General features: G+C 32.6%; 2 protein-coding genes across 2 annotated transcripts; one reads left to right on the top strand and one right to left on the bottom strand.

Moving 5' to 3' along the window:
* Positions 1-22,721: 22,721 nt before the first annotated feature.
* Positions 22,722-25,889, top strand: LOC139857779 (phosphatase IMPL1, chloroplastic). Its single transcript, XM_071846616.1, has 10 exons — positions 22,722-23,133; positions 23,475-23,542; positions 23,784-23,917; positions 24,062-24,150; positions 24,239-24,296; positions 24,399-24,451; positions 24,585-24,683; positions 25,023-25,136; positions 25,356-25,457; positions 25,628-25,889. The coding sequence occupies exons 1-10, from the start codon at positions 22,825-22,827 to the stop codon at positions 25,724-25,726; spliced, it is 1,125 nt and encodes a 374-aa protein (XP_071702717.1). The 5' UTR covers positions 22,722-22,824; the 3' UTR covers positions 25,727-25,889.
* A 1,017-nt stretch (positions 25,890-26,906) lies between these two features.
* Positions 26,907-29,227, bottom strand: LOC139858501 (uncharacterized). Its single transcript, XM_071847346.1, has 4 exons — positions 28,908-29,227; positions 28,696-28,788; positions 27,694-27,875; positions 26,907-27,248 (listed from the first exon to the last, which is right to left on the bottom strand). Exons 1-4 carry the CDS (start codon positions 29,083-29,085, stop codon positions 27,180-27,182), a joined length of 522 nt encoding a protein of 173 aa, XP_071703447.1. The 5' UTR covers positions 29,086-29,227; the 3' UTR covers positions 26,907-27,179.
* Positions 29,228-72,089: the final 42,862 nt, after the last annotated feature.

The following is a 72,089-nucleotide window of genomic DNA, read 5'->3' on the forward strand; positions in this document are numbered from 1 at the left end:
TCGTTCATTTAACCAGACACGGGAATGGATTAATAGCCACTAGAATAATTAAAACAGGGGTGAAATTATGTACAAGGACACTTGGTATAATTGATAACAAAATATTAAAACCTTGGATTACACTCAGTCGACATCCTGGTGTAATTATTAAACAAAGTATTAAAATCTTGTTACAGTTTAAGTCCCCAATTAGTTAGAATATTTAACTTCGGGTATAAGGATAATTTGACGAGGACATTCGCATTTTATATTTATGACTGATGGACTGTTATGGACAAAAACCAGACGGACATATTAAATAATCCAGGACAAAGGACAATTAACCCATGGGCATAAAACTAAAATTAACACGTCAAACATCATGATTACGGAAGTTTAAATAAGCATAATTCTTTTATTTCATATTTAATTTCCTTTATTTTATATTTAATTGCACTTCTAAATATCGCATTTTTATTATTATTGTATTTAATTGCACTTTTAATTATCGTACTTTTTAATTATCGCAAGTTTATTTTATCGCACTTTTATTATTCGCAATTTCATTATCGTTATTTACTTTATGCTTTAATTTAAGTCTTGTATTCATTTTTAATATTTTACATTTGGTTTTAACTGCGACTAAAGTTTTAAAATCGACAAACCGGTCATTAAACGGTAAAAACCCCCCTTTATAATAATAATATTACTTATATATATATATATATTTGTATTTTTATAAAAGTAAACTAATATAGCGTTAAGCTTTGTTTAAAGATTTTCCCTGTGGAACGAACCGGACTTACTAAAAACTACACTACTGTACGATTAGGTACACTGCCTATAAGTGTTGTAGCAAGGTTTAAGTATATCCATTCTATAAATAAATAAATATCTTGTGTAAAATTGTATCGTATTTAATAGTATTTCCTGCAAAAAATAAACACTATTTCGTACCCCTCGCGACACACATCAGACATAATGAATCGATTAGCTCCAATATCATGTAAAGTGTAGAGAGATGGCAAAGCAAAAAATCTAGAGAGATACATCCACTTTATGTACCCGGCATATAGAAACATATACTTTCCGTCTTAGAATTTGGTAGTTGTTATAATTTAGTAGTGTATAATTACCATTAGTGGTCTATTAACTTATAGGATTAAAAGAAAGTAGAGAACAAAAGATAGAAAGAAGAATTGTATTAAGAAAGGTGTACCACTGCAAACTACATCTTTACATATTTATAGTACAATATTTCACTGTGCAGTTAGGTGGAACAGTAATATCTCCGTGAGTTGATCCACCAAATTTACTTTATCAAAAGTGTCGGCCACTAATTTACTTTATCAAAAGTCTATGATTTATAACACTCCCCCTTGGACGACAATTTTGTTTCATTAAAAATCAACTACATGTTACTGCCTCGTTAAAAACTTTGCTAAAGAAAAACCCAGTGGATAAAAACTTTAGCCAAGGGAAAAAGAGTGCAGCATAGAGTTGACTCCCCCTCAAGTAGACATCCTGAGTCATCACATCTTTTGAACATGCCTCATGCCAATATTGTGAACATGCGTTCTCAAAATAGCCGTTGGAAGTGATTTGGTGAAAAGATCAGCAGAGTTTTTGCTTGATTAAACATATCTCATTTCAATCTGGTTGTCCTTAATGAGATCTTGAGTGTATGAGAAGAATCTAGGAGGTATGTGTTTTGTTCGGTCACTTTTGATATACCATTCTTTCATCTGTGCTATGCAAGCTGCATTATCTTCATAGATAGTTGTTGGACTTTTTATCGCGTTCTAGTCCACAAGAATAAGTAATGAGTTGTCATTGATCTCATCCAAAAACATTCCCGAGTAGCTTCATGTAATGCAATCACTTCGGCATGATTTGATGATGTTGCAACAAGTGTTTGTTTTGAGAACGCCATGATATTGCGGTGCCTCCATTTAGGAATACATATCCAGTTTGAGATTTAGCTTTATGTGGATCAGATAAATAATCTGCATCTGTATAACCAAACAAATCTTGTTTCGAGTTGTTAGAATAATATAATTATAAATCAGTAGTTCCCCGAAAGTATCAAAATATGTGTTTGATCCCATTCCAATGTCTTTTGGTAGGGAGTGAGCTGAACCTTGTCAACAAATTAACTGCAAAAGAAATGTCAGGTCTTGTATAATTTGTAAGATACATAAGAGCCCCAATTGCACTAAAATATGGAACTTCTGAACCAAGAAGATCTTCATGATCTCTTAGAGGATGAAATGGATCAGTATCAATATTGAGATCTAACAACCATAGGAGTACTTAATGGTTTTTGTCTTGTCCATATTAAAATGTTTTAAAAACTTTTCGGTATAAGTTGTTTGATGTATAAGTAAGTCATTAGTCATATGATCAATATGTAAATCAACGTAATACTTGATTTTTTTCATTTCAAAATCTTTCTATAGAAGTTGAATGGTTTCATAGATTTCTTTATTTAAGATAATTGACATAAACAACTACGATCACATATCCGAACATTGTTTTTATAAAACACACGTGCAAATAAGTTTATATGTATACCCTTTTCTTATCAAGTAGTCATTTAATCGGTTATACCACATACGTCCCGATTGTATAAACCCATTTAGAAATCTTTGTGATTTAATGGAATATATTCCCTTGGATTTTGCATTAGATGCTTATGATACCTTAACCCTTCAGGTATATTCATATATATCACTATTAAGTGATCCATACAGATAAGTAGTAACAACATTCATGAGATGCATTTAAATAACTACCAGGTTGATTAAGTATCAAATAAGTAATTGTATCTATTTTAGGAAGATAAGTTTTCCTCATAATTCATTCCCGGTCTTTGAGAGAAATCTTGAGTTACAAGTCTAGCTTTACCTTGTAACTTCATATTTCGCATTTCTTAATTTTTTTTTCGGATAAAAGTTCATTTGTATCCCATACGTTTCACATCTTTAAAAGTGATAACGATTGATCCGAAAACTTTTCTTTTATTGAGCGATTCTAATTCTGCTCGTATTGCTCCTTTCAGTTGAGCTCAGTCATGTCTATTTTGACACTTAATGACAAATTTGGTTCTAGATCATCATCTTTATTCATGATGCCATTATATGAAAAATTCTCATCAATATTTTTCATTACGTTTCGGTTCCATAATATTGCATAATTTATTGCAATTTATGTATTTATTATCAATATCCTCTGCAGAAGGAGTATTGATATTTGGTTCTTATTGAACACTTTATTTTACCTCATTATCAGCTGATTTTCTTTTCGAGTATTTTTATCTTAGGAACCAATTGATCTTCCACGTTTCATGCGTGACAAAGACTCAAGAGTGACATTATTGCCAGCTTTTGAAATTTCAGTTCGAGCTGGAGCATTTACTGCTATTATATATGATTTAGTCACTTTTTTATATCTTTAAATGCATCACGTAATCGATTTGCAAGTTATTGCATATGCATTATTTTTGAACTTTCGTTTCGCATTCTTTTGTGCGAGTATCAAGATACCTTGATTGATGTTCACATCATGAAACATCATTTTATTTTTTATTTTTTCATTTCTCCCCCTAATCTAGGGAACAATTTTTCATTAAAATGACAATCAGTAAAACGTGCTGTAAAAACATCACCCGTCATGGGTTCAATATATCTTATGATTGAAAATGTTTCATATCCAACATATATTTCCATCCTTCTTTGAGGAACCATTTTAGTGCGTTGTGGTGGTGCAATTGGAAAATACACTGCACGATCAAATGTTCTAAGGTGAAAAATATTTAGCTCTCGACCAAAATTAAGTTGGTAGGGGAGAATATTTATGACTTGCATTTGGTTTAATGCGAATTAATATCGCATCATGTAAATTTACATGTCCCCATATAAATATTAAGAGTTTTGTACTCATTACCAATTTTCTAGTTATTAGTTGCAATCGTTTATCTATTGATTCAGCTAAATCAATTTTTGAATGCACATAAGCAACTGGATGTTCAACAACAATCCTTACAGAGATATAATAATCATTAAATGCTTGAGATGTTAACTCACCAGCATTATCAAGTCTCATCTTTTTAATGGTGTAATCAGAATAATGTGTTCTCAATTTAATAATTTGTGCAAGCAATTTTTGCAAATGCCATATTACGGCTTGATAATAGACAAATATGAGACCATCTACTAGATGCGTCTATTAGAACCATGAAATGTCTAAATGGTCAACATGGTGGATGAATTTATCCCCATATTTCACCTTGAATTCTTCAATAAATATTTGTGATTCCTTTTCACAATATACTTTTCATTAATCACCATATGTGCTTTTCATTAGTCACCATATGTGTTTTTCATTAATCACCATATGTGCTTTTCATCAGTCACCATATGTGTTTTTCATTAATCACCATATGTATTTTTTTTTATTAATCACCATATGTGCCTTTCATTAATAACCATATGCGCTTTTCATTAATATATCCTTTTTACCATATGCGTTTTTTATCATATGCGTTGCATTTTTCATCATATGCGCTTTTAATCATATGCGCTTTTCATCATATGCGCTTTTCATTATATGCGCTTTTCATCATATGCGCTTTTCATCATATGCGCTTTTCGGTGCTACATAGATATTTCTCATTTTCTGTTATCATTGACTGATAATCATATCCATTATGATATATATCAGAGAAACTTAACAAACTTCTTTTTAACTGTGGAGAAAATAAGACATTATTTATCAGAAATTTTGTACCAATTTGTAATACAAATTTTGCTTTTTCGTTCCTTTTATCAAGTTTGCAGAACCTAATATAGTATTTATAATTCTTTCATTTGATCTCAAATCAATGAAATATTCTGGCAAGGAATAGGTGAATACATTAAGCTAATATTTAGACGAATATAACCAAGACATTCTTGAATTTCAATTAGTGACATATAAACGTTGGCTATATATATTCACTATATCACCATTATACTATGTCATTTATAACTACAATGAGGTTTAGATTAATACTATTTTTAATTGTATTATAATTAAATATTTTACTCTAATGTGAAAATAATATTAACAAGTGCTGTGTAATATAAAATGGGAATATTAAGTACTTAGTGAGTCTAATGTCAGCAGAAATATAATGAGTGCCATTGACACTAACTAGTTTTACTTTATATAAACAAATATTCAAATGGGTCTTCATGTTTCTTGCTTTAAGGTAAAAATAAATTGAAGTCCATGGAAAAAGTGCCAGGCAAAACAAAGTGGACGGCTCACTTTGTATCCATAATGAAAGTATTTAAATTAAACTAATCGAAGTTTTTTTTTTTTAATTTGCTTGTTAAAAGTTAAAAAATCACATGGACCAAGAATGATGAGATATTCATGATATAAATACACATGTGGTCTCGAAGGAAAAACGGAAACTCAATTTCATTTCCACATTTTACTTCGTACTTATTTTCAGAAGAGTAGTGTAGTGACCCGAACTTTTCCATGTTTATATATATTAATTGAGATTGATATTTACATGATTAAATGTTTCCAACATGTTAAGCAATCAAACTTGTTAAGACTTGATTAATTGAAATATGTTTCATATAGACAATTGACCACCCAAGTTGACCGGCGATTCACGAACGTTAAAACTTGTAAAAACGATATGACGATATATATATGGATATACACATGGTTAACATGAGATTATGATAAGTAAGTATCTCCATAAGTATATTAATAATGAGTTATATACATATAAACAAGACTACTAACTTAAGGATTTCGAAACGAGACATATATTTAACGATTATCGTTGTAACGACATTTAAATGTATATGTATCATATTAAGATATATTAATATATCATAATATCATGATAATATAATAATTTAACATCTCATTAGATATAATAAACAATGGGTTAACAACATTAATTGAGATCGTTAACTTAAAGGTTTCAAAACAACACTTACATGTAACGACTAACGATGACTTAACGACTCAGTTAAAATGTATATACATGTAGTGTATTTAGATGTATTAAAATACTTTTGGAAGACTTCAAGACATATATCAAAACACTCATACTTAATGAAAATGGTTACAGTTACTTTTCCATTCTTTTCTTTCATCAAGAATTCTAGTCGTATTCTTACCCGTATTATACACAGCTTCAAAACGTACTTACTATGAGTATATACCAATAGGAACTAGCATGGGATTCCACTCTTGATTATGTCATGTATGACTAATCAATTTTAACTTCTACCATGAGCTAGTCAACTAACTAGAACTCCTTTTAACCCCACTCACCACTCACCAATTACCACTCATCATTCACTCCATTTCACTTCCAATTCTCTTTCTAATTCTCTCTCAACACACCCACACTATTATGAACGTATTTTTCCAGTAGTTAATCATCATCTTCATCAAAAATCACTTCAAGAATCAAGCTATAATCATCATAGGAAGAACACTTCAAGAACACTTCAAAAATCCCTTCAAGTTTACTAATTTACTTCCAAGCTTTCTAATCCATTCCAAGTAATCATCTAAGATCAAGAAACCTTTGTTATATACAGTAGGTTATCTTTCTTATTCAAGGTAATATTCATATTCAAACTTTGATTCAATTTCTATAACTATAAACTATCTTAATTCGAGTAAAAATCTTACTTGAACTTGTTTTTGTGTCATGATCCTACTTCAAGAACTTTCAAGCCATCCAAGATCCTTTGAAGCTAGATCATTTCTTGTCACTTCCAGTAGGTTTACCTACTAAACTTGAGGTAGTAATGATGTTCATAACATCATTCGATTCATATATATAAAACTATCTTATTCGAAGGTTTAAACTCGTAATCACTAGAACATAGTTTAGTTAATTCTAAACTTGTTCGCAAATAAAAGTTAATCCTTCTAACTTGACTTTTAAAATTAACTAAACACATGTTCTATATCTATATGATATGCTAACTTAATGATTTAAAACCTGGAAACACGAAAAACACCGTAAAACCGGATTTACGCCGTCGTAGTAACACCGCGGACTGTTTTGGGTTAGTTAATTAAAAACTATGATAAACTTTGATTTAAAAGTTGTTATTCTGAGAAAATGATTTTTATTATGAACATGAAACTATATCCAAAAATTATGGTTAAACTCAAAGTGGAAGTATGTTTTCTAAAATGGTCATCTAGACGTCGTTCTTTCGACTGAAATGACTACCTTTACAAAAACGACTTGTAACTTATTTTTCCGACTATAAACCTATACTTTTTCTGTTTAGATTCATAAAATATAGTTCAATATGAAACCATAGCAATTTGATTCACTCAAAACGGATTTAAAATGAAGAAGTTATGGGTAAAACAAGATTGGATAATTTTTCTCATTTTAGCTACGTGAAAATTGGTAACAAATCTATTCCAACCATAACTTAATAAACTTGTATTGTATATTATGTAATCTTGAGATACCATAGACACGTATACAATGTTTCGACCTATCATGTCGACACATCTATATATATTTCGGAACAACCATAGACACTCTATATGTGAATGTTGGAGTTAGCTATACAGGGTTGAGGTTGATTCCAAAATATATATAGTTTGAGTTGTGATCAATACTGAGATACGTATACACTGGGTCGTGGATTGATTCAAGATAATATTTATCGATTTATTTCTGTACATCTAACTGTGGACAACTAGTTGTAGGTTACTAACGAGGACAGCTGACTTAATAAACTTAAAACATCAAAATATATTAAAAGTGTTGTAAATATATTTTAAACATACTTTGATATATATGTATATATTGTTATAGGTTCGTGAATCAACCAGTGGCCAAGTCTTACTTCCCGACGAAGTAAAAATCTGTGAAAGTGAGTTATAGTCCCACTTTTAAAATCTAATATTTTTGGGATGAGAATACATGCAGGTTTTATAAATGATTTACAAAATAGACACAAGTACGTGAAACTACATTCTATGGTTGAATTATCCAAATCGAATATGCCCCTTTTTATTAAGTCTGGTAATCTAAGAATTAGGGAACAGACACCCTAATTGACGCGAATCCTAAAGATAGATCTATTGGGCCTCACAAACCCCATCCAAAGTACCGGATGCTTTAGTACTTCGAAATTTATATCATATCCGAAGGGTGTCCCGGAATGATGGGGATATTCTTATATATGCATCTTGTTAATGTCGGTTACCAGGTGTTCACCATATGAATGATTTTTATCTCTATGTATGGGATGTGTATTGAAATATGAAATCTTGTGGTCTATTATTATGATTTGATATATATAGGTTAAACCTATAACTCACCAACATTTTTGTTGACGTTTAAAGCATGTTTATTCTCAGGTGAATATTAAGAGCTTCCGCTGTTGCATACTAAAATAAGGACAAGATTTGGAGTCCATGTTTGTATGATGTTGTGTAAAAACTGCATTCAAGAAACTGATTTCGATGTAACATATTTGTATTGTAAACCATTATGTAATGGTCGTGTGTAAACAGGATATTTTAGATTATCATTATTTGATAATCTACGTAAAGCTTTTTAAACCTTTATTTATAAAATAAAGGTTATGGTTTGTTTTAAAAATGAATGCAGTCTTTGAAAAACGTCTCATATAGAGGTCAAAACCTCGCAACGAAATCAATTAATATGGAACGTTTTTAATCAATAAGAACGGGACATTTCAGTTGGTATCCGAGCGTTGGTCTTAGAGAACCAGAATTTTTCATTAGTGTGTCTTATCGAGTTTGTTAGGATGCATTAGTGAGTCTGGACTTCGACCGTGTTTACTTGAAAAATGATTGCTTAACAAATTTTGTTGGAAACTATATATTTTTAACATGTGAATATTATGTGATATATTAATCTCTTAACGCGTTTGATATTATGTGATAGATGTCTACCTCTAGAACAAGTCCCATTGACTCACCTAATAATAATGAAGAGTCAAATGTAAATTGGAATGATTCGTGGACTGATTCACAAGTTCCCGAAGAGGAACCGGAAGAAGAGTCGGAACCGGAAGAAGAATCGGATCCGGAAGAAGAATCGGAACCGGAAGAAGAAATAGAACCGGTGGGGGAAATAATAAAACGGTTAAGTAAAAGAAAATCCTCAACCAACCGACCAAGGTTAATTATGGTCAATGGTGTTTCCGCCAAGGAAGCAAAATATTGGGAGGATTACCAATTCTCCGATGAATCGGATTCCGACGAGAATTCCGATGATGTTATAGAAATTACCCCAACTGAATTTAAAAAGGCAAAAGAAAATAATAAGGGAAAGGGCATAAAAATAGAGAAATCTAATTCCAACCCCGATGAACTTTATATGTATCGTCAACCCCCGAAGTCCTTAAGTTGTAACAATGACCCGGGAACCTCTAAACCACCAGGTTTTTCTAAACCAATGTGGAAAATTACGGCTAGTATTAGGGGAACATCATATATCCCTAGAAACTTGGCAAAACGAACCAAAACCGAAGAAGAAGAAACAAGCGAGTCGGAATAAGATAGTTGTATTTGTGTGGTGTAATATATGTAATATAGTGTGCTTATGCTTTATGATATATGTAAAAATTGCTTGTACTAATAAGTATTTTTTTTTTATGAATCTAACTCTTGTCTATTTTACAGTATAAAAACACAAAATGGATAGACAACCCAATATTTTAAGAGACCTACCCGGAGACATGATTGATGAAATCTTGTCTAGAGTCGGCCAGAATTCCTCGGCACAACTATTTAAGGCGAGATCAGTTTGTAAGACATTCGAAGAACGTTCCAAGAATGCCTTGGTTTATAAAAGGCTTTCGTTCGAAAGATGGGGGATATCACATTGGGAAATCCATAAGTTACGATGTGTTTACTTTGACGCATATATTGCGGGGAACCCAAATGCTATTTTACGCAATGGGTTAAGAAATTATTTTGACTCAATATATCCGAATATTGGACTTCGTGATTTAGAAAAAGCGGCTAACATGCAACATAAAGAAGCATGTTATGCTTACGGATTAGTAATGTTCGCTTCTCACCAAAGTGAGAACAAGAACATCGGCCTACAACTATTAAACAAAACGTTCCCACAAGTGACGGAGTCGGTAATTGGGGTAAGAAATGAGGTTTTTAGGTTATTACGAGACTGTTGGACATTACGTAACCCTCGTCCCTTTGACGACGTTACAACACGCTGTCTTATCAACGGCCATAACGGTTATGTTGCACAAGACCAAGGATGGGAAGTAGTCCTAGTAAAACCAGAATGCATGACTTGTTTCTGGACGTATGAATTACGTGTCTTTATTGCCTTTGCTGAACGACTTGTGTACTAGCTAGAATTATCTTCACAACTATCTTGTATCAAAGTTATTGTGTGCTATATTTCATGCTTTATGTAAAATAAGCGGTATTGTAAGTTTGTAAAATATTGTATAAAAGTTTGAACGCGAAATATTATTATAATCAGTTTTTCATATAGAATTGTAGTAGTTGAATTGTATATTAGCTACTAAGTATGAACTTAACGGGTAGGTACTACCCGAATTTAAACTTATAAAACGCTAATATGAAGAAAAAGCTTTTATAAATGAGTTCATATTATGCTACGAAATACTATTAACTACTCTTAATATTCTGTATGATTAACTTGTTCCATTTAACTATTTTGAAGGAAATGGCACCGACTACTCGACACACCGTGAATATGAATGAAGAGGAATTCCGTACTTTTCTAGCTTCAAACATAGCCGCAGTACAGGCTGCGCTACATACCAACAATAACCTTGGATCTAGCAGTACAGGAAATCTTGTAGGATGCACCTACAAAGAATTCACTGCCTGCAAACCTTTGGAATTTGATGGAACCGAAGGACCGATCGGATTGAAACGGTGGACCGAGAAGGTCGAATCGGTGTTTGCCATAAGTAAGTGTACTGAAGAGGACAAAGTAAAGTACGCTACGCATACCTTCACAGGTTCTGCGTTAACATGGTGGAATACCTATCTAGAGCAAGTGGGACAAGACGATGCGTACGCACTACCGTGGTCAGCATTCAAGCACTTGATGAACGAGAAGTACCGTCCCAGAACCGAGGTCAATAAGCTCAAGACAGAACTTAGAGGGTTACGAACCCAAGGATTTGATATTACCACGTACGAAAGACGATTCACAGAATTGTGCCTATTGTGTCCGGGAGCATTCGAAGATGAGGAAGAGAAGATCGACGCGTTTGTGAAAGGATTACCGGAAAGAATCCAAGAAGATATAAGTTCACACGAGCCCGCCTCCATACAACAGGCATGTAGAATGGCTCACAAACTCGTGAACCAAATTGAAGAAAGAATTAAAGAACAGACTGCTGAAGAGGCCAATGTGAAGCAAGTCAAAAGAAAGTGGGAGGAAAACGGTGATAAGAATCACCAATACAACAACAACAGCAATTACAACAATAATCGCAACAATTATCCCAACAATCGCAACATCAATCGCAACTACAACAAACGGCCCAACAACAACAACAACAACAACAACAGCAACTACAACAATCATCCCAACAACAATAATAACCGCAACAACAACAACAATCAGAAGCAGCTATGCCAAAGGTGTGAAAAGAATCACTCGGGGTTCTGCACCAAATTTTGCAACAAGTGTAAAAGAAATGGTCATAGCGCGGCGAAGTGTGAGGTCTACGGACCAGGGGTTAATAGAACGAAAGGAACAAATGGTGTCGGAACGAGTAATGGCGGAGCAAGTAGTGTAGGAGCAAGTTATGCCAATGTAGTTTGTTATAAATGTGGAAAACCGGGCCACATTATTAGAAATTGCCTGAACCAGGAGAACACGAATGGACAAGGCCGCGGAAGAGTTTTCAATATTAATGCGGCAGAGGCACAGGAAGACCCGGAGCTTGTTACGGGTACGTTTCTTATTGACAATAAATCTGCTTACGTTTTATTTGATTCGGGTGCGGATAGAAGCTATATGAGTAGAGATTTTTGTGCTAAATTAAGTTGTCCATTGACGCCTTTGGATAGTAAATTTTTACTCGAATTAGCAAATGGTAAATTAATTTCAGCAGATAATATATGTCGGAATCGAGAAATTAAACTGGTTAGCGAAACATTTAAGATTGATTTGATACCAGTAGAGTTAGGGAGTTTTGATGTGATAATCGGTATGGACTGGTTGAAAGAAGTGAAAGCAGAGATCGTTTGTTACAAAAATGCAATTCGCATTATACGAGAAAAAGGAAAACCCTTAATGGTGTACGGAGAAAAGGGCAACACGAAGCTACATCTTATTAGTAATTTGAAGGCACAAAAACTAATAAGAAAAGGTTGCTATGCTGTTCTAGCACACGTCGAGAAAGTACAAACTGAAGAAAAGAGCATCAATGATGTTCCCATTGCAAAAGAATTTCCCGATGTATTTCCGAAAGAATTACCGGGATTACCCCCACGTCGATCCGTTGAATTTCAAATAGATCTTGTACCAGGAGCTGCACCAATAGCTCGTGCTCCTTACAGACTCGCACCCAGCGAGATGAAAGAACTGCAAAGCCAATTACAAGAACTTTTAGAGCGTGGTTTCATTCGACCAAGCACATCACCGTGGGGAGCTCCTGTTTTGTTTGTCAAGAAGAAAGATGGTACATTCAGGTTGTGTATCGACTACCGAGAGTTGAACAAACTTACCATCAAGAACCGCTACCCACTACCGAGAATCGATGACTTATTTGATCAACTACAAGGCTCGTCTGTTTATTCAAAGATTGACTTACGTTCCGGGTATCATCAAATGCGGGTGAAAGAAGATGATATTCCAAAGACTGCTTTCAGAACACGTTACGGTCATTACGAGTTTATGGTCATGCCGTTTGGTTTAACTAATGCACCAGCTGTGTTCATGGACCTTATGAACCGAGTGTGTGGACCATACCTTGACAAGTTTGTCATTGTTTTCATTGATGACATACTTATTTACTCAAAGAATGACCAAGAACACGGTGAACATTTGAGAAAGGTGTTAGAAGTATTGAGGAAGGAAGAATTGTATGCTAAGTTTTCAAAGTGTGCATTTTGGTTGGAAGAAGTTCAATTCCTCGGTCACATAGTGAACAAAGAAGGTATTAAGGTGGATCCGGCAAAGATAGAAACTGTTGAAAAGTGGGAAACCCCGAAAACTCCGAAACACATACGCCAGTTTTTAGGACTAGCTGGTTACTACAGAAGGTTCATCCAAGACTTTTCCAGAATAGCAAAACCCTTGACTGCATTAACGCATAAAGGGAAGAAATTTGAATGGAATGATGAACAAGAGAAAGCGTTTCAGTTATTGAAGAAAAAGCTAACTACGGCACCTATATTGTCATTGCCTGAAGGGAATGATGATTTTGTGATTTATTGTGATGCATCAAAGCAAGGTCTCGGTTGTGTATTAATGCAACGAACGAAGGTGATTGCTTATGCGTCTAGACAATTGAAGATTCACGAACAAAATTATACGACGCATGATTTGGAATTAGGCGCGGTTGTTTTTGCATTAAAGACTTGGAGGCACTACTTATATGGGGTCAAAAGTATTATATATACCGACCACAAAAGTCTTCAACACATATTTAATCAGAAACAACTGAATATGAGGCAGCGTAGGTGGATTGAATTATTGAATGATTACGACTTTGAGATTCGTTACCACCCGGGGAAGGCAAATGTGGTAGCCGATGCCTTGAGCAGGAAGGACAGAGAACCCATTCGAGTAAAATCTATGAATATAATGATTCATAATAACCTTACTACTCAAATAAAGGAGGCGCAACAAGGAGTTTTAAAAGAAGGAAATTTAAAGGATGAAATACCCAAAGGATCAGAACAGCATCTTAATATTCGGGAAGACGGAACCCGGTATAGGGCTGAAAGGATTTGGGTACCAAAATTTGGAGATATGAGAGAAATGGTACTTAGAGAAACTCATAAAACCAGATACTCAATACATCCTGGAACGGGGAAGATGTACAAGGATCTCAAGAAACATTTTTGGTGGCCGGGTATGAAAGCCGATGTTGCTAAATACGTAGGAGAATGTTTGACGTGTTCTAAGGTCAAAGCTGAGCATCAGAAACCATCAGGTCTACTTCAACAACCCGAAATCCCAGAATGGAAATGGGAAAACATTACCATGGATTTCATCACTAAATTGCCAAGGTCTGCAAGTGGTTTTGATACTATTTGGGTAATAGTTGATCGTCTCACCAAATCAGCACACTTCCTGCCAATAAGAGAAGATGACAAGATGGAGAAGTTAGCACGACTGTATCTGAAGGAAGTCGTCTCCAGACATGGAATACCAATCTCTATTATCTCTGATAGGGATGGCAGATTTATTTCAAGATTCTGGCAGACTTTACAGCAAGCATTAGGAACTCGTCTAGACATGAGTACTGCCTATCATCCACAAACAGATGGGCAGAGCGAAAGGACGATACAAACGCTTGAAGACATGCTACGAGCATGTGTTATTGATTTCGGAAACAGTTGGGATCGACATCTGCCGTTAGCAGAATTTTCCTACAACAACAGCTACCATTCAAGCATTGAGATGGCGCCGTTTGAAGCACTTTATGGTAGAAAGTGCAGGTCTCCAATTTGTTGGAGTGAAGTGGGGGATAGACAGATTACGGGTCCGGAGATTATACAAGAAACTACCGAGAAGATCATCCAAATTCAACAACGGTTGAAAACCGCCCAAAGTCGACAAAAGAGCTACGCTGATATTAAAAGAAAAGATATAGAATTTGAAATTGGAGAGATGGTCATGCTTAAAGTTGCACCTTGGAAAGGCGTTGTTCGATTTGGTAAACGAGGGAAATTAAATCCAAGGTATATTGGACCATTCAAGATTATTGATCGTGTCGGACCAGTAGCTTACCGACTTGAGTTACCTCAACAACTCGCGGCTGTACATAACACTTTCCATGTCTCGAATTTGAAGAAATGTTTTGCTAAAGAAGATCTCACTATTCCGTTAGATGAAATTCAAATCAACGAAAAACTTCAATTCATCGAAGAACCCGTCGAAATAATGGATCGTGAGGTTAAAAGACTTAAGCAAAACAAGATACCAATTGTTAAGGTTCGATGGAATGCTCGTAGAGGACCCGAGTTCACCTGGGAGCGTGAAGATCAGATGAAGAAGAAATACCCGCATCTATTTCCAGAAGATTCTTCAACACCTTCAACAGCTTAAAATTTCGGGACGAAATTTATTTAACGGGTAGGTACTGTAGTGACCCGAACTTTTCCATGTTTATATATATTAATTGAGATTGATATTTACATGATTAAATGTTTCCAACATGTTAAGCAATCAAACTTGTTAAGACTTGATTAATTGAAATATGTTTCATATAGACAATTGACCACCCAAGTTGACCGGCGATTCACGAACGTTAAAACTTGTAAAAACGATATGACGATATATATATGGATATACACATGGTTAACATGAGATTATGATAAGTAAGTATCTCCATAAGTATATTAATAATGAGTTATATACATATAAACAAGACTACTAACTTAAGGATTTCGAAACGAGACATATATTTAACGATTATCGTTGTAACGACATTTAAATGTATATGTATCATATTAAGATATATTAATATATCATAATATCATGATAATATAATAATTTAACATCTCATTAGATATAATAAACAATGGGTTAACAACATTAATTGAGATCGTTAACTTAAAGGTTTCAAAACAACACTTACATGTAACGACTAACGATGACTTAACGACTCAGTTAAAATGTATATACATGTAGTGTATTTAGATGTATTAAAATACTTTTGGAAGACTTCAAGACATATATCAAAACACTCATACTTAATGAAAATGGTTACAGTTACTTTTCCATTCTTTTCTTTCATCAAGAATTCTAGTCGTATTCTTACCCGTATTATACACAGCTTCAAAACGTACTTACTATGAGTATATACCAATAGGAACTAGCATGGGATTCCACTCTTGATTATGTCATGTATGACTAATCAATTTTAACTTCTACCATGAGCTAGTCAACTAACTAGAACTCCTTTTAACCCCACTCACCACTCACCAATTACCACTCATCATTCACTCCATTTCACTTCCAATTCTCTTTCTAATTCTCTCTCAACACACCCACACTATTATGAACGTATTTTTCCAGTAGTTAATCATCATCTTCATCAAAAATCACTTCAAGAATCAAGCTATAATCATCATAGGAAGAACACTTCAAGAACACTTCAAAAATCCCTTCAAGTTTACTAATTTACTTCCAAGCTTTCTAATCCATTCCAAGTAATCATCTAAGATCAAGAAACCTTTGTTATATACAGTAGGTTATCTTTCTTATTCAAGGTAATATTCATATTCAAACTTTGATTCAATTTCTATAACTATAAACTATCTTAATTCGAGTAAAAATCTTACTTGAACTTGTTTTTGTGTCATGATCCTACTTCAAGAACTTTCAAGCCATCCAAGATCCTTTGAAGCTAGATCATTTCTTGTCACTTCCAGTAGGTTTACCTACTAAACTTGAGGTAGTAATGATGTTCATAACATCATTCGATTCATATATATAAAACTATCTTATTCGAAGGTTTAAACTCGTAATCACTAGAACATAGTTTAGTTAATTCTAAACTTGTTCGCAAATAAAAGTTAATCCTTCTAACTTGACTTTTAAAATTAACTAAACACATGTTCTATATCTATATGATATGCTAACTTAATGATTTAAAACCTGGAAACACGAAAAACACCGTAAAACCGGATTTACGCCGTCGTAGTAACACCGCTGACTGTTTTGGGTTAGTTAATTAAAAACTATGATAAACTTTGATTTAAAAGTTGTTATTCTGAGAAAATGATTTTTATTATGAACATGAAACTATATCCAAAAATTATGGTTAAACTCAAAGTGGAAGTATGTTTTCTAAAATGGTCATCTAGACGTCGTTCTTTCGACTGAAATGACTACCTTTACAAAAACGACTTGTAACTTATTTTTCCGACTATAAACCTATACTTTTTCTGTTTAGATTCATAAAATATAGTTCAATATGAAACCATAGCAATTTGATTCACTCAAAACGGATTTAAAATGAAGAAGTTATGGGTAAAACAAGATTGGATAATTTTTCTCATTTTAGCTACGTGAAAATTGGTAACAAATCTATTCCAACCATAACTTAATAAACTTGTATTGTATATTATGTAATCTTGAGATACCATAGACACGTATACAATGTTTCGACCTATCATGTCGACACATCTATATATATTTCGGAACAACCATAGACACTCTATATGTGAATGTTGGAGTTAGCTATACAGGGTTGAGGTTGATTCCAAAATATATATAGTTTGAGTTGTGATCAATACTGAGATACGTATACACTGGGTCGTGGATTGATTCAAGATAATATTTATCGATTTATTTCTGTACATCTAACTGTGGACAACTAGTTGTAGGTTACTAACGAGGACAGCTGACTTAATAAACTTAAAACATCAAAATATATTAAAAGTGTTGTAAATATATTTTAAACATACTTTGATATATATGTATATATTGTTATAGGTTCGTGAATCAACCAGTGGCCAAGTCTTACTTCCCGACGAAGTAAAAATCTGTGAAAGTGAGTTATAGTCCCACTTTTAAAATCTAATATTTTTGGGATGAGAATACATGCAGGTTTTATAAATGATTTACAAAATAGACACAAGTACGTGAAACTACATTCTATGGTTGAATTATCCAAATCGAATATGCCCCTTTTTATTAAGTCTGGTAATCTAAGAATTAGGGAACAGACACCCTAATTGACGCGAATCCTAAAGATAGATCTATTGGGCCTCACAAACCCCATCCAAAGTACCGGATGCTTTAGTACTTCGAAATTTATATCATATCCGAAGGGTGTCCCGGAATGATGGGGATATTCTTATATATGCATCTTGTTAATGTCGGTTACCAGGTGTTCACCATATGAATGATTTTTATCTCTATGTATGGGATGTGTATTGAAATATGAAATCTTGTGGTCTATTATTATGATTTGATATATATAGGTTAAACCTATAACTCACCAACATTTTTGTTGACGTTTAAAGCATGTTTATTCTCAGGTGAATATTAAGAGCTTCCGCTGTTGCATACTAAAATAAGGACAAGATTTGGAGTCCATGTTTGTATGATGTTGTGTAAAAACTGCATTCAAGAAACTGATTTCGATGTAACATATTTGTATTGTAAACCATTATGTAATGGTCGTGTGTAAACAGGATATTTTAGATTATCATTATTTGATAATCTACGTAAAGCTTTTTAAACCTTTATTTATAAAATAAAGGTTATGGTTTGTTTTAAAAATGAATGCAGTCTTTGAAAAACGTCTCATATAGAGGTCAAAACCTCGCAACGAAATCAATTAATATGGAACGTTTTTAATCAATAAGAACGGGACATTTCAAGTAGTAGTTAGGAGTAGATAGATATCAACTCATACTCATCTAATACCTAATATACAAAATATAAGTTGTAACATAAGGACATTCAGAGTTTGATGCGCAAACGTGCACGAGAAGTTTTGTGTTTAGTTTCAATATGAATTCGGTTTCAATCAATAGGTAAACTTATTCCTAATATTAATATTACATATATATATATATATATATATATATATATATATATATATATATATATATATATATATATATATAGACTTTATTAATCATCTTGTTTTCATATCTTTAATTGAAATCAATTGAGACAAACCACTAAACCATCGTTACAGTGGTTATATCTTAAAAGTTGAGTCATAAAATATATAATTTGATAATCGGTACTTTCAAATTTTATAAAAAGAATACTCGATTATATAATACGATTACATAATTCTTGATGTCTCTCCATTATATTTCATATTATTATTCATTAACCAAACTCGTTTTCATAAACAAATTTCATTATTTTGTTCACAAACGATATGAACCACCACAACTATACGATTTCTTAATTTCATATTTATTGAGTACTCTGAATCATGATAAACATTTCACAATTTAAAAGACTACTCTATAAAAAAGGTACAAGCCATCGCAGCATGAAGTACAAGAAGCCAAAGCATGCAATTTCTGATTTTCAATAAGAATAATAATAATTGTGGCTGCTACTTTTCAATTTTTCATATATATGTTTATATATATTGATTGTATGTAAGTGGACAATGATAGAGCTGGGATATAATAATGATAATAATAATAAAGTTGGATTAGGTGGAAAGCAAAGTAGTGGAGATAAAAGGCAACAAAAAATGCTGTATTTGTTTTCTGTTCCCCACAAATCACGACACCAAGAATCCATAGAAATATATATATATATATTTTTTTCATCAGGTTACTTGTGGGCCACGATAGTTTTATTGAGCTGAAATTAGTAGGTTGTTTAAATAGAGAGCTAGTTCGATACACACACATATTTTACTCCGTATCATATTCACATATTCACTTGTAATTTACTTTCTAAGTTTTAAGTTTTAAGTTCGTTCTACTACTATATAATATTGTAAGGGTATTTTTAATTCAAGCTTCAACCGTGAAGATATTTAAAGCTACAAAGAAGACTCAGCGAGAGGTACAAGCAACAGAGCATGGAGTACAAGTCTACAAAGCATAAGAAAATTGTCGGTAGAAAACAACACCGGGACATACTCATTCAAACACCACTTATAGTTCACATTCAAAGTTTTTCTCCGTTTCGTTTCAAGCAAGTAGATAGATATCAATTTGATAAAGAAAACAAGAGGATTGTTTTGAGGTACAGATTCCTTGTTAATTAATTAAGTCAAAGTAATGTAAATTATAACGTCAACAACTTTTTGAAATACCTGATGAGTATAACTCACTGGTGGAAGAACCCAATCTGATAAATTCTTGATCAGAAGACACATCACAGGTTTCTAGATCTTCCAACGGTTTTAGCGGCAGAGGACGATGGCCGACGGGAGCTCTTCGTACTGATAACGTATTATAATTTAGTAGTGTATAATTACCTTTAGTGGTCTATTAACTTATAGGATTAAAAGAAAGTAGATAACAAAAGATAGAAAGAAGAATTGTATTAAGAAAGGTGTACCACTGCAAACTACATCTTTACATATTTATAGTACAATATTTCACTGTGCAGTTAGGTGTAACAGTAATATCTCCGTGAGTTGATCAACCAAATTTACTTTATCAAAAGTGTCGGCCACTAATTTACTTTATCAAAAGTCTATGATTTATAACCGTAGTTATTATCTCTTAATTATCTAGATGTAAACGTGCTCAGGGTACATTACTTTCTTCCATAGCTCAAGTCCAGTTATATAAAAGTAATCAAACTTTAAACTACTCAAAATTAAATATCTTTATAAGTTCTGAGTACATCAAGCATGATTATGATTTACATGAATACCGAGTAATGTTAGCGTAAAGAAAATAAAACTATAAAAGTCAAGATCTAAAAATATATTTTTTTTATCCAATACATGTTACAGTCTAAAGCATTAGGAGTCTAAGAGCAATAATCATTTTTGCTGCCCATTTACAAACGTGATTAGCAAGATCATAAGCCCCAAAGTTGTAACTTGCATATTCATAATCCTGTTTAAAAAGTTTAAAAGCAAATTCTTTTGAATATATTCCTCAAAAGACAAATAAGCATATCAAAATCACCACTCGAAAATTAGTAAAGCTAGCATAACGTGCATTTTGAGTGGTCCATGCATAAAAACAATATTTCAATAGTTTAGTCCGAAAAAGCTTTAAACTTGGTTGGTACTCATTCTTTCAAATATCTTATACTTGTTGAAAGAACAAATCAGAATGTAAATCATTGATTCACATAAGCTCATGACTTGCTTATTTTCGCTAGATATTTGAATTAGTATCTTATGTAACTGACGTCTTAAAACAAATCTCTCACATTAAAAAACCAAATATTAGTTTTTATGCAGTAACTTTAATTTTTTTTTTTATCAGGGGTGAGGATCTTGTAAGTCGACGAGTATGATCGCAACAAGTTTCTTCTAATTTGGAAAATTCAAAGAGTTATATTTCTTATTCACCATGAATTCACAATTACAACACCAATCATTATCTATGGTTTTCGCCGATCTAACGTAAGTAAAATAAACCATTGTATGAAATATCGTACATACTAGATGATTCAACATTTCGATAACCCAACTACATAAATAATTGTCGTTAAGATGTATAAAAAGTCTTGTACAATTTCATAATCATCATTGTTAATTAAATAAATAAATAATCGCAAAATACAAAACTCAACGATTCTTATGTGATTCCCAACCATGACATACTTCTTCTTCATGACAAAGTGTCACATCACTGCCAAGTCATCAGAATTTCTTCATCAGAACCAAACACCCATAGACATACTTTCTCAATAAATTAAATTGAGACCCAAAATATTTATTACTCTGTTTTATTGTATGTACAAATATAACAACCAAATATACAAGTTATGTATACTGATAATCCGTCCTCAAAAAAGCTATAAAACAGCATAATGTTGATCTAAACATCCAGGGCTAGATGAGTGCTAGCCATTCCCATTTCAAGTCTTCGATGACGTCTTCGATGACTAGAAGCAGGGCGACGAGAATGAGTTATGCACAAATATAACAACCAAATATACAAGTTATGTATACTGATAATCCGTCCTCAAAAAAGTTATAAAACAACATAATGTTGATCTAAACATCCAGGGCTAGATGAGTGCTAGCCATTCCCATTTCAAGTCTTCGATGACGTCTTCGATGACTAGAAGCAGGGCGACGAGAATGAGTTATGCACAAATATAACAACCAAATATACAAGTTATGTATACTGATAATCCGTCCTCAAAAAAGTTATAAAACAACATAATGTTGATCTAAACATCCAGGGCTAGATGAGTGCTAGCCATTCCCATTTCAAGTCTTCGATGACTAGAAGCAGGGCGACGAGAATGAGTTATGCACAAATATAACAACCAAATATACAAGTTATGTATACTGATAATCCGTCCACAAAAAATTTATAAAACAACATAATGTTGATCTAAACATCCAGGGCCAGATGAGTGCTAGCCATTCCCATTTCAAGTCTTCGATGACGTCTTCGATGACTAGAAGCAGGGCGATGAGAATGAGTTATGCACAAATATAACAACCAAATATACAAGTTATGTATACTGATAATCCGTCCTCAAAAAAGTTATAAAACAACATAATGTTGATCTAAACATCCAGGGCTAGATGAGTGCTAGCCATTCCCATTTCAAGTCTTCGATGACTAGAAGCAGGGCGACGAGAATGAGTTATGCATCGGGATTGGCCTTAAGGTTGGTTAAATTTTCAAATTCACCTCTTATTCGGGTTAAACGTACGTACTATCCATACTCAAACTCAACCCATACCCGATTATCCGAACCTTAAAAGGGTTCAAATAGTAAACTTTATAGCTAACTTAAGTGCCGAATAATTTGGTATCATGGTTTTATTTACTCCGTAATTCAATAGACACGAACGATTTGTCTTGAAATGAAACCATCATCAAAGTCATCAAATGTATGCTTCAACTTCACCTACAACTACACAATAATCACCTGCCAGAATCAAACTCAAAAACCCTAATCTGTGTCTGTAAAGAAACAATTTAACAATGACAACATTTTTAGTCTCATCATCATCATCAACAACAACAACAATTAGTTCTTCAAGATTCAATCAAACCCCCAATTCAATTCACTCATTTATTCATCCTATTAAACCCAATAACTTCACTTCAAATACAATTAGTACTAATCCTAATCTGGCTTTAAAATCAAGATTATTATTATGTAAAACAAAAGCAGTGCTGTCTGAAACCCCTTATCAAGAATACTCCAAAATTGGTGCCCAAACAATTGGTTCTATTTCATCAGCTGAGCTTCTTCAAAGTGTTGAAATTGCTGCAAAAACTGGTGCTGAGGTTTGCAAGATTTCATCTTTATATGTTTATCATTTATTAATACACATAATAATTTAGTATAGTACATGAAATCATTATGTGAATTGCTTTGTTCATATCTCTTTAGCTAATCCATTTCTGCCAAAAACTTAGAATGAAAATACTTTCATTAATGTTTTCTGAATTTTAAAATTAGTCCCTTTTGAAATGAATCAATATTATTGTATAATGTAAGACAAGATAATTGTGTATGTGTTAACAGACAATTGTGTAACATCTTGGCATTTTTTTATATATAATTTGTTTGGTTTAGTTTTTGTTTCTCAAGAGTATTGTTTTTTTTTTTTTATATATGTACTCAGGTTGTGATGGAAGCTGTAAATAAGCCTAGAAACATCAGCTATAAAGGACTCACTGATTTGGTTACTGAGTATGGCTGCAAACTTTCTTGTTTTGGATTTATAAATTTGATTTTTTACTACACCTAATATTTGGATGTTTAAGTCCGAGTCATACAAATTTTGATCTATTTTATGCATATATTTAATCAACCGTCTATTGGTATATCTGGTAGTAAGAAAGTTTGAATTCATGTATAGTTCACAGTTTTTTCTATGCCTTGTATTTTGAAATAATCTTTTTTTTTAATAACAAATATTGTTTACTTTCAGTACGGATAAAATGAGCGAGGCTGCCATATTGAGTGTAGTGAAAAAGAACTTTCCGGATCACCTTATTTTAGGGGAGGAGGGAGGTGTGATTGGAGATTCATCTTCTGATTATCTTTGGTGCATAGACCCCTTGGGTAAACTCGTCACTCGCCTTTTAGTTAGATCAATATCTAGTTTATTAGATCTTGACGATATTTAGTCTTTTATAGTCTAGTTAGAGTTTTTTATAATACATAAATGATGTAATCTTGTATATCGTTCATTCGATGTGTATTTAGATGGGACGACAAATTTTGCGCATGGATATCCGAGCTTTGCGGTCTCTGTTGGAGTGCTCTTCAGGGGAAAGCCAGCTGCAGCTGCTGTGGTAATATATCATGAATAATTTTGCTTATATTAATGGATTAATTAATATACACTAATTTATGATATTAAATATACACTAATTGTGGTAGGTGGAGTTTGTTGGGGGCGCCATGTGTTGGAACACACGTACATTCTCTGCAGTTGCTGGTATGGAAGTATTGGTTTAACTAGAGTTTCTTATAAACTTTGTTACATTTATGATTAAGCGATAATATAACGTTTGTCTTCTTATTATTATATGTACTTCAGGTGGAGGTGCATTTTGTAATGGACAAAAGATTCATGTTAGTCAAACAGACAATGTAAGGTTTCATTTCATCCTTTTAATTATAATTATACATAAGTGAATTATGTTTTTATTTACTAGTGACATTTAATATTAGTTTTAATTTAATACTGTTTAACTCTTATAACCGTATTGATATAACTTCACAGGTTGAGCGATCTCTACTCGTGACTGGGTTTGGGTATGAACATGATGATCCATGGGCTACCAACATGAACTTATTCAAAGAATTTACTGACATCAGTCGGGTAATAACCATACTATCGCATATATTTTTTATACTTTCAGGTTTTGGTCTATCATATTATGGCTTGAGTTTCTATATCTATCTTAGAGATTGTAAGATGGGCGGGTCAAGCGGTTGGGTCACAGATGGTGGCGGGTATTATGTAATTAGTCGAATTGTGTTAAATGAATTGATAAGGTGGCTCGATGCATTGTAATATAGTTGGGTGAGGGTTGACCTCTACAACCCAATTGGCCCGTTTCAATTTAAGTTTAGTGATCAATTATAGCCCGGATCAAATCCAATCATAATTACATCAGTCAAAAATGTTACTACAAATCTATCTGTGTGGTTTCGATAGGGTGTGAGGAGACTAGGTGCAGCTGCTGTAGATATGTGCCATGTTGCTTTGGGCATTGTTGAAGCATATTGGGAATATCGTCTAAAACCATGGGATATGGCTGCTGGTGTTTTGGTAAGTAATTCTGCTTATCCTAAGGATACTCATAACAAACTTAAGTTTGAATCTTCTAATTCAACAAGTTTAAGGCATCATTTGTTGCACTAATGATCAGTATTTAGCAAACTTGAATCAAGAATTTGACTAGGTCATATAAGTGAAAAATTAGAGTACAGTTACTGTGTCAGATATTTTAGCTTTCTTGTAGATTTACACACAATCTTAATCAAGCAGATAGTTGAAGAAGCTGGTGGGGCAGTTTCTCGCATGGACGGTGGAAAATTTACCGTTTTTGACAGATCACTATTGGTTTCAAATGGTGTACTGCATTCTAAGGTATAATTTTCAATTGCATGTACGATATTTTTATAATATTCCAAACACCATTTTTTCTATCTTGACTCTTTTCATTTTGTACTTTCGTTTCTTCACGATCGTCATTTCTACAGCTTTTGACTAATTAATTTTTTTTATAAAGTGCTAAACTTGTTGGTTTTGAAATGCAGCTACTAGAGAAAATAGGGCCAGCTACAGAGGAACTAAAAGGCAAGGGAATTGATTTCTCTTTATGGTACAAGCCAGATGATTATAACACAGAAATATAATTAACGTCGTTATTGTTGTCATTATTGGTTCGTTCTAAGTAAATCATATAGTCGTTGCTTATTTAACCATGACTATACTTTATAAGCAATTTTTGATGTGTACTTCTTTATGTTTCTCCTATGTAAAGTACTTAGTCTACACTTGAATAAGCATACATCGTTATACTCATCTTCTTCGCGAAACTTGACATACATTGATCTTATCATTATGGCAATGAAATATGTAACTAAAAATGATCTCATCAATCGGGCTGAACATGTCCAATGTTGATTGATTGATATCTGAGATTTTCTATAAATGGCCACGTTTTGTCATGGGCAGCAGTTGAGGGCGGGTTATGCAACTGTGGAAGATAAACACGTGGATGATTTAGTCCCCCTGGATAATCTCAAACTGCTCTTAAAAAAATTCAATCAATAACAAGAACAAGATAAGAATATCAAAAATCTAATCTCAAAGAACTTATACAAATCGTTCAACGAAAAATGAAGAAAACAAAACGATAACTCAAGCATTTCTGCAAAAGGAAAAATGAAAATAGCATCCGAGACTTTTTCACATTTAAAACATGACATAATTAATTTCCCTTCAGGATATCAATAGGAATGTTATGCTTGAAGGAACATCATGGAATGTCATTCTTTAAAGCTATCTTTAGTAAATGGTTGATGATTTTCCCTATTTAAGTTATTGGATGAGTATTTTAATGGGATGTACAAAGTCTAAAACGGTTCTTCTGTGACCATTATTTATTTCTTTAAAGCTAAATTTACCTAGTTTGTAAAAGTTAGGATTCAGAATTGTTCAGATTCTTACATACCATTCAAATGTTTGTTGGAACGGGACTGGTTACAACCTAGTACATTGGTCTCTCTTTTCAACCATAGACATGAGTATCACTATTTTTATTTGTATTGTTAAATTCTATTTGCGTTATCAGAAAATGCTTCATCAAATTCACATCATTTGTAAAAAGAAATCCACGTTTAGACACAGGTTTAATATAGAGTTGGTATTCTGATTACATGTCGAATGATCATTGACAAGAACAATATACAAAACCTGTAAACTAAAATGACAGTGACAGTAATATACAAAAGGCAACTTAAAATAAAATGTTAGAAAAAGTGAAATCGGATCTGATAGTTTCCAAAATTAAGAACAAAATAATTTCCCCATCACTTTCATGTTTATAACCAGGTTTAACCCTTCGGGATCATAACATGGGTCTACGGATACTTTTATAACACTAATGTTGAATGCTGTAGCAGTTTTTTGGTTCTATGGTATGGTTTCATATTAAATGGCGCCATTTCTATTAAGCAAACGACAGTAGGCTTAGCAGATTAAAACGGTGATTTAAATAGAAGCTTAGATTAGATTAAACAGTAAACTCAAGTAAAAAGGGTACATATAATGTTTGTGGCTGAAAGAAAGTAGACCCTCAATTGGTCAATCTGTCGCTGTAACTCCAGGATTAGATACGGATTCCATATCTTCAGCTGTCACTGGTTTATGTAACTGCAAATATAGGTTTTATAAGAGTACGCAAAATCTACAAATTTAATTCTCTAAATATCAAGTAAATAATTCTTTAAAATTTGGACAAAAGAACTACGTGTAATCTTTGTTACAGAAAGTATAGGTTGCTACTAGATGTGCCTGATTCTAGCCACATAATATAATAACTACATCCCCAGAGTAAAAAAATCACGTTTCGTGATATTTGTTATGTATCATAACAGGTTGCTACAAGACGTCTAGCCTTGGATGATTTAAACCACCATATAGAACTTAGAATGAAGCCAAGTTCTCTAGAAAAACATTGGGATGATCTCACAAATGTTAAGAGAGCAGTTTAGGTGAATGTCAAGCGAAAGAGCAAAAAGTCGACCAAATGATAGCAGGAAACACGTAACGCATGAACTAATTTTATAATAAGTGAGAAATAAAAAGAGAAACTTACTGCTTTTGCAACATCAAACCAATGAAACGCGCGCAAGAACGTATCTTCTTTTGATGGAAGATTATCATGATTCCATAACGTAATGTTTTGGAACTTTGCACTCGTCTCCCAAGAAGCTGCCATTTCTGCATTAGCATCAAGAGCTTTCCTCTTTGCAGAGGGTTTCTTTCCTATAACAAATCCTGCAATGGTTTATAAAATGCAACAGATAAAAAATAAGAATAAAACGTAAACGACTAGGGTTGCATAATATAAAATATACACAAACCTGCGAGATACAGCCGCATAAGTTGCATCCAAACCTTAACAAAAGTGATCAGTATGAAATTTATATAAAAGTATTTAATCACCTTCCTCGTTTAGTCTAACATTTATACATTTTCTCTACTTAAAGGCAGATATGGGTTCTTGCTTAACTTACTTCAAACATATCAATCTTTTTTTTTTGGAAATTATTTTGGGATCAACCAGGGGGACTAAACCACCAACGCATTCATCTCTCGTAGTTGTATAACCCGCCCCCAACTAATGCCTGGAAGAAACCCGGACCAATCCAAGGGCATGACCAATAAAACCCCCCTCCCCGCTGCCCCCGCACTAAGCGAAAGGCGATCTGAGTGGATACTTCAGGTCAGGGATAACATTCAGTGCAATGTTGCAGCCCAGCAGAGTCGAACTCCTGGCCTCTCGCTAAGAGAGGCAGACCACTACCAGTTATATTACATACAACTATCTTCATTACTATTACGTGGAACTCTAAGAAATGAAGATTTATCAATATTTATATTCTCATGAAAGAAAGTGCTCATGTTCACATATCAATAATAAAACTTATCTTTATATTGATAGATAATTGAACTTAAGCTTCTTGATCAAAATGTAATGTCAATAATTATATGGCATTTTGATCCCCAAATCAAGGCAAATTATCCCTAGTACATACTACAACAAAAATTAGTAAATTACATAAATAAATTGAATATAATTAATTTAGCTACGTACCAGAATAACCATCAGGAAGAGAAACAGTTGTGCCTTGTAATTTTCTACCTCTGAAATAAGCTTCCTTCACATTCAGACCATCCACCTCAATACCTAATCACAACAATGTAAAAAATTACCAAATCAAAACCCTAATTCTGCCAATTAGAATTTATATAACAGATATGTATTACTAAAATTAGGGCTTGTAGAGTGTTAAATGAATAAATTACCAGTGGATTTAGGTTTAAAGTAGTGAGAAACAGGAGATGGTCCGGTGTACTTGATGCAGCAAGGAACCTGATGGATCTCATCGGTGAGATCCACTGTAGATGAAGAAGAAGACGACGATGAATTAACACCGGTGAGATCGATGGTTCCGGTTACGGATGACGTAATTTCACCGTCCATTTGATTGGCGATAGAATTGGGGAGGGACGAAAATCGCACCCTATAGTTGGTTCGACGTCGAAATTTTTCCCGCGCTACTTCTTACTTGTGCCGCCAAAAGCACACTTAACAGTTAACAAGGGTTTGGTTTAGTGGTTGGGTTAATTTTGTGCGTGGTTAACGTTGAGGCTGTTGATTAAGGCTAATATATGTAGTTAAGAAGGGGCGTGTGCCAAACAGTTACAGTTGTATGGAAAATTCGGAAGAATGTGGCTAAAAGTGCTACTAATAATCATAAATTCATAATCATGTGTCGAAGGTTGTATCGGATGACAAGAGAAATTCGGAAGTTAGAACAAGTAATGGTTCACAAGTGAAGATTCAAAAGTCACTCGGAGCTTTGAATAAAGATGCATATAATCTAATTGATGAAGAGAACGATGTTGAATCTGATAAAGAGGAAATTGATTCATTTGATGCATATTTATAGTGCATAAGATATACTGTACAATACTCATATTTTCAATATGTTAATAGTAAAGAGATAAAGCAACACAAATTGGCAGCCACTTGCTTGACTTCTTAGTTTCATAACACTCCCCCTTGGATGACAATTTTATTTGTGAACAACTAATACTGCCTCGTTAAAAACCTTTCTAAAGAAAATCCAATGGAAAAAAAAAACTTTAGCTAATGGAAAAAGAGTGCTACATGAGTTGACTCCCCCTCAAGTAGACATCGATGAGCTGTTATATATCCTTTTAACATGCCTCATGCCAATATTGTGAACATGCGTTCTGAAAATAGCAGTTGTAAATGCTTTGGTAAAAAGATCGGCAGAGTATTTGCTGGATTGAACATATCTCATTTTAATCTGGTTGTCCTTAATGAGATCTTGAGTATATGAGAAGAATTTAGGAAGTATGTGTTTTGTTCGGTCACTTTTGATATACTCTTCTTTCATCTGTGCTATGCAAGCTGCATTATCTTCATAGATAGTTGTTGGGCTTTTATCGCGTTCTAGTCTACAAGAATCAGTAATGAGTTGTGTCACTGATCTCAACCAAAAACATTCACGAGAATGCAATCATTTCGGCATGATTTGATGATGTTGCAACAAGTGTTTGTTTTTAGAACGTCATGATATGGCGGTGCCTCCATTTAGGAATACATATCCAGTTTGAGATTTAGCTTTATGTGGATAAGATAAATAGCCTGCATCTGTATAACCAACTAAATCTTGTTTTGAATCGTTAGAATAAAATAATCCTAAATCAGTAGTTCCTCAAAGGTATTGAAATATGTGTTTCATCCCATTCCAGTGTTTTTGGTGGGAGCTGAGCTGAACCTTGCTAACAAATTAACTGCAAAAGAAATGTCAGGTCTTGTACAATTAATAAGATACATAAGAGCTCCAATTGCACTAAGATATGGCACTTCTGGTCGAAAAATATCTTCATGATCTTCACAAGGACGAAATGAATCAGTGTCAACATTAAGTGATCTAACAACCATAGGAGTACTTAATGGTTTTGCCTTGTCCATATTGAAACGTTTTAAAATATTTTCTGTATAAATTGTTTGATGTACAAATAAACCATTAGGCATATGCTCAATCTGCAAACCAAGGCAATACTTGATTTTTTCGAGATCTTTCATTTCAAATTCTTTCTTTAGAATTTGAAAGGCTTCATGGATCTCTTTATTTGTACCTATGATGTTAAGATCATCGACATAAACAACTATGATCACATATCCGGATGTTGTTTTCTTAATGAATACACATGGGCAAATAAGATTATTTGTATACCCTTTGCTTATCAAGTAATCACTTAATCGTTTATACCACATGCGACCCGATTGTTTCATTCAGCTCGTATTGCTCATTTCCAATGATCTCAATCATGTCTACATTGACATTCCGTGACAGATTTTGGTTCTGGATCATCATCATCATTCATGATGTCATATGCAACATTATATGAAAATATCTCATCAAGATTTTTCATTTCATTTCGGTTCCATGATATTTTTGAATGTGCATAATTGATTGAAAATTCCGTATTGACATCATCAATCTCCTCTGCAGAAGGAGTATTGATTTGTGATTCTTCTTCAACACTTTCTTTTACCTCATTATCAGCTGATTTTCTTTTTCGATGATTTTTATATTTGAAACCAATTTGTCTCCCACATTTCTGGCGTGGCAAAGACTCAAGAGTGACATTATTGCCAGCTTTTAGAATTTCAATTTGAACTGGAGCATTTAGTAATGGTATATATGATTTAGTCACTCTTTTTATATCTGTAAATGCCCAGGAAATTTATTCGCAAGTTCTTGCATATGCATTATTTTTTAAAATTCGGTCTCGCATTCTTTTGTATGAGGATCAAGATACATTAATTGAGGTTCACACCATGAAACATCATTTTCTTTATTTTTTATTTCTCCCCCTAATCTAGGGAACAATGTCTCATTAAAGTGACAGTCAGAAAAACATACTGTAAAAACATCACCCTTCATGGGTTCAATATATCTTATGATTGAAGATGTTTCATATCCAACATATATTCCCATCCTTCTTTGAGGATCCATTTTAGTGCGTTGTGGTGGTGCGATAGGAACATAAACCGCACAACCAAATGTTCAAAGGTGGGAAATATTTGGCTGATGGCCAAAAGCAAGTTGCAAGGGGGAATATGTATGACTTGCACTTGGTCTAACTCGAATTAACGATGTAGCATGCAAAATTGCATGACCCCATATAGATAATTCGAGTTTTGTCCTCATTATCAATGTTCTAGCTATTAACTGCAATCGTTTGATTAGTGATTCGGCTAAACCATTTTGTGTATGCACATGGACAACATGATGTTCAACAATAATCCCAATAGACATGCAAAAATCATTAAATGCTTGAGATGTAAACTCACCAGCATTATCCAGTCTCACCCTTTTAATAGTGTAATCAGGAAAATGTGCTCTCAATTTAATAATTTGAGCAAGAAATTCTGCAAATGCAACATTTCGACTTGATAATAGACAAACATGAGACCATCCACTAGATGCGTCTATTAGGACCATGAAATATCTAAATGGTCCACATGGTGAATGAATTGGTCCACATATATCACCTTGAATTCTTTCAAAAAACTTTGGTGATTCTTTTTCAACCTTAAGAGGTGATGGTCTTATTATCAGTTTTCCAATTGAGCATGATGTACATGGGATAAGTGCATCATGAGGGATCTTTTGATCTATCAATGGATGTCCATGTGTATTTTGAATTATTCTTTTCATCATTGTTGATCCTGGGTGGCCTAATCTTTCATGCCACAGATTGATCATTACAGGATCACATGCATTTTAATTAACTACCATGTGTGCTTCTGGTAGATTTATATATGTATAATGTAAACCATAACTAAGTCTTGGTAGTTTTTCAATCACATGATTCTTGTCATTGATACTTAAGTATTTATCATTTTCTGTAGTCACTGATAATCATATCCATTTTGGTATATGTCAGAGAATCTTAATAAATTTCTTTTTGACATGGGAGAAAATAAGACATTTTTTATCAGAAAATTTGTGCCATTTGGTAACATGAATTTTGTATTTCTCATTCCTTTTATTAAATCCGCAGGACCTGATATAATATGTACTGTTCCTTCTGTTGCTTTAAAATCAGTGAAATATACTTTAGATTTGAGTATAGTGTGTGTGGTACCACTGTCTGCAATACAAAGATCCCCACCATTTGACTGATTTTGCACTCCAGTAGTGTACATCATGAACTTCAAAATATGAGAAACAAATAATTAGTACATAATTCATCAATATATTATATTCAAAATATGTTATAAACGAAAGTACATAATAAGGAAACATATAATAAAGTATACATGGTATATATCGTAAATCTACACCCATTTATTTGGTAGGGACATATAATAGGAATTTTATTCATTAAAGTAGTCACTTGTTGGCTCAGTGATTTTTGTATCAAGGTCATCCACAAAGTTTGCCTCTTTTCCTTTTCTGTAACGACCCGTCAAAATCGCTATTGACGCGGCACATTAATCATTGATTCCACAGTGAGGTTTTGACCTCTATATGATACGTTTTGATAAAATATTGCATTCATTAAAATAAGTGACTTTCTAAACATAGAAAGTTATAAACATGTGGGCGAGTGCTTAGGTATAAGCAAAACCCCGAAATACATAAGTCTTTAATTTACAGGTTGACATCACAGTCCAATTATTTATTACACAACGCAGTTTTATTTTGAATGCAATAAACTTTGTACAAAGCATGAGAGACTCCATGCAGGCAACAAGCACATCACAGCGGAAGCATTCTAAGGACCTGAGAATAAAACATGCTAAAAAGTCAACACGAATGTTGGTGAGTTATAGGTTTAATTGCTCGAGTCATAAACATATATAAAGATAGACCACAAGATTTCATCAAAAGTTTATCAATAGATTCTACGTAACAGAGCACCCTGGTAACTAAACTTAACGCTATAGTGATAATTACCCCATTCGTTTTAATACATGCAAACCAACGTGTCTTAAACTCAAATAACATACGTCCGTTAAAAGGCTAGCGCTCTAGCTCCGACGGGGATGTCAAGCCCTATGGATCCATATACAATTATTCGCACCCACCAGTCCATATCCTATGTACTGACAGCTACTAGTTATCAAAGTTAAGGGATTTTCGGTTTAACTCAGTGTAGAATTTAGTATGTACTTGTGTCTTATCGCGTTTAAAATAAATTGCATGTATTCTCAGCCCAAAAATATTTAAAGTATTTAAAAAGGGAGACTATAACTCACTGTTCAATATTGAGACTCAATATTGTAGGCAAATTGCGTAGACGTAATGATGGTAGACGACTGTATGCTTGGCCTTGGATTCAAGAACAATACCCCGAACAATACCCAATATTTCCTTAGCTTAAAACGGTTTGAAACCCGAATTAAAACACCCTCGTATATACTTTATTATTATTAAACTTAAATTAAAATTATAATTATAATTATAAATATAAATTTAAATTTACAGAAGAAAGAAAAAGTGAATGTATTTCATCGAGTAAACTGGCCTTTTATAGGCATGTTTCCTGATTTTGGTCCCCATGCGATCGCATGAATTTTCAGTGCTTTTGCCATGCGATCGCATGGCCGCCTGAACCCCTTTTGTTTGCTAGTTTGTCGACATCAAATAGTGTTTACTGTAGCCCATGCGATCGCATGGGTTTTCAATATTTTTGCCATGCGATCGCATGGCCGCCTTATCCGTTTTTGTTTGCTAGTTCGTCGACATCAAATAGTGTACTGTAGCAAATAGTGTTACTGTAGCAAATAGTGTTTATTGTAGCAAATAGTGTTACTCAGTGTAGAATTTAGTATGTACTTGTGTCTTATCGCGTTTAAAATAAATTGCATGTATTCTCAGCCCAAAAATATTTAAAGTATTTAAAAAGGGAGACTATAACTCACTGTTCAATATTGAGACTCAATATTGTAGGCAAATTGCGTAGACGTAATGATGGTAGACGACTGTATGCTTGGCCTTGGATTCAAGAACAATACCCCGAACAATACCCAATATTTCCTTAGCTTAAAACGGTTTGAAACCCGAATTAAAACACCCTCGTATATACTTTATTATTATTAAACTTAAATTAAAATTATAATTATAATTATAAATATAAATTTAAATTTACAGAAGAAAGAAAAAGTGAATGTATTTCGTCGAGTAAACTGGCCTTTTATAGGCATGTTCCTGATTTTGGTCCCCATGCGATCGCATGAATTTTCAGTGCTTTTGCCATGCGATCGCATGGCCGCCTGAACCCCTTTTGTTTGCTAGTTTGTCGACAGCAAATAGTGTTTACTGTAGCCCATGCGATCGCATGGGTTTTCAATATTTTTGCCATGCGATCGCATGGCCGCCTTATCCGTTTTTGTTTGCTAGTTCGTCGACATCAAATAGTGTACTGTAGCAAATAGTGTTACTGTAGCAAATAGTGTTTACTGTAGCAAATAGTGTTACTCAGTGTAGAATTTAGTATGTACTTGTGTCTTATCGCGTTTAAAATAAATTGCATGTATTCTCAGCCCAAAAATATTTAAAGTATTTAAAAAGGGAGACTATAACTCACTGTTCAATATTGAGACTCAATATTGTAGGCAAATTGCGTAGACGTAATGATGGTAGACGACTGTATGCTTGGCCTTGGATTCAAGAAAAATACCCCGAACAATACCCAATATTTCCTTAGCTTAAAACGGTTTGAAACCCGAATTAAAACACCCTCGTATATACTTTATTATTATTAAACTTAAATTAAAATTATAATTATAATTATAAATATAAATTTAAATTTACAGAAGAAAGAAAAAGTGAATATATTTCGTCGAGTAAACTGGCCTTTTATAGGCATGTTTCCTAATTTTGGTCCCCATGCGATCGCATAAATTTTCAGTGCTTTTGCCATGCGATCGCATGGCCGCCTGAACCCCTTTTGTTTGCTAGTTTGTCGACATCAAATAGTATTTACTGTAGCCCATGCGATCGCATGGGTTTTCAATATTTTTGCCATGCGATCGCATGGCCGCCTTATCCGTTTTTGTTTGCTAGTTCGCCGACATCAAATAGTGCACTGTAGCAAATAGTGTTACTGTAGCAAATAGTGTTACTGTAGCAAATAGTGTTACTGTAGCAAATCACTGTAGCAAGTCGTTTTCACTACAGCACTGTAGCAAAATCACTGTAGCAAAGTCGTTTTCACTGTAGCACATAGTGTTTTACTGTAGCAAAGTCATTTTTACTGTAGCAAATAGTGTTTTACTGTAGGAAAGTCGTTTTTTACTTGTACATATATATATATATATATATATATATATATATATATATATATATATATACATACATACATATAATTGTTCATGAATCGTCGAGAGTAATCAAAGGTAATTGTATATATGAAACAGTTCTAAAATTTTGAGACTCAATCTAACAGACTTTGTTTAACGTGTCAAAATAATAAATCGTATAGAGAATTAGTTTAAATAAGTCAAAATTTTCCGGGTCATCACATTTTCCCTTTAGGGATTCTTGATATTGATTAACAGAATATTGATTTGTTCGACAGTTTTTAAACCAATGGCCAATTTTACCACATCGAGAACAAGAATCTTCAATATTCTTTGAAGAGAGTAAGGGTTTTATCATTTATATTTTGCTGGGGTTTCCTAGCTATAACTCACCTACTTGTCTTTCTTTTAACGAGTAAGTGGTAAATATAACTCATGTTCGTATTTTTGTATGTTTGCTCAGTAATGTGGGACAAAAGTGCCTATATAATTAACCCTAGTGACAAGAGGTGATGGATTAAGATTAACTAATAAAATAGTAATTTAACTTGTAAATATAAAGATAGATAGGTATGGAGAATAGAATTCTGATGGTGAATTATCACAAGAGTTCAACTCCCTAGAATAAACATTAAACCTCAATCAACTGGGCTATGAACCTAACTGATTTGTCACTAAGAGTTTAGGCTTTGAAGATTCTGGCTAAGACGGATATCCCTACTCCCAACGTTAACCTAAAAAGGTTTAAACGACCTTATGGATAGAATCCTAGGTACATGAACAAAGTGTTACACCCATAAAGGAAAGTCTCAGCTTTTCTTAATCCTAGTTGGTCTAACTAAAGCAATATTCCACCGCTTAACACTACGCTATGCCTTAACATTAACAGACTTGCAATCTTAGATATTCTAAGGTACTGATGCCAATCGGGGTGAAGTATCGAGGTGTTAAGATGCCACCCGGGGGTTAGTGATACACGGTGTTAAGTACACTAATAGATGTTGTGAACTCTGATGGTCTTTCGCGGGCACCATTCCCTTGTACAATTAGTTAACCATGGTTATGTGTTGTAGTGTAGCATTTTATATTGTTCGTGATATATGCTATTGTTGTGCTAGCTTGTGATAGCGGAGATTTTAGCGTTATACTTTGCGATGGTATGCTAATTATATTGCTAATGTGTATGCGGTAATTATTTAAGTGATTGCAAGTATCGTTGATGTGGTGTTACCTAGTTGCTAGACTATGGTTGTTAGACGTTGCTTAAGCTTGGAGGATTAGCTTTCGGATATTTGGATTCGGATTGGAGTTTTGGTAGTCCCCGGGATTATGCTCTTGTTATCGGGTTGAGTTATTGAGTCTTAACCCGGTTGTAATGTAAATGGGTCGTAACTACCCACTTGTTGTGTAACGGGTCAAAAGGCGTCGAATTGTACGTTTTGGATTTAGTCACATGTTAAACATGTATTTTGTTGTATATTGGGCATGTTAAAACTATCGTTAAACGGTACTTGCATTATGATGTATTTAACTTTAAAGGGGACCTAACTTATATATATAAAAAAAGTGCTTCGTTTTTGGTAAACGGATTTGGAGTCGTTACACATCAATAGGAGCGACCCGGTGAGGTGACATATTAACTATCCATAAGGTCAAAACTTTCTTAAGTATAATCAAAGATGGAAGGTGAAATATCCTGTTCATATTGATTATAAACGTTCCATATTAATTGATTTCGTTGCGAGGTTTTGACCTCTATATGAGACGTTTTTCAAAGACTGCATTCATTTTTAAAACAACCATAACCTTTATTTTATCAATAAAGGTTTCAAAAGCATTACGTAGATTATTAAATAATAATAATCTAAAATATACTGTTTACACACGACCATTACATAATGGTTTACAATAGAAATATATTACATCGACATATGTTTCTTGAATGCAGTTTTTACACAATATCATAAAAACATGGACTCCAAATCTTGTCCTTATTTTAGTATGCAACAGCGGAAGCTCTTAGTATTCACCTGAGAATAAACATGCTTTAAACGCCAACAAAAATGTTGGTGAGTTATAGGTTTAACCTATATATATCAAATCGTAACAATAGACCACAAGATTTCATATTTCAATACACATCCCATACATAGAGATAAAAAGCATTCATATGGTGAACACCTGGTAACCGACATTAACAAGATGCATATATAAGAATATCCCCATCATTCTGGGACACCCTTCGGATATGATATAAATTTTGAAGTACTAAAGCATCCGGTACTTTGGATGGGGTTTGTTAGGCCCAATAGATCTATCTTTAGGATTCGCGTCAATTAGGATGTCTGTTCCCTAATTCTTAGATTACCAGACTTAATAAAAAGGGGCATATTCGATTTCGATAATTCAACCATAGAATGTAGTTTCACGTACTTGTGTCTATTTTATAAATCATTTATAAAACCTGCATGTATTCTCATCGCAAAAATATTAGATTTTAAAAGTGGGACTATAACTCACTTTCACAGATATTTCCTTCCTCAGAAATAAGACTTGGCCACGGATTGATTCACGAACCTATACAAATATGTACATATATATATATATTAAAGTATGATCAAAATATAATTACAACCATTTTTATTATGTTTTAAAAATTTGAGTGTATTAAGTCAGTTGTCCTCGTTAATAACCTACAACTAGTTATCCATAGTTAGATATACAGAAATAAATCGATATATATTATCTTGAATCAATCCACGACCCAGTGTATACACGTCTCATGCTAGATCACAACTCGAAATATATATATTTTTGGAATCAACCTCAACCCTGTATAGCTAACTCCAACATTACTGCATATAGAGTGTCTATGGTTGTTCCAAATAATATATATACATGGGTCGATATGATATGTCAAAACATTTGCATACGTGTCTATGGTATCCCAAGATTACATAATATATTAGAATACATGTATAATACAATATAAGTTAGCTAGGATATGATTTGTATAGATTTGTTAAACATTTCCCGTAGCTAAAAAGATCAAAAATATCCAATCTTGTTTTACCCATAACTTCTTCATTTTAAATCCGTTTTGAGTGAATAAAATTGCTATGGTTTCATATTGAACTCTAATTTAAGAATCCAAACAGAAAAAGTATAGGTTTATAGTCGGAAATTTAAGTTACATGTCAATTACTAAAGAGGTAGTCATTTCCGTCGAAAGAACGACATCTTGATGACCATTTTGAAAAACATACTTTCACTTTGAGTTTAACCAAGATTTTTGGATATAGTTTCATGTTCATATGAAAAATCATTTTCCCAGAAGAACAACTTTTAAATCAAAGTTTATCATAGTTTTTAATTATCCAAACCAAAACAGCCCCCGGTTTCACTACGACGGCGTATATCTGATTTTATGGTGTTCATCGTGTTTCCAGGTTTTAAATCATTAAGTTAGCATATCATATAGATATAGAATATGTGTTTAGTTGATTTTAAAAGTCAAGTTAGAAGGATTAACTTTTGTTTGCGAACAAGTTTAGAATTAACTAAACTATGTTCTAGTGATTACAAGTTTAAACCTTCGAATAAGATAGCTTTATATGTATGAATCGAATGATGTTATGAACATCATTACTACCTCAAGTTTTCTGGATAAAACTACTGGAAATGAAAAAAATAGATCTAGCTTCAAAGGATCCTTGGATGGCTTGAAAGTTCTTGAAGCAGAATCATGACACGAAAATAGTTCAAGTAAGATTTTCACTCGAAATAAGATTGTTATAGTTGTAGAAATTTAATCAAAGTTTGAATATGAATATTACATTGAATTAGAAAGATAACCTACTATAAATAACAAAGGTTCCTTGATCTTAGATGATTACTTGGAATGAATTAGAAAGCTTGGAAGTAGACTTGCAAACTTGGAAGTATTCTTGATTTTTATTAAACTATACTTATGGAATTTATGAAGAACACTTAGAACTTGAAGATGGAACTTGAGAGAGATAAATTAGATGAAGAAAATTGAAGAATTAAAGTATTTTTAGGTGTTTTTGGTCGTTGGTATATGGATTAGATATAAAGGATATGTAATTTTGTTTTCATGTAAATAAGTCATGAATGATTACTAATATTTTTGTAATTTTATGAGATATTTCATGCTAGTTGCCAAATGATGGTTCCCACATGTGTTATGTGACTCACATGGGCTACTAAGAGCTGATCATTGGAGTGTATATACCAATAGTACATACATCTAAAAGCTGTATATTGTACGAGTACGAATACGGGTGCATACGAGTAGAATTGTTGATGAAACTGAACGAGGATGTAATTGTAAGAATTTTTGTTAAGTAGAAGTACTTTTATATGTGCCTTGAAGTCTTTCAAAAGTGTAAGAATACATATCAAAATACAACATGTATATACATTCTAATGGAGTCGTTAAGTCTTCGTTAGTCGTTACATGTAAGTGTTGTTTTGAAACCTTTAAGTTAACGATCTCAATTAATGTTGTTAACCCAATATTTATTATATCAAATGAGATGTTAAATTATTATGTTATCATGATATTATTATGTATGAATATCTCTTAATATGATATATACATTAAAATATGGTTACAACGATAATCGTTACATATAAGTCTCGTTTCGTAATTCTTGAGTTAGTAGTCTTGTTTTTATAAATGTAGTTCATTATTAACACACTTAATGATATATTTAAATATCATTTTATCATGTTAAATATAGTGTATCAATATCTTAATATGATACATATGTATTTAGTAGACGTTATCATAACGATAATCGTTATATATATCATTTCGAGTTTCTTAACTTAGTAATCTCATTTCTTATGTATATCACACATTGTTAATAGACTTAGTGAGATACTTACTCATCATAATCTCATTTCAACCATATATATATGTCTATATATACCACAACATGTAGTTTTTACAAATTTGTAACGTTCGTGAATCGCCGGTCAACTTGGGTCATCAATTGTCTATATGAAACTTATTTCATTTAATCAAGTCTTAACAAGTTTGATTGCTTAACACGTTGGAAACATTTAGTCATGTAAATATCAATCTCAATTAATATATATAAACATGGAAAAGTTCGGGTCACTACAGTACCTACCCGTTAAATAAATTTTGTCCCAAAATTTTAAGCTGTTGAAGGTGTTGACGAATCTTCTGGAAATAGATGCGGGTATTTCTTCTTCATCTGATCTTCACGCTCCCAGGTGAACTCGGGTCCTCTACGAGTATTCCATTGAACCTTAACTTTAGTGACCCGAACTTTTCCATGTTTATATATATATTAAATGAAAATTGTTATTTACATGATTAAGTGTTTCCAACATGTTAAGCAATCAAACTTGTTAAGACTTGATTAATTAAAATAGGTTTCATATAGACAATTGACCACCCAAGTTGACCGGTGATTCACGAACGTTAAAACTTGTAAAAACTATATGATGACATATATATGGATATATATATAGTTAACATGATATTATGATAAGTAAACATATCATTAAGTATATTAATAATGAACTACATATGTAAAAGCAAGACTACTATCTTAATGATTTTGAAACGAGACATATATGTAACGATTATCGTTGTAACGACAGTTAATGTATATATATATCATATTAAGAGATATTAATACATCATATTATCATGATAATATAATAATTTAAAATCTCATTTGATATTATAAACATTGGGTTAACAACATTTAACAAGATCGTTAACCTAAAGGTTTCAAAACAACACTTACATGTAACGACTAACGATGACTTAACGACTAAGTTAAAATGTATATACATGTAGTGTTTTAATATGTATTCATACACTTTTGAAAGACTTCAAGACACTTATCAAAATACTTCTACTTAACAAAAATGCATCCTCGTTCAGTTTCATCAACAATTCTACTCGTATACACCCGTATTCGTACTCGTACAATACACAGATTTTAGATGTATGTACTATTGGTATATACACTCCAATGATCAGCCCTTAGCAGCCCATGTGAGTCACCTAACACATGTGGGAACCATCATTTGGCAACTAGCATGAAATATCTCATAAAATTACAAAAATATGAGTAATCATTCATGACTTATTTACATGAAAACAAAATTACATATCCTTTATATCTAATCCATACACCAACGACCAAAAACACCTACAAACACTTTTATTCTTTAATTTTCTTCATCTAATTGATCTCTCTCAAGTTCTATCTTCAAGTTCTAAGTATTCTTCATAAATTCTACAAGTTCTAGTTTCATAAAATCAAGAATACTTCCAAGTTTACTAGCTTACTTCCAATCTTGTAGAGTGATCATCCAACCTCAAGAAATCTTTCTTATTTACAGTAAGATATCTTTCTAATATAAGGTAATACTCATATTCAAACTTTGATTCAATTTCTATAACTATAACAATCTTATTTCGAGTGGAAATCTTGAACTTGTTTTCGTGTCATGATTCTACTTCAAGAACTTTCAAGCCATCCAAGATCCTTTGAAGCTAGATCCATTTGTCTCTTTTCCAGTAGGTTTATCCACAAAACTTGAGGTAGTAATGATGTTCATAATATCATTTGATTCATACATATAAAGCTATCTTATTCGAAGGTTTAAACTTGAAATCACTAGAACATAGTTTAGTTAATTCTAAACTTGTTCGCAAACAAAAGTTAATCCTTCTAACTTGACTTTTAAAATCAACTAAACACATGTTCTATATCTATATGATATGCTAACTTTAAAAGTTGTTCTTCTGGGAAAATGATTTTTCTTATGAACATGAAACTATATCCAAAAATCATGGTTAAACTCAAAGTGGAAGTATGTTTTTCAAAATGGTCATCAAGACGTAGTTCTTTCGACTGAAATGACTACCTCTTACAAAAACGACTTGTAACTTATATTTCTGACTATAAACCTATAATTTTTCTGTTTAGATTCATAAAATAGAGTTCAATATGAAACCATAGCAATTTGATTCACTCAAAACGAATTTAAAATGAAGAAGTTATGGGTAAAACAAGATTGGATATTTTTTGATTGTTGTAGCTACGTGAAATATTAACAATTCTATACAAATCATATCCTAGCTAACTTATATTTTTTGAATACATGCAGGTTTTATAAATGATTTACAAAATAGACACAAGTACGTGAAACTACATTCTATGGTTGAATTATCGAAATCGAATATGCCCCTTTTTATTAAGTCTGGTAATCTAAGAATTAGGGAACAGACACCCTAATTGACGCGAATCCTAAAGATAGATCTATTGGGCCTAACAAACCCCATCCAAAGTACCAGATGCTTTAGTACTTCGAAATTTATATCATATCCGAAGGGTGTCCCGGAATGATGGGGATATTCTTATATATGCATCTTGTTAATGTCGGTTACCAGGTGTTCACCATATGAATGATTTTTATCTCTATGTATGGGATGTATATTGAAATATGAAATCTTGTGGTCTATTGTTACGATTTGATATATATAGGTTAAACCTATAACTCACCAACATTTTTGTTGACGTTTTAAGCATGTTTATTCTCAGGTGATTATTAAGAGCTTCCGCTATCGCATACTTAAATAAGGACAAGATTTAGAGTCCATGCTTGTATGATATTGTGTAAAAACTGCATTCAAGAAACTTATTTCGTTGTAACATATTTGTATTGTAAACCATTATGTAATAGTCGTGTGTAAACAGGATATTTTAGATTATCATTATTTGATAATCTACGTAAAGCTTTTTAAACCTTTATTGATGAAATAAAGGTTATGGTTTGTTTTAAAATGAATGCAGTCTTTGAAAAACGTCTCATATAGAGGTCAAAACCTCGCAACGAAATCAATTAATATGGAACGTTTTTAATCAATAAGAATGGGACATTTCATTAACAATCGGTATCTTGTTTTGCTTAAGTCTCTTAACCTCACGATCCATTATTTCGATGGGTTCTTCAATGAATTGAAGTTTTTCATTGATTTGGATTTCGTCCAAAGGAATAGTGAGATCTTCTTTAGCAAAATATTTCTTCAAATTCAAGACGTGGAAAGTGTTATGTACAGCCGCGAGTTGTTGAGGTAGCTCCAGTTGGTAAGCTACTAGTTCGACACGATCTATAATCTTGAATGGTCCAATGTACCTTGGATTTAGTTTCTCCCGTTTACCAAATCGAACAACGCCTTTCCAAGGTGAAACCTTATGCATGACCATTTCTCCAATTTCAAACTCTATATCTTTTCTTTTACTGTCCGCGTAGCTCTTTTGTCGACTCTGGGCGGTTTTCAATCGTTGTTGAATTTGGATGATTTTCTCGGTAGTTTCTTGTATTATCTCCGGACCCGTAATCTGTCTATCTCCCACTTCATTCCAACAAATAGGAGACCTGCACTTTCTACCATAAAGTGCCTCAAATGGCGCCATCTCAATACTAGAATGATAACTGTTGTTGTAGGAAAATTCTGCTAACGGTAGGTGTCGATCCCAACTGTTTTTGAAATCAATAACACATGCTCGTAGCATGTCTTCAAGCGTTTGTATCGTCCTTTCACTCTGCCCATCAGTTTGTGGATGATAGGTAGTACTCATGTCTAGACGAGTTCCTAATGCTTGTTGCAACGTCTGCCAGAACCTTGAAACAAATCTACCATCCCTATCAGAGATAATAGAGACGGGTATTCCATGTCTGGAGACAACCTCCTTCAAATACAATCGCGCCAACTTCTCCATTTTGTCATCTTCTCTCATTGGCAGGAAGTGTGCTGACTTGGTGAGACGATCAACTATTACCCAAATAGTATCATAACCACTTGCAGTCCTTGGCAATTTAGTAATGAAATCCATGGTAATGTTTTCCCATTTCCATTCCAGGATTTCAGGTTGTTGTAGTAGACCTGATGGTTTCTGATGTTCAGCTTTGACCTTAGAATACGTCAAACATTCTCCTACATATTTAGCAATATCGACTTTCATACCCGGCCACCAAAAGTGTTTCTTGAGATCTTTATACATCTTCCCCGCTCCGGGATGTATTGAATATCTGGTTTTATGTGCTTCCTTAAGTACCATTTCTCTCACATCTCCAAACCTTGGTACCCAAATTCTATCAGCCCTATATCGGGTTCCATCTTCCTGAATATTAAGATGTTTCTCTAATCCTTTGGGTATCTCATTCTTCAACTTTCCTTCTTTTACAACCCCATGTTGCGCCTCCTTTATTTGAGTAGTAAAGTTAGTACGAATAATTATATTCATAGCTTTTACCCGTATAGGTTCTCTGTCCTTTCTACTCAAAGCGTCAGCTACCACATTCGCCTTTCCCGGGTGGTATCGAATCTCAAAATCATAATCATTCAACAGTTCAATCCACCTGCGTTGTCTCATATTCAGTTGCTTCTGATTAAATATATGTTGGAGACTTTTGTGGTCGGTATATATAATACTTTTGACCCCATATAAATAATGCCTCCAAGTCTTTAATGAAAAAACAACAGCACCCAATTCTAAATCGTGAGTCGTATAATTTTGCTCGTGAATCTTCAATTGTCTAGACGCATAAGCAATCACCTTCGTTCATTGCATTAATACACAACCGAGACCTTGCTTTGATGCGTCACAATAAATCACAAAATCATCATTCCCTTCAAGCAATGACAATATAGGTTCCGTAGTTAGCTTTTTCTTCAATAACTGAAACGCCTTCTCTTGTTCATCCTTCCATTCAAATTTCTTCCCTTTGTGCGTTAATGCAGTCAAGGGTTTTGCTATTTTGGAGAAATCTTGGATGAATCTTCTGTAGTAACCAGCCAATACTAAAAATTGACGTATATGCTTCGGAGTTTTTGGGGTTTCCCACTTTTCAACGATTTCGATCTTTGCCGGGTCCACCTGGATACCTTCTTTGTTCACTATGTGACCGAGGAATTGAACTTCTTCCAACCAAAATGCACACTTTGAAAACTTAGCGTACAGTTTTTCTTTCCTCAATACTTCTAGCACTTTTCTTAAATGTTCTTCGTGCTCTTGATCATTCTTTGAGTAAATAAGTATGTCATTAATGAAAACAATGATAAACTTGTCAAGATATGGCTCACACACTCGGTTCATAAGGTCCATGAACACAGCTGGTGCGGTAGTCAATCCAAACGGCATAACCATAAACTCGTAATGACCATATAAAAGTAGTTTTTGGAATATCATCCTCCTTTACTCGCATTTGATGATATCCATAACGTAAATCGATTTTCGAATAAAACGACGAGCTTTGTAGTTGATCAAATAAGTCGTCAATTCTCGGCAGTGGATAACGGTTTTTGATGGTAAGTTTATTCAACTCTCTGTAGTCAATACACAACCTAAATGTACCATCCTTCTTCTTGACAAACAAAACAGGAGCTCCCCATGGTGATGTGCTTGGTCGAATGAAACCACGTTCTAATAGTTCTTGTAGTTGGCTTTGCAGTTCTTTCATCTAGCTGGGTGCGAGTCTGTAAGGAGCACGAGCTATTGGTGCAGCTCCTGGTACAAGATCTATCTGAAATTCAATAGATCGATGTGGAGGTAGTCTCGGTAATTCTTTCGGAAATACATCGGGAATTTTTTTTGCGACGAGAACATCATTGATGCTCTTTTCTTCAGTTTGTATTGTCTCGACGTGTGCTAGAATAGCATAGCAACCTTTTCTTATTAGTTTTTGTGCCTTCAAATTACTAATAAGATGTAGCTTCGTGTTGCCCTTTTCTCCGTACACCATTAAGGGTTCTCCTTCTTCTCGTACAATGCGAATTGTATTTTTGTAACATACGATCTCTGCTTTCATCTCCTTCAGCCAGTCCATGCCAACTATTACATCAAAACTCCCTAACTCTACTGGTATCAAATCAATCTTAAATATTTCGCTACCCAGTTTAATTTCTCGATTCCGGCATATATAATCTGCTGAAATTAATTTACCGTTTGCTAATTCGAGTAAAAATTTACTATCCAACGGCGTCAATGGACAACTTAATTTAGCACAAAAATCTCTACTCATATAACTTCTATCCACACCCGAATCAAATAAAACGTAAGCAGATTTATTGTCAATAAGAAACGTACCCGTAACAAGCTCCGGGTCTTCCTGTGCCTCTGCCGCATTAATATTGAAAACTCTTCCGTGGCCTTGTCCATTCGTGTTCTCCTGGTTCGGGCAATTTCTAATAATGTGGCCCGGTTTCCACATTTATAACAAACTACATTGGCATAACTTGCTCCGACACTACTTGCTCCGCCATTACTCGTTCCGACACCATTTGTTCCTCTCGTTCTGTTAACCCCTGGTCCGTAGACCTCACACTTCACCGCGCTATGACCATTTCTTTTACACTTGTTGCAAAATTTGGTGCAGAACCCCGAGTGATACTTTTCACACCTTTGGCATAGCTGCTTCTGATTGTTGTTGTTGTTGTGGTTGTTATTGTTGTTGGGATAATTGTTGTAGTTGTTGTTGTTGTTGTGCCATTTGTTGTAGTTGCGATTGATGTTGCGATTGTTGGGATAGTTGTTGTCGTATTGGTGACTCTTATCACTGTTTTCCTCCCACTTTCTTTTGACTAGCTTCACGTTGGCCTCTTCGGCCACCTGTTCTTTAATTCTTCCCTCAATCTGGTTCACTAGTTTGTGAGCCATTCTACATGCCTTTTGTATGGAGGTAGGCTCGTGTGAACTTATATCTTCTTGGATTCTCTCCGATAACCCTTTCACAAACACGTCGATCTTCTCTTCCTCATCTTCGAACGCTCTCGGACACAATAGGCACAATTCTGTGAATCGTCTTTCATACGAAGTAATATCGAATCCCTGTGTTCGTAACCCTCTAAGTTCTGACTTGAGCTTATTGACCTCGGTTCTGGGACGGTACTTCTCGTTCATCAAGTGCTTGAATGCTGACCACGGTAGCGCGTAAGCAGCATCTTGTCCCACTTGCTCTAGATAGGTATTCTACCATGTTAACACAATACCTGTGAAGGTATGCGTAGCGTACTTCATTTTGTCTCCTTCAGCACACTTACTTATAGCAAACATCGATTCAACTTTCTCGATCAACCGTTTCAATCCGATTGGTCCTTCGGTCCCATCAAATTCTGAAGGTTTACAGGCAGTGAATTCCTTGTAGGAGCATCCTACACGATTTCTTGCGCCGTTATCGGTATTGCTAGATTCTGAGTTATTATTGGTATGTAGCGCGGCCTGTACTGCGGCTATGTTTGAAGCAAGAAAGGCACGAAATTCCTCTTCGCTCATATTCAAGGTGTGTCGAGTAGTCGGTGCCATTTCCTTCAAAATAGTCAAATGAAGCAAGTTAATCATACATAATATTAAGAGTAGTCAATAGTATCTCGTAGCATAATATGAACTCATTTATAAAAGCTTTTTCTTCATATTAGCGTTTTATAAGTTTAAATTCGGGTACTACCTACCCGTTAAGTTCATACTTAGTAGCTAATATACAATTCAACTACTACAATTCCATATGAAAAACTGATTATAATAATATATCACATACAAATATTCTTCAAACTTACAACTTCGCTATAATATATATAACATGAAATATAGTACACTATGATACAGGACAGTTTTGAAGATAAATCTAGTTAATACGCAAGTTGTTCAGCAAAGGAAATAAAGACACGTAATTCATAAGTCCAGAAACAAGTCATGCATTTTGGTTTTACTAAGACGACTTCCCATCCTTGGTCTTGTGGAAAATAACCGTTATGACCATTGGCTAGGCAGCATGTTGTAATGTCGTCAAAAGGACGAGAGTTTCGTAATGTACAACAGCCCCGTAATAATCTAAAAACCTTGTTTATCACCCCAACTACTGAATCCGTCACTCATGGGAAAGTTTTATTTAAAAGCTGCAATCCGATGATCTTTTTCTCACTTTGGTAAGAAGCAAACATCACTAACCCGTAAGCATAACATGCTTCTTTATGTTGCATGTTAGAAGCTCTTTCTAATTCACGAAATCCTATGTTGGGATATGTTGAGTCAAAATAGGTTCTTAACCCGTAGCGTAAAATTGCATTTGGCTTTCCCGCATTTAACGCTTTAAAGAAAACACGGCTAACTTAAAGTCTCCCCAATGTGGTATACCCCACCTATCAAAGGAAAGCCTTTTATAAACTAAGGCATTTCTGGAAAGTCTTTCAAATGTTTGACAAGTTAATTTCACCATAACTAAATGTGCTGATGAATTCTGACCGACTCTAGACAAGATTTCCTTAATCATATCCTCTGGTAGGTCTTCTAAAATATTCAGTTGTCTACCCTTAACGTCCATTTTGTTTTTATACTGTAAAATAGACAAGGATTAGATTCGTAATAACAAACAATACAAACAATTTTTACATAGAACATAAAAGTACAAGCACACTACAATACATTTATTACACAACATGCTCACACCCCTCTAATCTAAATCACTAGTTTCTTCTTCTTCGGACTTGGTTCTTTTTCCTAATTTTCTAGGGATATATGATGTTCCTCTAATACGAGCCGTCATTTTCCACATTGGTTTAGAAAAACCTGGTGGTTTAGAGGTTCCCGGGTTATTGTCACGATATTGAAAATACGGGTGTTGACGGTACATATAAAGTTCATCGGGGTCAGAATCAGATTTCTCTATTTTGATACCTTTTCCCTTATTATTTTCTTTTGCCTCATTAAATTGGGTAGGGGTAATTTCTATAACATCATCGGAATCCTCATCAGGATCCGATTCATCGGAAAATTGGTAATTTTCCCAATATTTTGCTTCCTTAGCGGAAACACCATTGACCATTATTAACTTTGGTCCATTGGTTGAGGATTTTCTTTTATTTGACCGGTTTTCTGTGGTTCCTACTATTCCCCCCTCCGGAACCTCTTCTTCTTCTTCCGGTTCCTCTTCTTCTGGTTCCTCTTCTTCCGGTTCCTCTTCTTCCGATTCCGTTTCCTCTTCTTCCGGTTCTTCGAGAACTTGTGAATCTTGCCAATATATATTCGACTCTTCGTTATTATTAGGTGAGTCAGTTGGATTTGTGCTAGAGGTAGACATCTATCACACAATATCAAACATGTTAAGAGATCAATATATCACATAATATTTATATGTTAATAATATATAGTTTTCAACAAAAATGTTAAGCAATCATTTTTAAAGAAAACACGGTCGAAGTCTGTGATGACCCGGAAATTTCCGACTAAATTTAAACTTAATCTTTACATAAGTTCGACACAATAGGCGAAGTTTGTAATGTTAAAGTCTCAAAACCTTCGAACTGTGTTCATGTATATATTTGACCTTTGACCATTACCGACGATTCACGAACAACTATTTATAAATAGTTACATATATATATATATATATATATATATATATATATATATATATATATATATATATATATATATATATATATATATATATATATATATATATATATATATATATACATATACATATAGAAAATAATATATATATAAAAATATGTATATGAAAATTACTTGTAAATATATATGAACTTTAAACATAAGTAATATTATATATATTGTAACTTATAAATATGAAATATTATATTAAATATGATATGATTAATAAATTGTAATTTATTAAATCTAAATACAAGTTTGAATATAAGTGTTATGCTAATATTAATATTTTACTTGCATTACTATTATTAATGTTAATATTAATATTGACATTTATATTTTTAATATTATTATTATTGAAATTATCATTGTTGTTATTAATAATAAACATTATATAGCTATAATATTTATTATTATTATAAGTATTTCTATTATTATTATTATTAGTATTAGTATTTCTACTTTTATTTCTATAATCAATAATAAGTGTTATTAATATAAATTTTTATTAATTAGAATTATTATTATTGTATTTACATATATATATATACAATATAATTAATTTAATTATTGAGTATATTATATACTTTATAAATGCATATATAAATATATAACCAATAAAATAAATAAATACGGATATAAAAAGAAATATACAGATATATTTATGATATTGATACAACACGTAACACTTATCTATCACAATCAATCTAAATTAGTTGCTGCTCATGATTTGTACAATATCAAACTGTACATATTTTATCTTCTGACAGATTTGTTAGATATTTGAAATCTTATATGGTACAAACCTGTTTTCGATCACTATATGCCTTTTTAAACTTTTGTTTTCTTCTTTCTGATCGATTCCCCCTGTCGAGTATTGCACTACAAACCAAAGCCTTTTATCAAGGATATGGACACACTTAATTAATTTCACATCTTCACTGTCAGTTATCATTTATATCAGATGTAAATCCTTCAACTCACTACTACCTTTATCAATTACAACCACCCTCACCAAGAACCATCACTAACTCGGTTTAAAGATTTCCATAAAAATCACCACATTCATGATTCTGCAAATCATCACCTCCATAACGAGCCATCGCCACACCATTTTTATCATCAACCACCACCACTCGCGATATTTTTTTTTCTGTTTCCGGTCCAACAATGATAACTACAACCCGACTTCGATCACCCTAAATCACTATCTTCAACCTTGAACATACACCCTGAACGAATCACTGTTACATTAATATGTTTCTGTTTTTCTGTTTCATCACGAACAAGACCACCATACACTTCTGATACGATTAGCAATGAAAATTGAAACCATTCTTGATGAGTTGATTAAACGAAACCAGGTCACTTATTGCTGTTGTTTTCCTGTTACGAAACCATATAACCATATACCTGTTTCCATTATTTTTTTTTGTTGTTTCCCTTCCCATTATGTGATGCATTTAAACAACAAATAATGTGGGCCTGTTAATTAAATCATGAGCATATATAAAAAGAAAAGAAGAAGTGGAATCCACCTGGTGAGTAAAGGAGTCGACTAATATCTTGTGTTTCCATTTTCTTTTCAAATTCAGCCGACAAACATATAACCCCACCACCATTAGAGAATTTAATTTGAATCACGCTTCTTCACTTTTGAGTTCATACGTATAAATCCTTGGGCCATTGATTAACCATTGGGCTTGTGAAGAGTTAGACTTAAGAAGTTTGTTATTGGGCTAAGTAGATAACGAATCTTGTTGCCGTACGAACCAAATCCCCTGCAGAAATTCGCTTAGGTTATTACTCTTTAATACAATTACTAGTCTGTTACAGAAAGGTTAATTATGGAGATAGTGATACATTAGATGATAATGATAGGTTAGACGATGACGACTCAGATGATTGAAGATGATGGTATGTGATACATGAAATAACGATTAACGAGTGGTGATTATGATTAGGGTTATTGTTATGATTACGGGATGGATTTATGATGATCGTGACCTTCCTGTTACGCTTTATTTTTTTTCCTTCTCGAGAGTATGATGAAGATTACAAAGTATAATGATACTGTAATGGGAATTGATGAAGGTTAGGATGGAGATATGAAGCACGATTCTATGATAGTGGTTCTGCGATGTTAATGAAAAGATCATGATTATGATGAATGATAATATGTGATCAATGATAGAGATGATGAAGCTGAGATGATATTAATCGTAGGGTTTAGGTAATGGATTGGGCTACGGGATTTAATTGAGCCGAATACTTCTAAATATGTTTATTGGGCCGAGATATATTAACTAAGTAAGCACCTTGGGCTGAATCCAGTTGGGCCGAAATAATAACGGGTTAAGTACATATTAGGTGCATTATAAATCAGGAAAAACAAATTGGAAGTATGGTTTGGATGTTGTTGGGGTTTCAAGAGGTCACGGGTTCAAATCCCGTCTGGAGCATTCTTTTTAGACAAAGCTTTAAGGGTATACACAATTACTTTTATTAATATTATTATTAGTATTATTAATTATATTAGAATTATGTGTATTATTAATTATTGTTATGATTATTATAATTATGATTGTTAGAATTATAATTATTATTACTAATGTTATATTTATATTTATAAGTATTAAAAACGATATTATCATTAAAATAAGTATTATGAGTATAAAAAAAAAATATTATCTTTATTATCATTTTTATTATTATTATTAAAATTATTAATATTATTATCATTTCTATTAAAAGTATCACTTTTAACCCAATTATCATTATTATTATTTTTATCACTACTAATATTATTTATATCAATACTTACAAATAACAAACTATTGATTTTTAAATATAACATTAAACAGGCATGTATATAAATATGGATATACTAACTATATAAATATTAACCATTTTGAATATAGATATGAAAATTAAATATATAATATATAAATTAAGATATAATAAATAAATTTGTTCGATTACGATTATGTGTATTAATAAATATACAAATGATATAGGTTCGTGAATCCGAGGTTAACCCTACACTTGTTAAATGACGTCATATGTATTTTTACTACAAAATACAGTATGGTGAGTTTCATTTGATTCCCTTTTACTCTTTACGTTTTTGGGCTGAGAATACATGCAAATGTTTTATTAACTGTCTTACAATAATTATATGCGTGAGTTTCATTTGATTCCCTTTTACTCTTTACGTTTTTGGGCTGAGAATACATGCAAATGTTTTATTAACTGTTTTACAATAATTATATGCGTGAGTTTCATTTGATTCCCTTTTACTCTTTACGTTTTTGGGCTGAGAATACATGCAAATGTTTTATTAACTGTTTTACAATAATTATATGCGTGAGTTTCATTTGATTCCCTTTTACTCTTTACGTTTTTGGGCTGAGAATACATGCAAATGTTTTATTAACTGTTTTACAATAATTATATGCGTGAGTTTCATTTGCCCTTTTTACTCTTTACGTTTTTGGGCTGAGAATATATGCAAATGCTTTACTAATTGTTTTACAATATTTATATGCGTGAGTTTCATTTGCTCCCCTTTTACTCTTTACATTTTTGGGGCTGAGAATACATGCAAATGTTTTATTAACTGTTTTACAATAATTATATGCGTGAGTTTCATTAATCTCTTTTTAAATGCTTTTGCAATATATATTTTTGGGACTGAGAATACATGCGCTGCTTTTATAAATGTTTTACGAAATAGACACAAGTAATCGAAACTACATTCTATGGTTGGATTATCGAATCGAATATCACCCTTTTTAGTCTGGTAATCTAATAATTAGGGAACAGACACCCTAATTGACGCGAATCATAAAGATAGATCTATCGGGCCCAACAAGCCCCATCTAAAGTACTGGATGCTTTAGTACTTCGAAATTTATATCATGGCCGAAGGAGGATCCCGGAATGATGAGGATATTCTTATATATGCATCTTGTTAATGTCGGTTACCAGGTGTTCAATCCATATGAATGATATTTTTGTCTCTATGCATGGGACGTATGTTTATGAGAAATGGAAATATGAAATCTTGTGGTCTATTAAAATTATGAAATGATTATTTATGTTAAACTAATGAACTCATCAACATTTTAGTTGACACTTTAAAGCATGTTTATTCTCAGGTACGAAAGAAATCTTCCGCTGTGCATTTGCTCATCTTAGAGATATTATTTGGAGTCATTCATGACGTATTTCAAAAGACGTTGCATTCGAGTCATTGAGTTCATCAATATTATTGTTAAGTCAATTATAGTTAGATATATTATGAAATGGTATACACGTTGTCAATTTACAATGAAATAAAAGTTTGTCTTTTAAAAATGAATGCAATGCTTGTAAAATGTATCATATAGAGGTCAATTACCTCGCGATGTAATCAACTGTTGTGAATCGTTTATAATCGATGTGGACTTCGTCCGGATGGATTAGAACGGGTCTTCACAGTTGGTATCAGAGCGGTGGTCTTAGCGAACCGGGTCTTGCATTAGTGTGACTAACTGATAGTCGTTAGGATGCATTAGTGAGTCTGGACTTCGACCGTGTCTGCATGTCAAAAGTTTTGCTTATCATTTCGTGTCGAAAATTACCTGCTTATCATTCTTAGAGAATCACTTGCTTATCATCCTTAGTCTAGACACATCTTATTGCATTGATTGCATGATTAGTGTATAGACAAAATTCATATCTTAGCATATCTGCTAATTCATATCTTAGCGTATCTGTTATTGTTACCTTTGCCTGACAGCTTCCGTAGATTCTTCCGTAACTTATGGGATTTTAGTATTATATATGCATATGTAAATTATGTATTGCAGGGTACTAATATACATCCTATAATCTATTTCTTATCGAAAATCATTCATCTGATCGTACGAGATGAATCCATCAACCAGTTCCAGTTCCTCAGATTCCGATAGCTATTACGATAGTTATTCCGACAGCTATTCCGACATGGATATTCACCTAAGCTCCGAAAGCAGTATAAACGAAATGGATCAACCAACTAGTCATCTTTAATTCTGGATGAATTGGGAGTGGGTTCGTAGTCTACTTAACCGATGGAGACGAGAAGAAGGCGATCCTTTTCACCAACCAATTACCCTCTTGACGATGAACCTGAAGCACTTACCGGTGAACCTGTTCGAGACACCATTTTTTTCTCTCTTTTCCAGGGTATCTCATCACAATTATATTCTATCCACAATTCTAAACCATATTCATCCACTCGTTCCGACCGACAATCATCCCGAAGTAATACAAGAAGTCAGTGAACTTCGTGCTCTAGTAATAGCCTTGAAAAATATGGTGCAAAACGTACCAGCTTTAGCAACATCACCGACACCAACAGTACCACCAACAACCCAAATTTCAACATCACATGCCTCAACATCTCATTCTGTACCTCGAGTATAATCACCGTTCTACGTATCGATCTACATCAATTATCTTCGTTCTTCATGGCGATTATGTAATCTCTAAAGTCTTAGAGATTATTTATTCTAGCTCAAACCAAAAAGCAAATGAGATTAATATCATATTAACTCATTAAATCCATGATTACATCTGAAGAAAATATATATGTAAGTATATTTTCACAAAGATTGTAATTAAAAATTCTTTCGTACAAACTGTTAATGGTAAAAATATTTTAACGGGTAGGTAATACCCGAGGAATATTTAGATTTCACATTAATAAGTTACACTGTACATTCTTCGAATCTGATTCAATAGTCAATTACTATCCTACTTACAACCACAGAAGTACGAATCCGTTCACCGTAGAATAACCATTTTCATTCAATTTCACATTTGGATTTTGACCTATCAGAATCCAACAAGTGGCATAATGAAGAAAACATTGGACAAAAATAAAAATTTGTTAGAAACAAACAGATTAACCATGAAATTTTTTTTATTAAGAATCCACGCTAACTGTTCCTAGCTAATTGTTCCTAGCTAACTGATCACATTTTATTTATCGTAATTTAATTATCGCAATTTACATTCTCGCAATTTTATTTAACGTCATTTAATTTCTGTTATTTATTTTTACGCACTTTAAATATCGGGACACGTATACAAGGTTTTGACATATCATATCGACGCATATATATATATATATATATATATATATATATATATATATATATATATATATATATATATATATATTATATATATATATTATTTGGAATAACCGTAGACACTTTATATGCAGTAATGATCGAGTTCTCTATACAGGGTTGAGGTTGATTATATAATAATATATATACTTTGAGTTGTGATCGAGTCTGAGACGAATACGGGTCACGATACGTATTAATTAATTCAAATATTATAAACTGTATATGAATTATTGAATTAGTAATTGTGGATTACTAACCGTGGACAACCCACTTTGGACAATTAAAATGAATTAAAATATTGATTATAACATATGAAACTAAACGATTCTTCAAGTTTGCCACTTGATTTCATTCTAAACTTCATTAGTATCTTGATGATTACAATCCGCGTTCAAACCTTTCATGATTCTTGAAAACACCTCAATCGAGAGGATGAACTAACCGCACTTCATCTACGGGAAGGAAAGATTGATGCATATAGTTATGCACCTGAAAACTCTTGGAAACTGAGTAAACGCTTAACGCGCAACTGTGCTAATTCCTTTAACGTTATTATTACCGAAAGTAACTTCTCAAATCTCTTTCCAAATTAGCCAACTTTGTCACAGCTCCAGCAAGTCAACTTCGACTTTTCAGTTGGATTAACCTTATTATAACCTCGATATATATGCATGCTCTTTTATTGTTACCGGAGAACCTATTATATCCCACCATATTATCAGTAGACGTATCAGCAACCTCGTTGCTCCTTGACTCAAATCTTTACGACAAATCACTATATTCATCTATTGAAGTCTCATCATGTACTCATCCGCATCTTGTAACAATAATTGTCATACCAATTACTGAGAATCAGCAATCAGTATTTCGAATCTCGTAGCATTTCTACATCAATAGTTATATGTGTACATATAACAATTAGCTCCTAGAATTACGACCTTCAATTCTGAAATTTTGAAAAGCACCCAACCTACGAATCAATACATTGAACTTTGAAAAAGCTGAATGAAGCAACAAAAACTGTGGGTAACCATAAACGACCTTAACCGTCGAAAGTTTGATGATAAAGAATGGAGTATTGGAAACATTCAATAGAAAATTTAGTACCGAAAAGCGAATTATGCGAAACCATGAAGGAAGCCATGGACAAATCACAAAGAATAAGTTTGACTTCAAAGAATCTAAATGATTCAATACCTGCTGAAGTCTTTAGCGAATATCTTGCTCCTTACTCTAAACCCTTGCGAACAATAGTTTCCATCATCCTCTGATCTTAGATATTCAAAAATATTATCGTATATTTCATTACCAATATCCTCCATATTTTTGAATATATTTTCAAAACTAATCTTATCTGAAATCATTAATCTTTTCATGCTATCAGTGTTACGTCATATAGAAACTGTTAATTTCTATATTCTGTAAACTTTCGAGTTTAAATTCTGAATGTTTTTGAAGTGTTGGGGAACTGATGCATGAGTTAGTATAATATAATGACACTTGATCAGCGTGATTATATTACAGTAAGTCATGCTGAGTTTCTAATGGAACGTGATGATTCACAGACTATAACGTCATCATGTGCCATGTTACACGACTCTTACATCCTATTTTAACCGCAAATGTATCGAGAACATATTTTCTTGATAGTTCTATCTTTCCCTTGAATTCTGGTAATTCGACAAGTCAGATTGTGCTATTACCAATTCTTTCTTAGAACATTAACTATGTTCATTCCGAAATTTATATCTACGAATTTTGGACCATTATTCGCTTGACTTGAAGTCGGGAAGAGAAGACAAAAGTATGGAACTCTTGAATATAAAAGAAAATATAAAGTTCGACAACAACACATAAATTACAAACCGTGTATATCAATACGTATTGCAACGTAAAGACACGGGAGGATTAAAAACATTATAATCCCAAGGAAACAATAGAAGTGAATAGATTCTTCTGGTGGCAGATGAAAGAGAAGAATGACAGATATGAAAGTTAGGAGTATATCAAGAATCAGTACTGGATGGAGCATATTAATGGATGCTTTAAAGTATGAGTTGAGGGAGAAAGAATAAAAGGTGTGAGTTGTAAGGAAATGACGGGGGTGAACTTATAGTAAAATGTCCGACAGAGCAATCAGAACAGATGATCGCATTTAAAGCGGATCCTAATTTCCCTTGATTACCGAGGAATCAAATCTTATTACGAAGATTTTCTTTAAATCCCATGAATTCCGGAAACCAATCATAACTGCGTCATCAGTTAAAACGATTCTACATTTACTCATTTCACTCTCTTGCGATAGTTTCACTTATACTCTTCGTATAATCAAAATTATTTTATCTATATTATTCAATGATGATAAAACTCTATTCTCACTTCATATTCGTCATGAAAACATTCTTATAGTTAGCCATGACGACTTCGATCAAATTTCGGGACGAAATTTCTTTTAGCGGGTAGGTACTGTGATGACCCGGAAATTTCCGACTAAATTTAAACTTAATCTTTACATAAGTTCGACACAATAGGCGAAGTTTGTAATGTTAAAGTCTCAAAACCTTCGAACTGTGTTCATGTATATATTTGACCTTTGACCATTACCGACGATTCACGAACAACTATTTATAAATAGTTATATATATATATATATATATACACACACACATATAGATAATAATATATATATATATAAATATGTATATGAAAATTACTTGTAAATATATATGAACTTTAAACATAAGTAATATTATATATATTGTAACTTATAAATATGAAATATTATATTAAATATGATATGATTAATAAATTGTAATTTATTAAATCTAAATACAAGTTTGAATATAAGTGTTATGCTAATATTAATATTTTACTTGCATTACTATTATTAATGTTAATATTAATATTGACATTTATATTTTTAATATTATTATTATTGAAATTATCATTGTTGTTATTAATAATAAACATTATATAGCTATAATATTTATTATTATTATAAGTATTTCTATTATTATTATTATTATTAGTATTAGTATTTCTACTTTTATTTCTATAATCAATAATAAGTGTTATTAATATAAATTTTTATTAATTAGAATTATTATTATTGTATTTACATATATATATATATTCAATATAATTAATTTAATTATTCAGTATATTATATACTTTATAAATGCATATATAAATATATAACCAATAAAATAAATAAATACGGATATAACAAGAAATATACAGATATATTTATGATATTGATACAACACGTAACACTTATCTATCACAATCAATCTAAATTAGTTGCTGCTCATGATTTGTACAATATCAAACTGTACATATTTTGTCTTCTGACAGATTTGTTAGATATTTGAAATCTTATATGGTACAAACCTGTTTTCGATCACTATCTGCCTTTTTAAACTTTTGTTTTCTTCTTTCTGATCGATTCCCCCTGTCGAGTATTGCACTACAAACCAAAGCCTTTTATCAAGGATATGGACACACTTAATTAATTTCACATCTTCACTGTCAGTTATCATTTATATCAGATGTAAATCCTTCAACTCACTACTACCTTTATCAATTACAACCACCCTCACCAAGAACCATCACTAACTCAGTTTAAAGATTTCCATAAAAATCACCACATTCATGATTATGCAAATCATCACCTCCATAATGAGCCATCGCCACACCATTTTTATCATCAACCACCACCACTCGCGATATTTTTTTTCTGTTTCCTGTCCAACAACGATAACTACAACCCGACTTCAATCACCCTAAATCACTATCTTCAACCTTAAACATACACCCTGAACGAATCACTGTTACATTAATATGTTTCTGTTTTTCTGTTTCATCACGAACAAGACCACCATACACTTCTGATACGATTAGCAATGAAAATTGAAACCATTCTTGATGAGTTGATTAAACGAAACCAGGTCACTTATTGCTGTTGTTTTCCTGTTACGAAACCATATACCTGTTTCCATTATTTTTTTTGTTGTTTCCCTTCCCATTATGTGATGCATTTAAACAACAAATAATGTGGGCCTGTTAATTAAATCATGAGCATATATAAAAAGAAAAGAAGAAGTGGAATCCACCTGGTGAGTAAAGGAGTCGACTAATATCTTGTGTTTCCATTTTCTTTTCAAATTCAGCCGACAAACATATAACCCCACCACCATTAGAGAATTTAATTTGAATCACGCTTCTTCACTTTTGAGTTCATACGTATAAATCCTTGGGCCATTGATTAACCATTGGGCTTGTGAAGAGTTAGACTTAAGAAGTTTGTTATTGGGCTAAGTAGATAACGAATCTTGTTGCTGTACGAACCAAATCCCCTGCAGAAATTCGCTTAGGTTATTACTCTTCAATACAATTACTAGTCTGTTACAGAAAGGTTAATTATGGAGATAGTGATACATTAGATGATAATGATAGGTTAGACGATGACGACTCAGATGATTGAAGATGATGGTATGTGATACATGAAATAACGAGTAACGAGTGGTGATTATGATTAGGGTTATTGTTATGATTACGGGATGGATTTATGATGATCGTGACCTTCCTGTTACGCTTTATTTTTTTTTCCTTCTCGAGAGTATGATGAAGATTACAAAGTATAATGATACTGTAATGGGAATTGATGAAGGTTAGGATGGAGATATGAAGCACGATTCTATGATGATTTTATGATAGTGGTTCTACGATGTTAATGATAAGATCATGATTATGATGAATGATAATATGTGATCAATGATAGAGATGATGAAGCTGAGATGATATTAATCGTAGGGTTTAGGTAATGGATTGGGCTATGGGATTTAATTGAGCCGAATACTTCTAAATATGTTTATTGGGCCGAGATATATTAACTAAGTAAGCACCTTGGGCTGAATCCAGTTGGGCCGAAATAATAACGGGTTAAGTACATATTAGGTGCATTATAAATCAGGAAAAACAAATTGGAAGTATGGTTTGGATGTTGTTGGGGTTTCGAGAGGTCACGGGTTCAAATCCCGTCTGGAGCATTCTTTTTAGACAAAGCTTTAAGGGTATACACAATTACTTTTATTAATATTATTATTAGTATTATTAATTATATTAGAATTATGTGTATTATTAATTATTGTTATGATTATTATAATTATGATTGTTAGAATTATAATTATTATTACTAATGTTATATTTATATTTATAAGTATTAAAAACGATATTATCATTAAAATAAGTATTATGAGTATAAAAAAAAATATTATCTTTATTATCATTTTTATTATTATTATTAAAATTATTAATATTATTATCATTTCTATTAAAAGTATCACTTTTAACCCTATTATCATTATTATTATTTTTATCACTACTAATATTATTTATATCAATACTTACAAATAACAAACTATTGATTTTTAAATATAACATTAAACAGGCATGTATATAAATATGGATATACTAACTATATAAATATTAACCATTTTGAATATAGATATGCAAATTAAATATATAATATATAAATTAAGATATAATAAATAAATTTGTTCGATTACGATTATGTGTATTAATAAATATACAAATGATATAGGTTCGTAAATCCGAGGTCAACCCTACACTTGTTAAATGACGTCATATGTATTTTTACTACAAAATACAGTATGGTGAGTTTCATTTGATTCCCTTTTACTCTTTACGTTTTTGGGCTGAGAATACATGCAAATGTTTTATTAACTGTTTTACAATAATTATATGCGTGAGTTTCATTTGATTCCCTTTTACTCTTTACGTTTTTGGGCTGAGAATACATGCAAATGTTTTATTAACTATTTTACAATAATTATATGCGTGAGTTTCATTTGATTCCCTTTTACTCTTTACGTTTTTGGGCTGAGAATACATGCAAATGTTTTATTAACTGTTTTACAATAATTATATGCGTGAGTTTCATTTGATTCCCTTTTACTCTTTACGTTTTTGGGCTAAGAATACATGCAAATATTTTATTAACTGTTTTACAATAATTATATGCGTGAGTTTCATTTGCCCTTTTTACTCTTTATGTTTTTGGGCTGAGAATATATGCAAATGCTTTACTAATTGTTTTACAATATTTATATGCGTGAGTTTCATTTGCTCCACTTTTACTCTTTACATTTTTGGGGCTGAGAATATATGCAAATGTTTTATTAACTGTTTTACAATAATTATATGCGTGAGTTTCATTAATCCCTTTTTAAATGCTTTTGCAATATATATTTTTGGGACTGAGTATACATGCGCTGCTTTTATAAATGTTTTACGAAATAGACACAAGTAATCGAAACTACATTCTATGGTTGGATTATCGAATCGAATATCACCCTTTTTAGTCTGGTAATCTAAGAATTAGGGAACAGACACCCTAATTGATGCGAATCATAAAGATAGATCTATCGGGCCCAACAAGCCCCATCTAAAATACCGGATGCTTTAGTACTTCGAAATTTATATCATGTCCGAAGGAGGATCCCGGAATGATGGGGATATTCTTATATATGCATCTTGTTAATGTCGGTTACCAGGTGTTCAATCCATATGAATGATATTTTTGTCTCTATGCATGGGACGTATGTTTATGAGAAATGGAAATATGAAATCTTGTGGTCTATTAAAATTATGAAATGATTATTTATGTTAAACTAATGAACTCATCAACCTTTTGGTTGACACTTTAAAGCATGTTTATTCTCAGGTACGAAAGAAATCTTCCGCTGTGCATTTGCTCATCTTAGAGATATTATTTGGAGTCATTCATGACATATTTCAAAAGACGTTGCATTCGAGTCGTTGAGTTCATCAATATTATTGTTAAGTCAATTATAGTTAGATATATTATGAAATGGTATACACGTTGTCAATTTACGATGAAATAAAAGTTTGTCTTTTAAAAACGAATGCAATGTTTGTAAAATGTATCATATAGAGGTCAATTACCTCGCGATGTAATCAACTGTTGTGAATCGTTTATAATCGATGTGGACTTCGTCCGGATGGATTAGGACGGGTCTTCACAAAGTCCATACTCACTAATGCTTCCTCACAAACTCGATAAGACACACTAATGCAAATTTTCTGGTTCTCTAAGACCAACGCTCTGATACCAACTGAAATGTCCCGTTCATATTGATTATAAACGTTCCATATTAATTGATTTCGTTGTGAGGTTTTGACCTCTATATGAGACATTTTTCAAAGACTGCATTCATTTTTAAAACAACCATAACCTTTATTTTATCAATAAAGGTTTCAAAAGCATTACGTAGATTATCAAATAATGATAATCTAAAATATACTGTTTACACACGACCATTACATAATGGTTTACAATAGAAATATATTACATCGACATATGTTTCTTGAATGCAGTTTTTACACAATATCATACAAACATGGACTCCAAATCTTGTCCTTATTTTAGTATGCAACAGCGGAAGCTCTTAGTATTCACCTGAGAATAAACATGTTTTAAATGTCAACAAAAATGTTGCTGAGTTATAGGTTTAACCTATATATATCAAATCGTAACAATAGACCACAAGATTTCATATTTCAATACACATCCCATACATAGAGATAAAAATCATTCATATGGTGAACACCTGGTAACCGACATTAACAAGATGCATATATAAGAATATCCCCATCATTCCGGGACACCCTTTGGATATGATATAAATTTCAAAGTACTAAAGCATCCAGTACTTTGGATGGGGTTTGTTAGGCCCAATAGATCTATCTTTAGGATTCGCATCAATTAGGGTGTCTGTTCCCTAATTCTTAGATTACCAGACTTAATAAAAAGGGGCATATTCGATTTCAATAATTCAACCATAGAATGTAGTTTCACGTACTTGTGTCTATTTTGTAAATCATTTATAAAACCTGCATGTATTCTCATCCCAAAAATACTAGATTTTAAAAGTGGGACTATAACTCACTTTCACAGATATTTCCTTCCTAAGAAATAAGACTTGGCCACGGATCGATTCACGAACCTATAAAAATATGTACATATATATCAAAGTATGATCAAAATATAATTACAATCATTTTTATTATGTTTTAAAAATTTGAGTGTATTAAGTCAGTTGTCCTCGTTAATAACCTACAACTAGTTGTCCACAGTTAGATGTACAGAAATAAATCGATATATATTATCTTGAATCAATCCACGGCCCAGTGTATACACGTCTCAGGCTAGATCACAACTCAAAGTATATATATTTTTGGAATCAACCTCAACCCTGTATATCTAACTCCAACATTACTGCATATAGAGTGTCTATGGTTGTTCCAAATAATATATATACAAGGGTCGATATGATATGTCAAAACATTTGCATACGTGTCTATGGTATCCCAAGATTACATAATATATTAGAATACATGTATAATACAATATAAGTTAGCTAGGATATGATTTGTAGAGATTTGTTAAACATTTCCCGTAGCTAAAAAGATCAAAAATATCCAATCTTGTTTTACCCATAACTTCTTCATTTTAAATCCGTTTTGAGTGAATCAAATTGGTATGGTTTCATATTGAACTCTAATTTAAGAATCCAAACAGAAAAAGTATAGGTTTATAGTCAGAAATTTAAGTTACATGTCAATTACTAAAGAGGTAGTCATTTCCGTCGAAAGAACGACATCTTGATGACCATTTTGAAAAACATACTTTCACTTTGAGTTTAACCAAGTTTTTTGGATATAGTTTCATGTTCCTATGAAAAATCATTTTCCCAGAAGAACAACTTTTAAATCAAAGTTTATCATAGTTTTTAATTATCCAAACCAAAACAGCCCCCGGTTTCACTACGACGGCGTATATCCGATTTTATGGTGTTCATCGTGTTTCCAGGTTTTAAATCATTAAGTTAGCATGGATTAGATATAAAGGATATGTAATTTTGTTTTCATGTAAATAAGTCATGAATGATTACTAATATTTTTGTAATTTTATGAGATATTTCATGCTAGTTGCCAAATGATGGTTCCCACATGTGTTAGGTGACTCACATGGGCTGCTAAGAGCTGATCATTGGAGTGTATATACCAATAGTACATACATCTAAAATCTGTGTATTGTACGAGTACGAATACGGGTGCATACGAGTAGAATTGTTGATGAAACTGAACGAGTATGTAATTGTAAGCATTTTTATTAAGTAGAAGTACTTTGATATGTGTCTTGAAGTCTTTCAAAAGTGTAAGAATACATATCAAAACACAACATGTATATACATTCTAATGGAGTCATTAAGTCTTCGTTAGTCGTTACATGTAAGTGTTATTTTGAAACCTTTAAGTTAACGATCTCAATTAATGTTGTTAACCCAATGTTTATTATATCAAATGAGATGTTAAATTATTATGTTATTATGTTATCATGATATTATGATGTATGAATATCTCTTAATATGATATATACATTAAAATATCGTTACAACGATAATCGTTACATATAAGTCTCGTTTCGTAATTCTTGAGTTAGTAGTCTTGTTTTTATATATGTAGTTCATTGTTAACACACTTAATGATATATTTAAATATCATTTTATCATGTTAAATATAGTGTATCAATATCTTAATATGATACATATGTATTTAGTAGACGTTATCATAACGATAATCGTTATATATATCATTTCGAGTTTCTTAACTTAGTAATCTCATTTCTTATGTATATCACATATTGTTAATATACTTAGTGAGATACTTACTCATCATAATCTCATGTCAACCATATATATATGTCTATATATACCACAATATGTAGTTTTTACAAATTTGTAACGTTCGTGAATCGTCGGTCAACTTGGGTGATCAATTGTCTATATGAAACTTATTTCATTTAATCAAGTCTTAACAAGTTTGATTGCTTAACACGTTGGAAATATTTAGTCATGTAAATATCAATCTCAATTTTAGGAGACATGATGTGTTTCGATGTTTTCGTTGATGATTTGACTTATAAAATCAGTTAGGACCTTAATTAAAAGAGAAGAACCATAAAAGAACATCATGGCTAGGTTACAGAGTAATCTCCATGAACACGTTCGGTTATCCTAATGGTCCAATCCTTTATAAGTTTAAACAAACAGTTCCTTAATTAACTAAGAATCCCTCAAGCATAGTGCAATGCTTGAGACCGCGTTATTATGTAATGTACTGTATCCGCACTGGAGATTAGCTTCCCTGGCCATACATGGTAGAGGTATAAAGTACTACAACTGGTCTGCCTCCTCATATACTTACAATGTTTAAATGCAAATGACTACAAAAGCATAGCTCAAGGTCGACCGTGTACTACGTATCTCAGTCAGAGTTTCCATTACGAAAGATCAACTATCGGAATCCATAGTGGAGGTTGCCTTACTACAACCGTTGTGCATCCGACAAACACACTATGTATCTAACAAAGGTTTCTTACCAAGTAGTGACATAGATAAAGTACTCTGAATCAGTGTATGTGACTTCCCAATAACAGAGCCAATAACTACTTTCTAATAGTTGGAACTGACTATATCATAACAAACACTTAAAGATAACTACTCGCTTATCATGGCAACAATATCAATCATCATAAAAACAATAGGAAGCGTTATCACATATAGGATAAAGTGATAAAGTACCAGTGGATTAATTGAGTTCCGAAAATATAAAAGTGATAACTTTAAACTCCAGACCGCTCCTAGTACAATCTTCGACGTTCGCTTCCAGATACTAAATTTTCCGCTCGGAGGTGAGAAGGACTTGAAAGTAGGACTTTATAGTGAGAGAGAGAATTGAGAAGTGAAGTGTGTGTTGAAATGGACAACAAATGGACCTATTTATACTAAACAAATCTGCCTGGCAGTCCATGTAACACGGCTTGGGCATCGACACGGGACGTGTAACTAAGCCGTGTGCTGTGCAGGACGTGTAAACGAGCCGTGTGGTAGGCCAAGTTGTCGAGCCGTGTGATCATTGGGCAGGCCGTGTGGTCAGGTCGTGTGGCCGATTGTTTCTGCTGATTTCTTAGATCGTAACTTGGTTTTTGAGGTCGTATCTTGTCATTGTTTTCGCTCAAGATTCTTCGTTTTAAGCCCAGTTTCTTTGACTCGTCTTGCATCGCCTTCGTAATTGCTTAGTCTACAAAATAAAGCATATAAACTCTTAATTTGGTGATCAAATTTGTAACTTTAACGTTTTAGACTTTATTATCGGGGTAAAAACATGATTTTTAGCCGATATCAATATTCAACAAGTCAAATGGGTTAAAATTTAACTAAAAATTAAAGGGTTCAAAGAGGTCAATTGTGTCAAAGAGGTCAAAAGCCATCGAAATGTTTTCAATTGTATAATACATCCTAAACTACATATTGAAAAGAGTTTACATTATCATTATTTGAACCATATTTCTCACATTGATTATTATATATGGATAAAACCAAAATACTTTTGTGGGTTACGAGGTTCATTCCAAAACAAACAGAATTGTAATAAGGAATTACCCGTTTTGACCCATAACAAACCCACCCATCATTTCAACATGTACTTAGAAAATAATTGCTGAATATTAATCTTTAAACATCTAGGAAAACATTATGAACAACAAACAATTGCTAAACCCTTGTATTTCTTACATGATTATGGTATCTGGTTGTAGATTCTATAAATTCCCAGTAAGCTAAAACTATTTCTTCGTGTAAGGAGCCACTACTTTCTGTGCTTCAATAAGACGAGACTTTGTTGCAGTGACAATATGATCAATGTTTGGGTTGCTGATAATGCTAAAAACGAACACATATTTAATAGCATTATCCTTCAAGAAAGACAAGCTTTTAGTTGCAATTGTTCTATTTACAAGTGATATTCGTTTAAATAATAAAAGGTGAAGACAAAAGACAGATTCGATGATTTGAAGACGCAAACGACCAAAAAGCTAAAAAGTACAAAGTACAATCCAAATGGTTCAAATTATTGCTGAGAAACGTCTAAAAGTTACAAGAGTACGAGTCGCAAAACGCAAAGTACAAGATATTAAATCATACGAAAGGACGTTCGAAAACTCGGAACCGACACATGAACCAACTATTAATGCGCGACTCAACGGAACTGAAAGTACAAGTCAACTATTCACAAAAATATAATATAATATATATATAATTATATAAAATTATATATATTATATTATATATTATAATAAAACTCAGCAGCCCACGTTTTAATCGACATGTGACCAGTGGAACGTGGCCATGTGATCGCATGTCCATGAAGGCTTAATCCTATGCGATCGCATGGGATACTGTTGCAGGCCAGGTTCTATACAAATGCAGTTTGCTCGACGAATTATACACACCATATTCATGTAATGACCCGAACTTTTCCATGTTTATATATATTAAATGAAATTGATATTTACATGATTAAGTGTTTCCAACATGTTAAGCAATCAAACTTGTTAAGACTTGATTAATTGAAATAGGTTTCATATAGACAATTGACCACCCAAGTTGACCGGTGATTCACGAACGTTAAAACTTGTAAAAACTATATGATGACATATATATGATTATATATATAGTTAACATGATATTATGATAAGTAAGTATCTCATTATGTATTTTAACAATGAGTTATATACATAAAAATGAGACTATTGAATTTAAGAAACTCGAAAACGTTATATATAACGATTATCGTTATATCAACGTCTTACTAAGTACATATGAATCATATTAAGATATTGATACAGTTGGTTAATTATGTTAAATGATAAGTAAATATATCATTAAGTGTATTAACAATGAACTACATATGTAAAAATAAGACTACTAACTTAATGATTTCGAAACGAGACATATATGTAACGATTATCGTTGTAACGACATTTAACTGTATATATATCATACTAAGATATATTATATATCATAATATCATGATAATGTAACAATTTAACATCTCTTTAGATATAATAAACATTGGGTTAACAATATTTAACATGATCGTTAACTTAAAGGTTTCAAATCAACATTTAAATGTAACGACTAACGATGACTTAACGACTCAGTTAAAATGTATATACATGTAGTGTTTTAATATGTATTCATACACTTTTAAAAGACTTTAAGACACTTATCAAAATACTTCTACTTAACAAAAATTCTTACAATTACATCCTCGTTCAGTTTCATCAACAATTCTACTCGTATGCACCCGTATTCGTACTCGTACAATACACAGCTTTTAGACGTATGTACTATTGGTATATGTAGTGACCCGAACTTTTCCATGTTTATATATATTAATTGAGATTGATATTTACATGATTAAATGTTTCCAACATGTTAAGCAATCAAACTTGTTAAGACTTGATTAATTGAAATATGTTTCATATAGACAATTGACCACCCAAGTTGACCGGTGATTCACGAACGTTAAAACTTGTAAAAACTATATGATGACATATATATGGATATATATATATATATATATAGTTAACATGATACTATGATAAGTAAACATATCATTAAGTATATTAACAATGAACTACATATGTAAAAACAAGACTACTAACTTAATGATTTTTAAACGAGACATATATGTAACGATTATCGTTGTAAAGACATTTAATGTATATATATCATATTAAGAGATATTCATACATGATAATATCATGATAATATAATAATTCAAAATCTCATTTGATATTATAAACATTGGGTTAACAACATTTAACAAGATCGTTAACCTAAAGGTTTCAAAACAACACTTACATGTAACGACTAACGATGACTTAACGACTCAGTTAAAATGTATATACATGTAGTGTTTTAATATGTATTTATACACTTTTAAAAGACTTCAATACACTTATCAAAATACTTCTACTTAACAAAAATGCTTACAATTACATCCTCGTTCAGTTTCATCAACAATTCTACTCGTATGCACCCGTATTCGTACTCGTACAATACACAGCTTTTAGATGTATGTACTATTGGTATATACACTCCAATGATCAGCTCTTAGCAGCCCATGTGAGTCACCTAACACATGTGGGAACCATCATTTTGTAGTGACCCGAACTTTTCCATGTTTATATATATTAATTGAGATTGATGTTTACATGATTAAATGTTTCCAACATGTTAAGCAATCAAACTTGTTAAGACTTGATTAATTGAAATAGGTTTCATATAGACAATTGACCACCCAAGTTGACCGGTGATTCACGAACGTTAAAACTTGTAAAAAAACTATATGATGACATATATATGGTTATATATATAGTTAACATGATATTATGATAAGTAAACATATCATTAATTATATTAACAATGAACTACATATGTAAAAACAAGACTACTAACTTAATGATTTTGAAACGAGACATATATGTAACGTTTATCGTTGTAACGACATTTAATGTATATATATCATATTAAGAGATATTCGTACATCATAATATCATGATAATATAATAATTTAAAATCTCTTTTGTTATTATAAACATTGGGTTAACAACATTTAACAAGATCGTTAACCTAAAGGTTTCAAAACAACACTTACATGTAACGACTAACGATGACTTAACGACTCAGTTAAAATGTATATACATGTAGTGTTTTAATATGTATTTATACACTTTTGAAAGACTTCAATACACTTATCAAAATACTTCTACTTAACAAAAATGCTTACAATTACATTCTCGTTCAGTTTCATCAACAATTCTACTCGTATGCACCCGTATTCGTACTCGTACAATACACAGCTTTTAGATGTATGTACTATTGGTATATACACTCCAATGATCAGCTCTTAGCAGCCCATGTGAGTCACCTAACACATGTGGGAACCATCATTTGGCAACTAGCATGAAATATCTCATAAGATTACAAAAATATGAGTAATCATTCATGACTTATTTACATGAAAACAAAATTACATATCCTTTATATCTAATCCATACACCAACGACCAAAAACACCTACAAACACTTTCATTCTTCAATTTTCTTCATCTAATTGAACTCTCTCAAGTTCTATCTTCAAGTTCTAAGTGCTCTTCATAAATTCCAAAAGTTCTAGTTTCATAAAATCAAGAATACTTTCAAGTTTGCTAGCTCACTTCCAATCTTGTAAGGTGATCATCCAACCTCAAGAAATCTTTGTTTCTTACAGTAGTTTATCATTCTAATACAAGGTAAAAATCATATTCAAACTTTGGTTCAATTTCTATAACTATAACAATCTTATTTCAAGTGATGATCTTACTTGAACTTGTTTTCGTGTCATGATTTTGCTTCAAGAACTTTGAGCCATCCAAGGATCCATTGAAGCTAGATCCATTTTTCTCTTTTCCAGTAGGTTCATCCAAGGAACTTAAGGTAGTAATGATGTTCATAACATCATTCGATTCATACATATAAAGCTATCTTATTCGAAGGTTTAAACTT

This window comes from Rutidosis leptorrhynchoides, chromosome 7, assembly GCF_046630445.1.
Source record: "Rutidosis leptorrhynchoides isolate AG116_Rl617_1_P2 chromosome 7, CSIRO_AGI_Rlap_v1, whole genome shotgun sequence".
NCBI classification, from domain to species: domain Eukaryota; kingdom Viridiplantae; phylum Streptophyta; class Magnoliopsida; order Asterales; family Asteraceae; genus Rutidosis; species Rutidosis leptorrhynchoides.

Coding starts and splice junctions, on each gene's coding strand:
- LOC139857779 (XM_071846616.1), top strand. CDS start 22,825: ATGACAACATTTTTAGTCTCATCATCATCATCAACAACAACAACAATT. Junction 24,684..25,022: donor AATTTACTGACATCAGTCGG/GTAATAACCATA, acceptor TGGTTTCGATAG/GGTGTGAGGAGACTAGGTGC. Junction 25,458..25,627: donor ATGGTGTACTGCATTCTAAG/GTATAATTTTCA, acceptor TTTGAAATGCAG/CTACTAGAGAAAATAGGGCC.
- LOC139858501 (XM_071847346.1), bottom strand. CDS start 29,085: ATGGACGGTGAAATTACGTCATCCGTAACCGGAACCATCGATCTCACC. Junction 28,789..28,907: donor CTTTAAACCTAAATCCACTG/GTAATTTATTCA, acceptor TGTTGTGATTAG/GTATTGAGGTGGATGGTCTG. Junction 27,249..27,693: donor GGTTTGATGTTGCAAAAGCA/GTAAGTTTCTCT, acceptor CTATATTTGCAG/TTACATAAACCAGTGACAGC.